The sequence below is a fragment of the Capricornis sumatraensis genome, chromosome 20 (assembly GCF_032405125.1).
Source record: "Capricornis sumatraensis isolate serow.1 chromosome 20, serow.2, whole genome shotgun sequence".
NCBI classification, from domain to species: Eukaryota; Metazoa; Chordata; class Mammalia; order Artiodactyla; family Bovidae; genus Capricornis; species Capricornis sumatraensis.
The window spans coordinates 70,758,432-70,816,576 of NC_091088.1; the positions used below are offsets into that span (position 1 = coordinate 70,758,432).

The following is a 58,145-nucleotide window of genomic DNA, read 5'->3' on the forward strand; positions in this document are numbered from 1 at the left end:
TGTTAATATTAACCTGTGACACCATCTCAGCCTAACTTGTTTTGTTTCTCCTGTGGGGAAGTTTTTTTTTTTCTTAAGTCTATTCAGCTATTCTATTTCTTCTTCAGTTAGTTTATCTCTGCTCTTTTTTTTTTTCTTTCTAATTGTCTTCCTTCTACTTTTGGTTTTTTTTTTCTTCTTTTTGTTCCTTGAAGTATAAAGTTAGGATATTGGTTGGAGGTCTTTTTTAAAAAAATTCATTTTATAATTGAAATGTAGTTGATTTACAGTGTTTCAGGGGTACAGCAGAGTGATTCAGTTATACATAGAGGTCTTTTTTATTATGTGTGTTGTGACAATATAAGAAATATGTATTTTGTCTTTGTTCCCAATTCTTTGGCATGCAGCTCCTAAAACTTTTGGAATCTCTGCAGTGATGAGATGCTTCTGTATGCTGATGAACATTGACAGTTGCTGGGGAACCGTGGATAGTTTCAGAATAGGGGCTGGTCACCAGAAATATCAGGGGATGATTGGAAGGTTGGATTTTCAGTTACTCCCAGCCTCCTCCTCTCACTTGCCTACCCTGACTTTTTGGGGGTGGGGGGGCCTGGAGTTTGGGCCAATCATCAATGGCCAGTGATTCAGTCAGTCATGCCTATGTGAGGAAACATCCATAAAAACTCCAAAATGACCAGTTCAGAGAGCTTCTGGGTTAGTGGACACATCTGAGATGCTAGGAGAATGGTGCCACCAAGGGCATGGATCCTTCTTACCTCTGCATCCTCAGCCTCCACCCCTGGCATACCCTACCCTTTTCATTTCTTCCACTGGGCTGTTCCTGAGTTATAGCCTTTAAAATAAATTGGTAATAGTAAGTAAATTCTTTTCCTGAGTTATCTGATCTGTTCTAGCAACTTATTGAACCTGAAGAGGAATCAATAATTGTGAGAATCCCAGATTTACAGCTATCAGAAGTATGGGAGGCAAGGGACTTCAACTGATGCCTGAGGTAGTGGCAGTCTTGTGAGACCAAGCCTGTAACCTGTGGGATCTGGTGCTAATTCCACATATCTGGTGTCAGAATTGAATTGAATCCTTAAACACCCAGGTGGAGTTGGAGAAATGGTATGGAAAACCCCCATGGATTTGGTGTCAGAGGTGTTGTGAATAAGACAGCTCAGAGGTGTTGCTATAATTTTCCTTCTAAGCAAGACTTTTCCCCATAACTTTTGGTATGTTGTGTTCTCGTTCATTTATCTCAAAGTGTTTTATAATTTTCCTTGTGGTGATTTAGGAGTACTTTAATTTCCATAAACTTGCGAGTTTTCTGGATTCACAGACCTGGAGAACTGACTTTTGGTTGCCAGGGGATGGGGCAAGGAGCAGGAGGGGGTGGGTTGGAGTCTGTGACTAGCAGATGCAGATTCTTATATGTAGAATGGATAGACAACCCAGTCGCATTGTATGGCATAGGAAAGTATAGTCATATCTTGTAATAAACCATGATGAGAAAAAATTCTAAAATATTTGTAAATTTCCCAATTTTTTTCTGTTGTTGCTTTCTACTCTGAAGTCTACTGAGGCTTGTTTTATGTCCTAGCAAATGGTCTCTGTTGGAGAATGTCTCATGTGCATGTCAGAATGGAGGAGACTATGCATTCTGTTAAGTAGCATGTTCTATAGATGTCTTAGAGGTCTAGCTGGTTTCTAGTGTTATTCAAGTGTTATATCCTTCTTTTTCTGCCTAGTGGTCCTATCCATTTATGAAAGTTAGAAATTGAAGTCTCTATTATTGTCTTAATTCTTTATTTAATTATTGTCAGTTTTGCCTCACAGGGGGTTCTCTTGTAGAAAATTGTGGTAAACCAAGCCATGATATGTTCAGTATCTTCTAATAACCTATAATGGAAAATAATCTGAAAAAGATATACACATATATAACTGAATCACTTTGCTGTATACCAGGAACTAATACAGTGCTGTAATTCAACTATATTTCAATTTAAAAAAATAAATAAAAAATAAATGAACATTCAGCTGCCTCCGACAGTTTTTTAAAAACGTAGAGTCCTGCGTTCTAATACTTGACCTCCTTCATGGCTGCCATGGTGACACGAGCTGCCTCCGTTTTTGTGGGGTGGGTCAGCCTTACTACTCTTCTCCCTCAAGGTCCCCCAAGGTTGGCCACATGGAGGGTGAGGAAGAGGCCTGGGTGCCCAACACGGTCTGCAGAGCAGAGGCCAGGAAGGGTCCCAGACTCAGTGACTGGGGCTAGGGGAGGCCTTGGTTTCGGTGATGCGTATCTGTGTGCACTGGCACTTCGGTGCTGGGGCCAGTGACCACAACTTACTCCCACCTTGCCCCTCTTCTGGACTCACCGCATGGTCTGGCAGTCTCTCCTGAGGCCTCTGTCTTGTTCCCTCTGCTCTGTGCCACTGCAGAGCTGTCCGCGGTGACCTGCTCTGCACGTGACCTGAGGTGCACATGTCCTTCAGCACTCCACGGACACTGGCTGCTGTCAGTCACCTGCTCACTGGGGCTTGCTGTCATCAGCATCACTGGCCCAGCTGAAGCCCTGGGCAGAGCATGGCTCGAAGACCGTGGACCCCTCCCTGCAGTGCTCCCGACTCTGTCCCCTCGTCCCTGTTGCAGTTTCCCTGTTCTGGGGTTAGGCAGAGCCCTGTTCCCCTGGACCAGCCCCTCCTCATCCGAACCTTTCCCTGCAACCTGCACGTCTGTGAACACCTCCGTGGGTGTGTGCCACAGGCACCGGTGCTGAAGGTGCCTCCTCCCTGCAGGCCCGCTCTCAGTGCCCGCCTCTTCTGTCCCAGGTTGTCTGTGTAGACTGCAGGATGAGGACGCCCCTCGCGAGCTCGGAGAGAGCTGCCGAGTCTGCCTGTCAGAGAAGCCCTCTCTGTGGGGGACGTCTGGATGGGCCTTCCCTGCCACTTTAGGCCTCCTCCAGTCTCAGGCTGCCCGCAGAGAGGGGGCGCCCTGCGGGAGCCCCGAGTGCAGCGAGGCCTGCCCACCCGGCTCCGCTGGCCAGCAGCAGCAGGGCGGCCACGCGGCACAGACGCCCTTCCGGTGCAGTGACTGTGGGCAGGCCTTCCCCCAGGCCTTCGCGCTCCTCGACCACCTCGTCGCTCACGCCAGAGAGAGGCCCTTCAGGGGCGCAGCAGGGGGAAGCAGCCCCACGGAAAACTCAACCCTGGTTCCTCACTGGAACGCTCACCCTGGAGAGGCGCCCCATGTGTGCAGTGAGTGTGGCAGGGCCTTCAGTTACCCTTCTAAACTGAGGAAGCACCAGAAGGTTCACTCTGGCATCAAGCCTTTCAAGTGTGCCGAGTGCGGGAAGACCTTCAACCGCAAGGACGCGCTCGTCCTGCACCAGAGAATCCACACCGGAGAGCGGCCTTACGAGTGCGGCGAGTGCGGGAAGGCCTTCAGCGTGCTGTCCACTCTCATTCGGCACCGGGAGGTGCACACCGGAGAGCGGCCGTACGAGTGCCGGCAGTGCGGGAAGCTCTTCAAACACAGCCAAAGCTTCGTCCTGCACCAGAGGGTGCATACGGGAGAGAGGCCCTACGGCTGCGGCGAGTGCGGGAAGGCCTACGTGACCCGCTCGGGGCTGTACCAGCACCGGAAGGCCCACACCGGCGAGCGCCCCTACGAGTGTGGCCTGTGCGGGAAGACCTACACTACCAGGTCCTACCGCAACCGCCACCAGCGCTTCCACACCGAGGAGCGGGCCCACGAGTGCCCCGAGTGCGGGCGCGCCTTCAAACACGGCTCGACCCTCGTCCAGCACAGGAAGGTCCATGCTGCAGGAAGGCCGTAGCGGGCCGGCAGACAGGCAGGAAGCCATCGGCCGCGGCTGGCACCTGCTCAGGTTCCCAGTCCAGAAGGGAGGCTGGGGAGAGGGGCCGTTTGCAAGCGGAACCCGCCGCCCGCCGCCCACACCGACTGGGGCAGGTGTGCTGTGCTCCGGCCCGGCCGGCTGTTTTCTGTGTTGGGCCACTGCCAGTTCCTGTGACAGGAGCCGTCCCACCCCTCCGAGCTGGCAGCTCCTGTAGCGTGCATCAGTGACTGTGTGCTCCGGGAAGCCGCGCTCTCCTCCGTAAGGGAGAGTCATGTGCGCTGCATTCCATGTGGGGTCTTATTCCCTCCCCACAGCCAGTTCCGGTGTGGACGTGACCTAGCTCTGGTCAAGAGTAGCTAAGCAGTGGCTGCAGGGGCCTCCAGGGAAGGTTAGCCATCTTTATGGACTCTGTGGATGCCACGTTTGGTCCCTGTCGTGGATTTATCCAGCCCTGGGACTGACTGTCTCACGCGGTTCTGAAACGTCTAATAAAGACCTTTTGGTGTACGCCACCCTTAATCTGTGGGCTCTGATCTGTGTGTGTGGGAGGACTGAGAACCAAACTGGGCTCATGAATAGAGAGCGCTGTTTCTCTGGAGGTCCCTGACTGTTGTCTGCCTCAGTGGGGACAGCAGGATGGCAGAGGCCAGCTCCAGTCAAGGTTGGCTGAGTTTGCACTGGAGCTTCAGACCTCCGGGAGAAGACTGAGGGGCTCTGTGGGTGGATCCCTGGCCTGGATGTCAGGTGTACCTCTGGGCCCAGAGCTTGCCTGAAGAATGGAGTGGTGGGTAGAAGATCCCCGTGTGACTGGGCACAGGGACCAGCTGGGCTCCTTGTTTCTGGGGAAAGTTCTGCAACCTCCAGTGCCGGCCAGGAGAAGCTGCTTCTAGAATCAGCTCAGAAGCTGAGCTCTCTGAAACCGAGAACATGGAGGTAAGTTTGAGAGGGGCCATATGTCATGCAGGGGCTGCTGGGCAGAATGAGTGGGCACAGGGGCACAGAGAGGAGTCCTGTGGGGCGGGGGGCCTGGCACATGTGAGGCTTGAGCTGGTTCTAAAGAGGAATCCATGGCTGTGCCGGGAACGTGGTTTCAGGGGGTGAGGCGGGCAGTTTCTCAGGCATTTCAAGCCTGTTCCGTGTCCAAGGTCACTGTCAGCAAATAACCTACAGGTTCCTTGGATCCTCAGAGCCTTTCTGGGCACGTTCACTTCCTGGCCGTCACCCAGGGGCTGAGAGATCCCGTCATACTGGGATGCAGCTTTCGTGACCTGGCTGGGACTCCTGGTGTCTGCACACTGCAGCCTTGACTTTTTGCTGTCGCTATCCCAGGGCTCCAGGGAAGGGAGCTGTTGACCCACATGTAGGTCCAGACCTGCTGGCTGTGGGCCCTTTGATTTTAAAATGTTGGGAACTACTCTTTTACAAGGTAAACGTCAGCTCAGCGAAACTCGGCATGTGGTTGTCACTGTGTCTCGGGTCTACAAACAGGGCCTCACGTCAAGAAGAAGACGTTCGTGGAGGCGTGTCTGGGGAGAGCCAAGCCCCACCTGGAGGCTTGGGGCCGAGTGGTGCTCAGCCAGGGCCATGGGTCGGGGTTGGAACATAAAGGCGGCTGCCGCCTTCAGCTGCAGCAGTTCCTCTCAGACACCCGGCTGGTAGGAGAGGCGCAGCCACGGGGGCAGGAAGTTCCCGGCCAGTCTGCTCGGCGTTTCCAGCGCCGTAAGGCACACGCCACCCCAGGCCTGCTTGGGCCATGTGTGTGTAATCCTGTGTGTGGTAACTGTCTGCCTTTAAGAGAGTCATTTCCTAGGCAGGTTGATAAGAAGTCTAGGGGTCCCTAAGGAGAGAGGGGTCTGGAATTCTCAAAGAGGGAAACAGGACAAACTTTCTTTTTTCCGCTGCATTCCTTAGGATTATGTATCCTGCCTGAGGACAGTCTCTGGATTAAACCTGGTTAATCATGTTATCTTAAAATGTAAATTATGGGGGTCAGTTCAGTTCAGTCGCTCAGTCGTCTCCGACTGTGTGATCCCATGAATCACAGCACGCCAGGCCTCCTTGTACGTCACCAACTCCTGGAGTTCACTCAGATTCACGTCTATCGAGTCAGTGATGCCATCCAGCCATCTCATCCTCGGTCGTCCCCTTCTCCTGCCCCCAATCCCTCCCAGCATCAGAGTCTTTCCCAATGAGTCAACTCTTTGCATGAGGTGGCCAAAGTACTGGAGTTTCAGCTTTAGCAGCATTCCTTCCAAAGAAATCCCAGGGCTGTTCTCCTTCAGAATGGACTGGTTGGATCTCCTTGCAGTCCAAGGGACTCTTAAGAGTCTTCTCCAACACCACAGTTCAAAAGCATCAATTCTTTGGCGCTCAGCCTTCTTCACAGTCCAACTCTCACATCCATACATGACCACAGGAAAAACCATAGCCTTGACTAGACGGACCTTAGTCGGCAAAGTAATGTCTCTGCTTTTGAATATACTATCTAGGTTGGTCATAACTTTTTTTCCAAGGAGTAAGTGTCTTTTAATTTCATGGCTGCAGTCACCATCTGCAGTGATTTGGGAGCCCAAAAAAATTAAGTCTGACACTGTTTCCAATGTTTCCCCGTCTATTTCCCATGAAGTGATGGGACCAGATGCCATGATCTTCGTTTTCTGAATGTTGAGCTTGAAGCCAACTTTTTCACTCTCCTCTTTCACTTTCATCAAAAGGCTTTTTTGTTCCTCTTCACTTTCTGCCATAAGGGTGGTGTCATCTGCATATCTGAGGTTATTGATATTTCTCCCGGCAATCTTGATTCCAGCTTGTGTTTCTTCCAGTCCAGCGTTTCTCATGATGTACTCTGCATAGAAGTTAAATAAGTAGGGTGACAATATACAACCTTGACGTACTCCTTTTCCTATTTGGAACCAGTCTGTTGTTCCATGTTCAGTTCTAACTGTTGCTTCCTGACCTGCATACAGATTTCTCAAGAGGCAGGTCAGGTGGTCTGGTATTCCCATCTCTCTCAGAATTTTCCACAGTTTATTGTGATCCACACAGTCAAAGGCTTTGGCATAGTCAATAAAGCAGAAATAGATGTTTTTCTGGAATTCTCTTGGGTTTTCCATGATCCACTGGATGTTGGCAATTTGATCTCTGGTTCCTCTGCCTTTTCTAAAGCCAGCTTGAAGATCAGGAAGTTCACGGTTCATGTATTGCTGAAGCGTGGCTTGGAGAATTTTGAGCATTACTTTACTAGCATATGAGATGAGTGCAATTGTGTGGTAGTTTGAGCATTCTTTGGCATTGCCTTTCTTCGGGATTGGAATGAAAACTGACCTTTTCCAGTCCTGTGGCCACTGCTGAGTTTTCCAAATGTGCTGGCATATTGAGTGCAGCACTTTCACAGCATCATCTTTCAGGATTTGAAATAGCTCAACTGGAATTCTATCACCTCCACTAGCTTTGTTCGTAGTGATTCTTTCTAAGGCCCACTTGACTTCACATTCCAGGATGTCTGGCTCTAGACGAGTGATCACACCATCATGATTATCCGGGTTGTGAAGATCTTTTTTGTACAGTTCTTCTGTGTATTCTTGCCACCTCTTCTTAATATCTTCTGCTTCTGTTAGGTCCAGACCATTTCTGTCCTTTACCGAGCCCATCTTTGCATGAAATGTTCCCTTGGTATCTCTAATTTTTTTGAAGAGATCTCTAGTCTTTCCCATTCTGTTCTTTTCCTCTATTTCTTTGCATTGATTGCTGAAGAAGGCTTTCTTATCTCTTCTTGCTATTCTTTGGAATTCTGCATTCAGATGCTTATATCTTTCCTTTTCTCCTTTGCTTTTCGCTTCTCTTCTTTTCACAGATATTTGTAAGGCCTCCCCAGACAGCCATTTGCTTTTTTGCATTTCTTTTCCATGGGGATGGTCTTGATCCCTGTTTCCTGTACGAACCTCATTCCATAGTTCATCAGGCACTGTATCAGATTTAGGCCCTTAAATCTATCGCTCATTTCCACTGTGTAATCATAAGGGATTTGATTTAGGTTATACCTGAATGGTCTAGCTGTTTTCCCTACTTTCTTCAATTTGAGTCCGAATTTGGCAATAAGGAGTTCATGATCTGAGCCACAGTCAGCTCCTGGTCTTGTTTTTGTTGACTGTATAGAGCTTCTCCATCTTTGGCTGCAAAGAATATAATCAATCTGATTTCGGTGTTGACCATCTGGTGATGTCCATGTGTAGAGTCTTCTCTTGTGTTGTTGGAAGAGGGTGTTTGCTATGACCAGTGCATTTTCTTGGCAAAACTCTATTAGTCTTTGCCCTGCTTCATTCCACATTCCAAGGCCAAATTTGCCTGTTACTCCAGGTGTTTCTTGACTTCTTAATTTTGCCTTCCAGTCCCCTAGAATGGAAAGGACATCTTTTTTAGGTGTTAGTTCTAAAAAGTCTTGTAGGTCTTCATAGAACCGTTCAACTTCAGCTTCTTCAGTGTTACTGGTTGGGGCATAGACTTGGATTACTGTGATATTGAATGGTTTGCCTTGGAGATGAACAGAGATCATTCTGTCGTTTTTGAGATTGCATCCAAGTACTGCATTTCGGACTCTTTTGTTGATCATGATGGCTACTCCATTTCTTCTGAGGGATTCCTGCCCGCAGTAGTAGATATAATGGTCATCTGAGTTAAATTCCCCATTCCAGTCCATTTTAGTTCGCTGATTCCTAGAATGTCAATGTTTCACCCTTGCCATCACTTGTTTGACTACTTCCAATTTGTCTTGATTCATGGACCTGACATTCCAGGTTCCTATGCAATATTGCTCTTTACAGCATCGGACCTTGCTTCTATCACCAGTCACATCCACAGCTGGGTATTGTTTTTGCTTTGGCTCCATCCCTTCATTCTTTCTGGAGTTATTTCTCCACTGATCTCCAGTAGCATGTTGGGCATCTACTGACCTGGGGAGTTCCTCTTTCAGTATCCTATCATTTTGCCTCTTCATACTGTTCATGGGGTTCTCAAGGCAAGGATACTGAAGTGGTTTGCCAGTCCCTTCTCCAGTGGACCACACTGGGAATGGCAAACCACTTCAGTAATATGGGGGTAGGTCTGGTCTTTACAAGGATTATATAACAATAATATATCCTGCCTGAAGGCAGTCTCTGGATTAAACCTTCTGGCTAATCCTGTTATCTTAAAATGTAAATTATGTGGGTAGGTCTGGTGAGACCTTTACAACCTCCAGACACTCTTTGGATTCATTGGAGAGCATATAACTCCACTGCTAACACTAGCAAGGGGGTACTCTTTCTATCCCCTTCTGATGTCTATGTCAGAAGCTTTCTCTATCTCCTTTATACTTCAATAAAACTTTATTACAGAAAAGCTCTGAGCGATCAAGCCTCGTCACAGGCCCCGGATTGAATTATTCTCCTCCAGAGGCCAAGGATCCCGGCGTCTTTGTGTGATTCAGCGACAAACTCTCACCTTCAGCATGGAGGTCTGTATGGAGCAGAGTCAAAGTCTGGTAGGGCCAAACAGGGCCCAGATGTCCAGGCAGGTAGGGGTTAGGGCAGACTGACCAGACTCCTCACCCCACCGACAGGGCGGCATGACCCGTCTCCTGACCTCTCGGCCTGCTTCTCCCCCGTGGTCGCTCCATGGGTCACCTCTGCTGGGTGCCTCTGCACTGCCACTCCTTCTGGCTGAAAAGGTTCCTGGAGTCGCCGCCTCCGATTTTCCTGCCCCCCTAAAAGCGAGCAGTAGCAGCAGTCACTGTCACTCTTGCCTGTGCTTCATTTCTCTTGGAGCTGCGGTTGCTCCGCAGTAGCCCTGTCCTTCAGTCCCTCTGCACGTTAAATCTCTGTATTGCACATCAGATGGAGATGAAATGCATCTACCACGGAGCTCAGGCAAAAGCCTGGCACCCAGTAGGACGCCGGGGGATCTCTGGTGGCCCTGAGGGATGGTACTTGGCCCAGATCACAGCCCTCTCGGAGCTGACCCTGGGGAGCGAGAAGGTAGGAGACCTCAGGGAAAGACTGGTGCTTACCCCATCCTGCACTCACCTGAGTGCAGGCACACCTGTCCCAGGCTGTGAGCAGCTGCTGAGCCCTACAGACTTCACTCACCTGGCAGGATGAAACCCACAGGCCCCTCCTGCGTGAAACTAACATTGTAGTAGGGTGGTATACCGAATGCTGTGTCCCCCCACAATACCTAGGTTCAAACCTAATCCACTCAGTGTTCTGTATTTGGAGGTGGGGCCTTTGGGAGATTGACGAGGTCATGAAGGAGGAACCCTTGTGACTGGGATTAGTGGTCTCGTAAGAGGCCCCCAAGGACCCCCTCTCCTTCCCTGTGAGGACACAGAGGATGGCTGTCAACCAGGATCCTCACCTGACACCAAACATCCTGGCTCTGTGATCTTGGATCTTCCGGTCTCCGGGACTGTGAGACATTTCTGTTATTTCTAAGCCTCCCAGTTTATGGTATTTGTTACATCAGGCGGAATGGACTAAGACATGGGAGGCAGACATCCCTCTAGAGAGCACACAACTGGCGGCTGTGAGCAGGGCCGTGAAGGGCCCTTCAGTGTGTAAGTGAGGCCCCTCCTGGTGCACCGTACCTCAGGACCCCCGAGTCTGTCCTTATGTCTGTCTTCTGGGGGCTCACATGACCCTGCAGTTGGCTTTTACCTTGCAGTGAAGAAAAACTTCATGGCCTTGAGTCATGTCTGCTTCTTTTGTCGGAACTTTAAAAAACTTGGCATTTAATGATTCTTCAACAATCCATAAGGCTTATTAATATCTCACCAGTATACATGGACACACATACATATATATATATACACACACATATGTCTCCCTTGGTATAGTTTTAGGGACATCCCGCATATTTTGATATGCTGTTTTCATTTTCATTCCAAATAGTTTCAAATTCTTCTTTTGATTTCATCTTTGACCATGGATTATTTGTAAGTGTGATATTCAGTTTCTGAAAGAGGGTTTTCCACACATCATTCTGTTCTTGATTTCTTAATGAATTCTGTTACAGCCAAGGTCCATACTGTGTATTATTTCTTTTCCCTTTATCAGGCCTTCTTTTATGGCCCAGAATATGCTCCATTTTGGTAAATGTTCTATGTGAATGTGAGAAAACAGTCTATTCTGTCCTCTTGGACAGGAAGTTCTATAAATATTGATTAGGTCAAGCTGGTTATAAGTGTTGTCTTCCACGCCTTTACTGATTATCTGGGAGGGTGTGAACATCCCAAAGTATAATTGTGAATTTGTCTATTGCTCCTTGCAGTTCTATCAGTTTTTGCTTCATGTACCCTGAAGCACTGTTAGGTACATTAATGTGTAGGATGTCATGTGTCTTTATTAATGAATCTCTCAACCAGCATGAGGTCAGTTCATTCCCTGACCCTCTCAGAGGCAACAGGCAGCTAGAAAGAGGTTTACGCTCCAGAGGGGAGACAGTGCTATGTAGGTTCCTAGGCCGCTCAGAAAGGGCAGGGTAACTTCTGAAGGCATTTCCACATCAGTGACACATTAGGGAATTTCTCTGTAGTCTGCTGCCTGAAGCTTGATGTGACTGAAGATCTCCCAAAGACCATCTCCATAAGGCTCCACTCAGCTGTGGATCCTTCTATGCTGTGCAAGGTTGCAGAGGCGGCTGAAGATTTTCCCACAGTGGCCACACTCGTAAGTCCTTTCTCTGGTGTGAACTATCTGGTGTCGAATAAGTGTGGACCTTTCACTAAAGGCTTTCCCACACTGGCTGCATTCGTAGGGCCTTTCCTGTGTGTGCACCCTCTGGTGACGAATGAGGTGAGAGTTACTGCTGAAGGCTCTTCCGCATGCACTGCACTCGTAAGGCCTTTCCCCAGTGTGAACTCTCCAGTGATAGATAAGGCTGGATTTACGGCTAAAGAACTTGCCACATTTAGTGCACTCATAAGGCCTTTCCCCAGTGTGAACTTTCTGATGCTTCGTAAGAATAGACTTTTGGCTAAAGAACTTCCCACATTCATTACACTCATAAGGCCTTTCTCTGGTGTGAACTCTCCAGTGCTCAATGAGACTGGAACTGTGAGCAAAGGCTTTCCCACATTCACTGCACTCGTAAGGCTTTTCCCCAGTGTGAGTTCTCCAGTGCTGAACCAGGCTGGAGTTGCGACTGAAGGCTTTTCTGCACTCACTGCACCTGTAAGGCCTTTGTCCAGTATGTACTTTCTGGTGTTGAATGAGGGTGGAGCTATTGCTGAAGGTTTTCCCACATTCACCACATGCGAAAGGCCGTTCTCCGGTGTGGACTTTCTGATGGCGAAGGAGGTGAGAACTTTGGCTAAAGTCTCTTCCACATTCATTGCATCCGAAAGGCCGTTCTCCGGTGTGAACCTTCTGGTGCTGAGCAAGGTTGGAGTTGTTGTTAAAAGCTCTCCCACACTCACTGCACTCAAATGGCCGTTCTCCAGTGTGAACTCTCCAGTGCTGCATGAGCGCAGAGCTGCGACTGAAGGCTTTGCCACACTGACTGCACTCATAAGGTTTTATGTGGGTGTGGACTTTCTGGTGCCGAAGGAAGTTGGAGCTTTGGCTGAAGGCTCTTCCACATTTGCTGCATTTGAAAGGCCTTTCTCCTGTGTGAACCTTCTCATGCCGAGCGAGGTGTGACCTGTTATTAAAGGCTTTCCCACATTCACTGCATTCGTAAGGCCTTTCTCCTGTGTGGATTCTCTGGTGATGAATAAGGGTGAGTTTGTGGCTAAAAGTTTTCCCACAGTCGCTGCATGGATAATCTTTTACTCCTGTGTGGAATTTCTGATGCTTCCTCAGTTTATATGGGTGACTGAAAGCCTTGCCACACTCTTTACATACATGAGATGTTTCTCCAGTGTGAAACCATTGGTCACTAGTAAGGGCTGATTTCTCCTCTAAGGAATTTTCAACTCTTGGGCATCTAAATGGTGTCTCTTCAGAGTGAGCACTCAGGTGGCTGAGGAGGACAGAAGTCTTCTGGAAAGCTTTCCCACTGTCACTGCAGTTGAAGGGCTTCTGTGAGGACTGGACCTCTGGGAGCTGCCCAGAATTGAAAGGGTGCAGTGAGGCCTCCCTGCCCTTTGTGCTGCTATGTGGCTCCCCACTGCCATCCAAGCTTGGGGACTGGAGCAGGTCATGGCCATCTGAGACATCCTGGCCACCTAACCCACATGTAATGGGTTTCTCTGACAGAGAGTCTGTTGAGCTCTTCACAAACAAGTCCCTGTCTCTGTTCCACTGGAAGAGCTTTTCTCCATTGTACTCTGGATGCTGGTGAAGATTTCCACCAAACCAAAACTCTCTTCCATATGCTAAACATGTGCAGGGAGTCTCTCCAGTATGTCTTTGATGGTTGTCCAGCTGCAAAATGTCTTTCAAGAGTGGCTCACATGTGTCACAGCTGTCAGCCTTCTGCATGGAAGGAGGTACACTGGGAGTTCTGACCTGTGACACCACTTCTCCAGAAGCATTCCTCTCAGAAGGCACCTCCTCATCTTCCACCACAGGCCAACAGCCTGAAAGCCGAGAAATTTCTGGTTAACATGAGTGTTCCACTCAGTGAAAAGGGTGACTTCCTTAGAAATGTGTCACTGACACATACAGGAATGGGCCAAGGGTTTGCCGATAGGCCAGGTGGGGCAGAGTTAGAGTGAAAGGCTCACTGGTGGGACAGGGCCCTCACCAGAGGCAAGAACTCAGAGGCAAAGGACCTGAAAAGACATTTTTCAAAAAAAGATATATATACACAAATGGACAAAAAGTAAATGAAAAGAAGCTCAACATCATTAGTCATTGTGTGTACAGTGTGTGCTCAGTCGTGTCCAACTGTGAATAATTTTTTATTATTCAGCCATAAAAATGAAAGAAGTATTACTGATATGTTCCATAACATGGATGAACCTCAGCAACATTATGCCAAGTAAAAGCCAGTCACGGAACACACATACGGTATAATTCCATTTGCATAAAATATCTATTAATAGAATAAGCAAGTCTGTACAGTCAGAAAGCAGATTAGTGGTTGCCTAGGACTCAGGACAGGATGAGGGAGGATGAAGAGTGACCGCTAAAGGGTACAGAGCTTCTTTTCAGGTAATGAAAATGATCTAAAATTAGAGTATGCTGGTATTAGTTTATTGAAAAAGTGAAAGTGAAGTTGCTCAGTTGTGTTGGACTCTTTGCGACCCCATGGACTGTAGCCTACCAGGCTCCTCCATCCATGGGATTTTCCAGGCAAGAATACTGGAGTGGGTACCATTTCCTTCTCCAGGAGATCTTCCTGACCCAGGGAATGAACCCAGGTCTCCCACGTTGTAGGCAGACACTATACCATCTGAGCCACCAGGAAAGTCCATTTGTTTATGATTATCCTTAATTTTTAAAAATTTTATTGTTAAGTTCTACCGTAAAGCAAACTGCCTCAGTTATACATACGTTCTTTTTCATAGTCTTTCCCATTATAGTTCGCTGTGCTATGCAGTAGGACCTAATGTTTATCCATTCTATATATAATAGGTTCTATTTCCTAATTCCAGTCCGTCCCTCTCCCAACCCCCACTGCTGGCAACCACAAATCTGTGCTCTGTATCTGTGAGACTTTCTCTGCTTTACAGATCTGTTCCTTTGTGTTGTATTTTAGACTCCACATATAAGAGATATCACATGGTACTTGTCTTTTCTCCTTATGACTTACGTCACTTAGTATGATAATCTCTAGGTTCACCCACGTTACTGCAAGTGGCATTGTTTCTTTTTGATGGCTGAGTAGCATTCCGTTGTATACATGCCCCACCTCTTCTTTTCCATTCATCTGTCAATAGAATTTATGTGGCTTCCATGTCCTGGCTGTTATAAATAGTGCTACAGTGAACACTGCAGTAGACTTATCCTTTCGAATTGCTGTTTTCTCTCCAGATATATGCCCAGGAGTGAGACTGCTGGATCGTATGGCAACTCTAGTTTTCATTTTGTCAGGAACCTCCATACTGTTTTCCATAGTGGCTGCACCAATTTACATCCCCATCAACAGTGTAGGAGGGTTCCTTTTTCCACGTGCTGTCTAGCATTTGTTATTTGTAGACTTTTTAATGATGGCTATTCTGACTGGTGTGAGATGACACCTCATTTTAGTTTTCATTTGAATTTCTCTAATAATAACCAGTGTTGAGCATCTTTTTACATGCTTTTTGGCCATCTGTATGTCTTCTTTGGAGAAATGTCTATTTAGGGCTTCTGCCCATTTTTCAATGGGGTTATTTTCTTGTTATTGAGTTGTATGAGCTGTTTGTATATTTTGGAAATTAAAACCCTTGTCAATCATATCATTTACAAATATTTTCTCCCAGTTTCTAAGTTGTATCTTCATTTTGCTTATGAAAATGAAAGTTTTTGCTATGCAAAAACTTGTAAGTTTTATTAGGTTCCATTTGTTTGTTTTTATTTCTGTTGCTTTGGGAGACTGACTTAAGAAAACACTGGTATGATTTATGTAAAAGAATATTTTGCCTATGTTCTCTTCAAGGAGTTCTATGGAGTATGGTGAGATTTATACACTGAAAACATGAAAACCCACTAAACAGTACACTTTAGAAGGGTGAACGTTAAAACTGACTTTTGTAAAAGAAAAATAAATAAAAGGGTGAATGTTATGATGTATATCAGTAAAGCCATTAAAAAAAATGTCTCTGGGGAAGGGGCAGAACCTTGGCATGGCCCCACACTAGATCAGCCAGCCAGGCACTGGTCAAGTTGAGCAGGACCCTTCAGGCCAGAGTGCCCGACCTCCAACCTCTGCTCCCGCAAGGCCCCTGTGGGACCTAATAGCTGTTAGGGCTCCTCATGAGGCGGCCCAGGGAGAAACGGGGGCGCGCACAGCCCAGGCCCAGCACTCACAGCAGCTACAGCAGGAAACCTGGGTAGGAAGCAGTGTCCCTGGTCCAGCTTGGGGATGGGGAGAAGACAAAAGGCAGATGCTGGCCCCCAGGCCAGGGCAGGGCATGAGGGCCTTACCAAGTGAGGTCACGAGCTCCAAAGTCTCCAGCATCACAGTGTGGTACAGCTGCCTCTGGGTCTCATCGAGGAGCTCCCACTCCTCCCTGGAGAAGTGCATGGCCACCTCCTCAAAGGTCACCAGGCTCCCCCATGAGGAGACAGCGAGGCCAGGTGGCCAATAGGTGGGCTGGAAAACAAACAAAACGGTCCAGCGGGCACATTCAGGCCCTTGATGCGTGACTCAGAGTTCTGCCCCGTGTCCCACCGGCATCTCCTCTCCTCATGACCCCTGTCCATCCTCCCTCCACCCGCCTGCAGCTCATCCCTTCACCAGGCCCTCACCTCTGAGAAGACCACAGGTGCTGGCCCCACTGGGGTCCTGCTCTCCTCACAGTCCCACTGGCCACTGTTTCCAGACCAATCCTAATGAGAGAGACAAAAGGAAGGTGGGTAGATGGATGCTGTTTGAGCTCTAAGTTGTCACACGACACCCCTCTCCCTACTAACCAACTTCCCTTGTGTCCTTCAGGTCACACCTTCCAAATCTAAGAAAATCTGGGCTCTCTTTTCTTCCTTAAGCCTCTGTATCAGGCCTCATTCCCTTACCATGTACACATCAATCCTCATACCTCTACTTCCCACATCCCACAATACCATTGTCCCTCTCCCTGGCCACACCACAGGCACGTTCTGCTGTATTCATTTACCAGTATGCACTTAGCTTGCAGAGGCAAGCAGGATCCGATGCTAACCTTGGACTGTCCTTGACTGCAAAAACTTCCCACTAACAGAGAGAGCCATCACCTCTCTAGATAAAGCCTCCCTTCTTGGCTCTGTTGCTCCAACCTTGCACCCCAGAACCAGGAGTAATAATCTCAAACACCCTTTTTCTCTTCCAGCTCTAACCTTATGCATGCCGTCCCTTCACCAGTCATAGCTGTCCTTGCCTTTCCTAATACACAAATCCCTGACCTGCTGTCCCCACTCTTGGCGTGGCAACTTTTAGGTTGGGCTGAGCCTTTTTGTCCCTGATAATACAGCAGCTTAATAAACCCCCCTGGACGTAAGGAGGATGGCCACAAATCCCTGTGAGCTGTAGAAAGGTAACACAATCTAAACTCAGGCCCCACTGTCATCCTACCTCACTTCTGTGCTTTTTCTTTTATTTGGCTGTGCTGTGTCTTAGTTGCATTGTGCGGGATCTTAGTTGTGGCAGGTGGAATCTAGTTCCCTGACCAGGGACTGAACCCAGGTCCCCTGCATTGAGAGCGTGGAGTCTTGGCCACTGGACCACCAAGGAAGACCCCGTGCTTCATTTTTTCATCCCAGGTCTACACTCTACTCAGAGGCTTGTTCATCATCCTGAACCCAGCTCACAGCTGCAGACAGTGTACAAGCACAAGCCTCTAGCTGGCGGACATCTCTAGTCTCAACCTGGCATGAAATACACTTGACATCTCAATTTGGCAGTCTCAATGACATTCCAAATACGATATGGCCAAAACAGTTATTTTCCCTCTGAAATCTACTCCTCGAACCATCTTCCACATCCGAAAAAATATTCAGGGTCAACCATATTTCCCTGCCACACATCAGGAAATCCCAGTTCAGTTCAGTTGCTCAGTCGTGTCCGACTCTTTGCAACCCCATGAACCACAGCACGGCAGGCCTCCTGGTCCATCACCAACTCCTGGCGTTCATCCAAATCCATGTCCATCAAGTCAGTAATGCCATCTAACCATCTCATCCTCTGTTGTCCCCTTCTCCCCCTGCCCCCAATCCCTCCCAGCATCAGGGTCTTTTCAAATGAGTCAGCTCTTTGCATCAGGTGGCCAAAGTATTGGAGTTTCAGCTTCAACATCAGTCCTTCCAATGAACACCCAGGACAGATCTCCTTTAGGATGGACTGGTTGGATCTCCTTGCAGTCCAAGGGACTCTTAAGAGTCTTCTCCAACACCACAGTTCAAAAGCATCAATTCTGCAGTGCTCAGCTTTCTTTATAGTCCAACTCTCACATCCATACAGGACTACCGGAAAAATCATAGTCTTGACTAGAGGGACCTTTGTTGGCAAAATAATGTCTCTGCTTTTGAATATGCTATCTAGGTTGGTCATAACTTTCCTTTCAAGGAGTAAGCGTTTTTTAATTTCATGGCTGCAATCACCATCTGCAGCAATTTTGGAGCCGAGAAAAATAAAGTCAGCGACTATTTGCACTGTTTCCCCGTCTATTTGTCATGAAGTGATGAGGAAATCTAGTCCACCCTAAAAATTACATCCAGGAGCCAACCACTTCTCCTACCTCCCAGGCACCTCCCTGCTCTAGCCACCAAAACCACACACAGGGACTACTGCAGTCACCTCCTCCATGGTCTTCGGGCCTCCAACCTCACCCCATCTTCCAGTCTCTTCACCCAGCGTCCACAGGCTTGTTAAGATCTGATTCAGATCACCTCCTCCTCTGCTGTGAACTTCCCGTGACTTGCACCACACTGAGAACAGAGGCCCAGCACCCCAGCCTCCCTTTCCTGGCCTGTCTCCAGTCACCCTGCTCTCTATTTGCACCAGAAGAAATGGAGATCTGTCGTTTCCCTCAACACTATCACCTTATGCCCACCTCCGAGCAACTGGCACATGCTGGTCTCTGTCACGGGCACCTTTCCAGATCTTATCCCATGTGATCCGCCCACATAACTTCTGGCCTAGGTTCAGGATGCCTGGGGAAAGTGACTCTCAGGGGCCCAGATTCATGTGCAGGCCGAGTTGGGGACGCCACCATTCCCTAACAGACCCCAGGGTCACAAGGGCGGGGATCTCAGCAGGTGAGGACCTGTGTCCTCTCACCTGGCACTCACCTGCCCCGGGTCCATCAGCGACTCTGCAGGACCGGTCACAGCCTGTGGGCTGGGCGGGGCCGTGTAAGGCGGCGGCCGTGACGAGCCTGCGGGCTCACCCGAACCCCCCACAAACACTGGGAGGGCTGACGCAGCTTGATGGTCGCACTCAGTGCTTCGACCGTCCCCAGTATGAAACGGAAGCTGCCTCCCCGGAACTTGGGACGAAGGCGGGGCGCGGAGAAACCGAGGCTTGGGAAGGAGGGGCGGTGAGCCGAGGGTAAAAGGGAGTGCCCACGTGCGAAGAGGGTCCCAGAACGTCTCCCAGGGGGCCTTCGCCTCACGTCCCAGGGTGTGTCTCCTGCAGCCCCGCCAGCCACAAAACTAAGACTGCAATGGCGACGCCGGAAGTCCCGCCCCACCCTCTGAGGCCAGGCGAAAACCCCCAAATCCTGACCCTCACTGGCTCCAGGCTCACGGACGTCCATGACGCTTTTTCCTGAGCCTATCGCGGTGCCGCTGAGTCGTTGCCTAGGTGATTAGGCAGGACGCACCGCCGAAGAATTGATGCTTTTGAACTGCAGTGTTGGAGAAGACTCTTGAGAGTCCCTTGGACTGCAAGGAGATCCAACCAGTCCATTCTGAAAGAGAGCAGCCCTGGGATTTCTTTGGAAGGAATGATGCTAAAGCTGAAGCTCCAGTACTTTGGCCACCTCATGCGAAGAGTTGACTCATTGGAAAAGACTCTGATGCTGGGAGGGATTGGGGGCAGGAGGAGAAGGGGACGACAGAGGATGAGATGGCTGGATGGCATCACTGACTCGATGGACGTGAGTCTGAGTGAACTCCGGGAGATGGTGATGGACAGGGAGGCCTGGGGTGCTGCGATTCATGGGGTCGCAAAGAGTCGGACACGACTGAGCGACTGAACTGCACTGAACGGAACCGCATCACGGCTCACGCGACATGAACTACATTACCCAGAAGTACCCTCTCCGCGCGTTTACACCAGTATTGACCATTGATAGCCTAGGAGATAGGCGTTTCCGGGACGGCCACGCCTTGGAGGGCGGGACCTCCGGGTTCAGATGGTTGCTTCTCTGTCCTGCTTCTTCGTCGGCCGCGGGCGGATGGACCTAGTTGCTGGACTGTGGCTGGTGTCTAGGGGGCTCCTCCGGCCCGCGGAAACGGGAGTGGGTAGGTTCGACATCCTAGGTGGTCCCACCTGTGCCCTATATGTCCCGTGACCTCAGCAAACGTCCCCTCTCCCCGGGCTCTTGTGTCCTCGGCTGTCGGGGGACCGCCCGGCGCGGGGTTGTCCTGCGAGTCGTCCGTCAAGGCGCGTCTGTGCCCTTGGCCGACCCGGAGTCGTCGCCCTGTGCGTCATGTCCGCTTTACGGAGAAGGGCCCCAGGCTTCAGAGCCACCCGTTCCGAGGTCATGACCCAGCATGTAGCTGGACTGCGGGCACGATAAGCGAGCCGGGTGAAGTAGGGTCTCCTGGCCTCCACCTGGGTGGACTCCGAACCCCAGTGCCGCAAGTCCCCGACTGAACCCCAGGCCTCGGTGCTCAGGACACTGGGGCGTTCATAGGTGGAAGTCTGCATTTCAGAGTCCAGTGCAATCAAATGTGCAGGTGCGAAGACTCGGAGGTGAGACTGGCTGGGAGCATTCGGGAAAGTTCTGCAGTCTCCACTGCGGGGAACCTACAGCGTGAGCGTGGGAGTCCTACCTCTGTTGACGGGCTTTGGATTCTGGGAGCCACAGATTTTCATTAGAATATGGATGGCCATGATCTGAGTTAGGATTTCGAAGCTGCGTGAACACAGCGTTGTGGTGGGGGCTGAAGGCAGGCAGCTTCAGGAAGATGCTGCTGCAAATGTTTCTCCGGTGACCTCTCGAGAATAGAAGTATGAGAGGTGGGAGAAATCATCAGATTCCCGATACGTTTTTCAGAGCGGAGTCGATGGGATTCCCATTTACGAGTGCAGAGCGAACGTAGTGGAGGGTGAAGGGCTGTCCCAAGTGCTCCAGATAAAGAGTGAGACGGAGAGCGGAGGTTGGCAGGAGCATGTTTGGCAGGAGCACAGCAGTTGGATTATGTGGAGTAGAGTCTGAGTTGAATGGAGAGCTCTGGGTGGAGCTGACCCGTGTGCCCGTGAACAAACAGGAAATTTTCATTTGGCTTCCTGATGTCTAGACTGTCCTGCCCTGGTGGCCTGGACCAGGGACTGTCCTGAGGTGGGATTTTGGAAGGGAAATCTCAGCTTGTGGTTCCAGATGGGCCCTGAGATGAGTGCTGGATGTCCAGATGAAGGACCAGTAGCTGAGTGGAGGAGGTGGGAGAGAGAAACTGTCCAGACTCCAGTGGATGTGGGACAGTGCACACCCAGGAGGAGGGCCCACACCCTCAGAGATGGACGGGTGAGCAGCGGTGTCAGGGGATGGGGTTTTGGAGACGTAAGGGGAGATGGGCAGGACAGAGACTGGGGGCACGGGTCCAGTGCCCAGTGCTTAGATCACATTCTTGTGCCTCTTGCCTGGTGTTGCAGGACTTTTGAGGACAAGAGCATGTGCCTTTTTTGGGGGGAAGAAGTAGGTCTCCTTAGTGAGGCCAGTGAGGCCTCTGCTGGGATGTGGTGCTGTCTTCACCGTCAGGCTGTCGTCTTCCCCAGGAGAGGCGCTGGGGCCCTCATGCTGGCTGTGTCCGGCTGCTCCTCCTCCCAGACCACCGTGTGAACGACCGCAGCACTGTTTGCCTTGGGACCTTGACAGCCCTGGTCCAAGATCAAAAGCATCACAGCCTGAGTAGCGGCAGATCATTCGCCTCGGTGATTTCCTGATCGGGTGGCCCAGCCCGGACCTGTGACGTTTCCCTCGCTCTGTCTCCTGTCCTGGCAGCACGTGGGGGCCCCGCTTCATTGTAACGTTCAGGCTTCTCGTCGCGGTGGCTTCTGTGGTTGTGGACCACGGGCTGTAGAGAGCGGGGCCTTCAGTAGTTGTGGTGCACGGGTTTAGTTGCCCCGAGAAATAGAAGATCCTCCTGGACCAGGGATCGAACCCATGCCTCCTGCATTGGCAGGCAGGCTCTCAACCACTGGACCAGCAGGGAGGCCTGGCAAGTTTATGTTTAACTCCTTGGAAGCTCCCAAACCATTTTCCAAAGAGTCTGTGCGTTTTTATATTCCCAGCAGCACTGTAGGGCTGTTCCAGTTTTTCCACCTTGCTGACACCAAGACAACTTGGTGCTGTCATCCTAGTGGGTATGAAATGGTATCTCAATGGCTTTTTAAAAAATCATGGCAAAATATACACAAAACTTACCATTTTAACCATTTTAAGTGTATGGTTCAGTGGCATTAAGTAAATTCAGTTGTGCCACTTTAACCCGTATACTTCTTCAGAACATTTTTATTATCTTGAACTGAAACTCTTTACCCTTGAAGCGGTCATCTCATTGGGCTTTTGATCTACATTTTTCTCATGAACAATGGTATTTTCATGTGCGTGTTAACAGTCTGTTTTCTTTGATGAAACATCTGTTCAGATCTTTTCCTTATTTCTAATTGGGTTGTCTTTTTATCTTTGAGCCATAAAGTTCTTCATAGATTCTGTGTTTAGAATCCATATGTAAGTATTTTCTAAGTATTTTTTCTCAGTCTGTGGCTCATTTTTTTTAACTTTTATTTTATTTGTTTTTATTAAAAAAAACTTTTTATTTTGTATTGGGGTGTAGCCAGTTAACAAACATTGTTGTGATAGTTTCAGGTGAACTGTGAAGGGACTCAGCCATGCATATGCATATCTCCCTTATCACCCCCGCCAGACTCCCCTCCAATCCAGGCTGTGTGTTCATCTTTTAATTTTCTGAATGGTGTCTTTTTAGAAAAAGATTTGTTTATCTGGCTGTGACAGGTGTTCACTGTGGCATGTGGGATCTAGTTCCCCGACCAGGGGTCAAACGCAGGCCCCCTGCATGGGGAGCACAGAGTCTTAGCCACTGGGCCAGCAGGAAAGTCTCTTAATGATGTGTTTTGAAGAGCAAAGTTTTACATTTTGATGTTAAATTTTACACTCATTGTCTAATATATTAGTGTTTCTATTTATATGTTGTCTTTGTGTCATACCTAAAAAATTATTGGCCTAGCCAAAAGTCAAAAGGTTCTTTGTTTTCTTCTATAAATTTTATAGGCTTAGCTCTTACATTTATGGTCTTTTTCATGGTAACTTTTATGTATAGTTGAGATAAGGGTTTGAATTTATTTTTTTGCATGTGAATGTCTAGTTTTCCCAGAACCATTTGCTGAAAAGGCCATCTTTCCACATTATACTTCTGTTGGAAACCAGTTAAGGGTATTTTGGTCTCTTAGATCTGTTGATCTATGTGTCTGTCCTTACGACAGGACCACACTGTGTTGATCACCTTGGCTTTAGAGGAATTTTGAAGTTGAGTAAGGAAAGTGCAGCTTTGTTTCCTGGCACAGCTGCTTTCCCTGTTGTGTTCTGCATGTCCGTGAATTTAGGGTCAGCCTGTTAGTTTCTGCTCAGAATGTCGGCTGTGGTGTTGATAGGGATTGCACACTCAGACCCAGTGGACCTGGATTGGTTCTGGCACCACCAGTGAAACATGGGTGTTCCATGAAGTGCACAGAGCCTGGGTGGGGAGGGTAACAGGCAGGGGAAAGGCTTCTCCCAGGCGTGGGAGGCAGTGCCATGAGGCCTCGCTGACCACAGCTGACTGCTCTGGTACAGGGAGCTGAGCCCACCCTTTGCTCAGAAGCCTGAGGCCCCAAGGCACACCTGACTGCAGCTCTGATCGCAAGCCCCCCTGTCAGCGGAAGGGAAGGTCTGAGTTCAGGGGACGCACTGACGCCTCGGAACGCTGGGGAGAGCTCAGGCAGACAGGCCCCGAGCTTGGCTCACCACAGGCCTGCAGGAGTGTCAGCTTCAGGTCGATGATAGGGAGGGAGCTGAGAGGCGTCCTGAGAGCGGCTGCAGCATGCTCTGCAGCGAACCCTGGGCCCCGTGCCTTCCTGTCTGGGCACCCCTGGGCTCCTGGTTTGCCCTTTGTCCTGAGTCACAAATGATAGCCCAGAAACCAACTTTATGTATAGCTCTCTATATATAGGAAGAGTGGAGCTCTTACATAAACCTTCAAGTTTGGGGGGGAATAGTCTTGAATCTTTATAAAATCAAAAAGCTCCATGTAAAACATGGATCTCTCACTCCTCTTGGAAAAGCAGTGAATGGGACCACCACATGTGGACCCCACCATTCCTGCCCCTGTTCTGGGCCCCGCCTCAGTGGAAACCAGCAGATGACGAGGGCAGGTGCCCCCAGGCTCACCTGCAGTGCACCTGGGCCCCTGAGATCCTGGCTGCAGACCTCTCAGCCCCAGGGCTCCTGCCTTGTGATGGCCTTGCCGGAAGCAAGCCCAGGGAGGCCGAGGAGGCCGCCTGCCTACAGACTGTCGTCTGGCCGTGAGCAGCATGCCGCGGCTCACACCTGTTCTCAGGTGGCTTCTGCACCCATTCTCAGGACAAGGTGAGCCTGCGCGGCACCTCCCTGCCAAGCTGAGCCCCCCTCTCGCCCAGGGCTCTGCCAGCAAGAGTGGCAAGCGTGACACACCACAGCCCTCCTGAGCTCAAGCCTAGTGTGTCCACACTCATGTGGGGTCTTAGTTGGCACACCAGGGCTGGAACCTGTGTCCCCTGCATGGAAGCACAGAGTATTAACTGCTGGAGTGTGTGTGTGTGTGCACGTGCACGTGTCACGCTCTGTCATATCCAGTTCTTTGTGACCTCAAGGACTGTAGCCTGAGGCTTCTCTGTGGGTTGCCATTTCCTTCTCCAGGGGATCTTCCTGGGCTAGGGATCGAGCCCGCGTCTCCTGCATTGGAGGCGGATTCTTTACCGCCTGAGCTGCTGGACCACCAGAGTAAGTGTGTGTGTATGCGTGTACACACCAATCCAACCCACATCTCTTACCTCTCTTGCATTGGCAGGTGGATTCTTTACCACTGGCGACGCCTGGGAAGCATTAACTGCTGGAACACCAGGGAAATCCCTAAACTTTATTTTTTTTAACATGGACATTCTTTATTTCTGGCAAGTGCACCCTGTTCTTTCCTCTACTTTCTTCAGTTTAACTCTGAATTGGCAATAAGGAATTTAAATCTGAATTTTGCAATAAGGAGTTCATGATCTGAACCACAGTCAGTTCTCAGTCTTGTTTTTGCTGACTGAATAGAACTTCTCCATCTTCAGCTGCAAAGAATATAATCAGTTAGATTTCAGTGTTGACCATCTGGTGATGTCCATGTGTAGAGGCCTCTCTCTTGTGTTGTTGTGTGATGACCAATGTGTTCTCTTGGCAAAACTCTGTTAGCCTTTGCCCTGCTTTATTCTATTCTCCAAGGCCAGACTTGCCTGCTACTCTGGGTATTTCTTGACTTCCTATTTTGACTTCCGTCTGTGCTATCTTTTTTAGTTAGCATAGAAATCAAGTTAAATCATATATAAGCAAGAATGACTTCCCTAGCCCCAATATGTGAACGTTTCTTCCTTTAACATCTACCAGAATAAAAAATGCACGCATTCTTGATGTAACAAGTAGCCAAGTAGGCAATGCTTAACTTTTGTGTAAGTACACTTAGGGTAAGCGGGGCTTCCCAGGTGGCTCAGCGGGTCAAGAATCTGTGCAATGCAGGAGACACTGGTTTGATCCCTGGGTCAGGACGATCCCCTGGAGGAGGATATGGCAATCCACTCCAGTATTCTTGCCTGGAGAATCCCGTGGACGGAGGAGCCTGGCGGGCCACAGTCCATAGGGTCGCAAAGAGTCCGACCGGACTGAAGCGACTGAGCATGCGTGGTAAGCAGACTGAAGCGCCATTCCCAGCGAAGATGTGGAGGACTTAGCACCCAGAACATGTTACAGGCAAGTGGAAGTGAAGCCGCTCAGTCGTGTCCGACTCTTTGCGACCCCATGGACTGTAGCCTCCCAGGCTCCTCAGTCCATGGAATTTTCCAGGCAAGAGTACTGGAGGAGGTTGCCATTTCCTTTTCCAGGGGATCTTCCCAACCCAGGGATCGAACCCGGGTCTCCCACGTTCCAGGTGACGCTTTACCCTCTGAGCCCCCAGGGAAGCCCTACGTTTAGATGGTAGGTGGGAATAAGGTTGATGATCAGCTGACTTTGGGACATGGAGATCATTCTGGATTGTTTGAGGTTGGCAGGGTGGGAGGAAACCTCATAATAACAAGGGTCCTTATAGGGGAAGAGGGAGACATAGAGATGGAGAGAGACCAAGTCAGAGTGATGTCATGTGAGAAAAACTCAAGTTGCCGTTGCTGGCTTTGAAAACACAAAAAGCCAGGAACCAAGGAATGCTGGCGGACCCTGGAGTCTGGAACGGGCAAGGAAACCCCTTTTCCCCCAGAAGCCATGCAGCCCTGCTGAGGCCTTGGTTTTAGAGCAGCTGACATGAGTGTCAGACCTAGGACATTCTTAGATTTAAAATATCTGTGTTGTGTTTTTCTGCTTTCAAGGGCTCATGTGGTTATACTACACAAATATTCCCATCTGTGGGCCACGTCAGGTAGCATGCTAACAGGTTCCAGGCGGTAGGGTGTGGGTGTTCTTGGAGAGCCACAGTTCTGCCGACCACACTGAACTCACTGGCTATTGCGCGTGCTCAGTCACTCAGTCGTGTCTGACTCTTGCGACCCCATGGACTGCAGCCCTCCAGTCTCCTCTGTCCAGGGACTCTCCAGGTAAGAATACTGGGGTGGGCTGCCACCTCCTCCTCCTGGCTGTCTTCCTGACCCAGGGGTTGAGCCCACCTGCACCTGCAGGCGGATTCTTTACTACTGCGCGGGTGGGGAAGCTTTCTAGATTCTCATGGTATTAGATGTTGTAAAATAAGCGCTGCGCCTTCCCTGGCAGTCCAGTGGTTAAAACTCTGCACTTTCCACTGCAGGGGTCTGGGTTCCATCCCTGGTTAGGGAGATAAGATTCCCTCCTGCCGTGCAAGGCAGCCAAACAATAAAACAGATGCAAAAATTACAAACGCAGGAGTTTCCACAAAGAAATCCGAAGGTCTAGCTCCTCCAGGAAGTACACACCCAACAGAAGACCCTGAAGCTGTGTTCACCTTTCCCGCTTGCCTTTCTTCTCAGCTGTGCCTCTGCGCCCTGAGGCTGGACAGCCGTGAAGGCCGTGACTGCTGAGGCCACCAGGAACCCAGCCTGGGCAACAGGAGCCTCCCTGCTTTCGCTGGTGGGGTGACAGCTCTCAGGAATATGGCTCAGAAGACTGCAGGCTTCAGGACAGCTTAGCTGCTCAGTGACCTTGGGCGTGGTGTTACTAGATAAGAGTTTGGCCCCTGTAGGTCTCACAGCCTGTGCCCTTGCCTACTGGGCTCTGGCATCCCCTGTTGCCTGTTCCTTGTGCCCCACCATTCCCCATCTACGTAGAGGGGAGCTGCCCTGTCTGCCTGGAGTGGTGATTACAGGGATCTGGTTTTTCTGGCCTGGCAGAGAAAGATGGCTCATCTCCAGCTGGTGGCCACGCGAAGATGTGCCTGGTTTGAGGGACCTGCTTCCTTATTCTCAGGACCGCTGTATCCCTCAAATCCAGTGATTACACCTCAGGTAAGCTCTGGGCACACAGGTGACTCTGAGATCCTGGCCACAGTGCTTTCCCTGGAGGGCTTGAAGTCACAAAACCCTTTGGACCACAAGAGGACAGAGTGCCTCCCCTGCCCTCCCACTCTGTCCCCAGAGGCACGTGGACATTGCTGTCACCACTGAGAATCTGACCCCTCAGCAGCCTGGCCATGACCCATTTCTTTTCTGCTCCTGGGCCACAGCCCTGGCTCCAAGGTGATGTAACCCTTTCAGCTTTATTGTCACAGAGTCTGGAGGAGTTGGAAGGGAGTTGCCCCCGGGACATTCCAGTTGCCCCCAGCAGAGTGAGTCTGTTCAGGAAGCAGGGAAGCTCCCCCGGCGCTGCCAGGAGACCCTCCGTGGGGCCCTCGGCCAGAGAGGGTCAGTTCCCAGCTCCTGTGCACTTAGGGCCTAACAAGTTCCGACTCTTCGCCACCCCACGTCCGTGGAATTTTTCAGACAATACTAGAGTGGGTTGCCATTTCCTTCTCCAGGGGGTCTTCGTAACCCAGGGATCGAAACAGTGCCTCCTGCGTTGGCAGGCAGATTCTTTACCACTGAGTCACCTGGGAAGCCCCATGTCGTGTCCCATAGCTATGTCTTTCTTTCAGAGGTTCTGTGTAAAAGAGCCCCTCTGTCCAGTTTCAGAGGGATCAGCATGTGCAAAGGCTTGGAGGAGGGCATGCAGGGCACCTGAAGTCCTTTACCAAAAAGTCCCGTGGGAGAAAGATTCATGTTCGGCCTTTATCCGGGGGGATGGGGGTGGGGCACGGGTTGGGGAGACATGATTGGAGGAGTGACTTGATCTGGCAAGAATCCCTTTGAGGACTTCCCCAGTGGTCCAGTGGTTAAGCGCCCACCTTGTAGTGTAGGGGATGCAAGTTTGATCCCTGGATAGGAAAATAGGATCCCTCATGCCGAGATGCAAATAAGCCCGAGTGCCACAACTGCTGAGCCTACCTGCTCTGGAGCCCGCCAGCCACAGGGAAGATCCCGTATGCCTCAAATAAGACCTGGCACAGCCAAATAAATACATTTAAAAAAAGAACATCCGTTTGACATCCACGTGGAGAAGGGAGGGGGACTGAGTGAAGGTGGGGGGATGGGCCCTCGAGCCCCCACATGTGACACATTTGGGCCAAGCCCTTCGGTTCAGCTGCCCCTTCCTGGTCAGCAGAATCATGTCCCCCACCAACGATGTCTGCAGACTCCTAACCTGCCCAAGGGCCACCACAAGGCCTGGAGTGGAGGAGGGTTGCCATCTGTACCAGTGGGGTCAGTCTCACAGTCCAGGACCACCACACGGACCCAGAAAGCTGGAGAGCCCACCCCAGTGACACCTGTGTACACATCTTCAAAGACATCTGGTTGTAGGTGGAAGCCATGTACCTGGGGATGTGGCGGGGAGGCTCCCGGTTCAGCCCTAGCCTCTACCAACACCAAAGGCAGCTGAAGTGGGGGTACATGTAGAACCCCTCCCCAGCGCAGAGAAGCCCCAGGGAAGCCTCATGACACGTCCACCAGCACCTTGACAGTGCTGAGGGCGATGGTAAAAGGTCAGAGAGTGGGCAGTGGCCCAGTTCCTGAGAATCTTCACCTCTTTACGCAAATAGTTGGAAAAGCCCTTGCACTCATTAAGTCTATGAAGTTACCCAGCCCATAAAAAAATCACCCCATGTTTTGGGGCCTCTCACTTTCTGAGATGGCCCACGCTGTGGTGTTTCTCCCATGGTCGTTCTGGCCTTTTGAGGCTGACTGCATTCTATTTAGGGAATGTGTTTCTAAATAAATCTTCTTACCCATCATTTTTGTATCTCACTGAATTCTTTCTGCGATGAGACATAAAGAACCTGAACTTCATTGAATCTGGAGACCCGGTGTGTGATCTCAGTTGAATGACCATGGGTTGGGACTTACTTGGCAGTCCAGTGGTTAAGACTCCGTGCTTTCATTGCAGGGGGTGCAGGTTTGATCCCTGGTTGAAGGGATCCCTCGTGCTATGCCATGAAGCCAGGAAAATAGAAAAAGACCTTGTGTTCGAGTCCCAATATATGGGTTTAGGCTGGGTTTGTAGTCCAGACGTGGGTTCAAGGTGCACCCCAAATGGGACTTAAATATTTTTTGTGTACGAGAATGGCAGGAAACAAGTCCTACCCAGATATACGTTAGATTTTCTTCAGTATCAAGGTGAGCAAAATTTAAGCCCAGATACTAATTGTATTAAGGAAATCAGTCCTGAATATTCATTGGAAGGACTGATTCTGAAGCTGAAGCTCCAATACTTTGGCCATATGATGCGAAGAACTGACTCATTGGAAAAGACCCTGATGCTGGGAAAGACTGAAGGCAGGAGAAGGGGACGACAGAGGATGAGATGGTTGGATGGCATCACTAACTTCAATGGACATGAGTTTGAGCAAGTTCCAGGAGATGGTGATAGACAGGGAAGCCTGGTGTGCTGCAGTCCATGGAGTCTTAAAGAGTCGGACACAAACTGAGCGACTGAACTGAACGCCAAAATGGATGCTCTCTCTTACAATACAAGGATTTACAAACAGCATCAATAATACAGACAGCTGGACGGCCGGCAACTCCACTTCCCAGCGTCCCTCGCGGTGACGCTTTGCCGTTGCCGTGGAGACAGGAGGGCCCCGCCCGCCGTGCCTGCAGGCAGGCGGAAGCCACGCCTCCCCGAAGTCTCTGCGCGTGCGTCCGCAACGCGCCACGGGCCAATGAGAGCTCACGAGATTGGACTTCGGGCGCCTGGGACTGTCACTTGGCTACCGGTGTCGGGCCACGCCGGTGACGGCCGGAGAGCGCAGGGTCGCGGCCGGCTTGGCTGGAGGGTCTTGTGACCCGAGGCGCGGGCAGCGAGGACGCGCGGGAGGAGACCCGAGGCGCGGGCGGCGGAGCCAGGAGGCCCACGTCTCGTAGCCAGCCTCAGTTTCCCCGGGTTCCGCGTGGGCTGCCGCCGAGCCGCGCGCTCTCTGGTTTCCACGCAGCCCCGACGCGGCGCCCTTGACGGACGGGGAGAGTGAGGCCCGCGTCTGGGCGCCCGCCCTTTCTGCAGGTTCCAATGGCGGCGACGGCGCAGCCCGACCAGGAGCAGGTGAGTAGCGAGAGCCCGGGAGCCCCACCCCACTTTGCTTCTTCCAGGGACCAGAGCCCCGCGCCGGGGAGGCACTTCACGTGAAGTCTTCCCCTCGCGCTTCGCCCTAGGCTCTGGTGTTCTGGCCGGTTGGGCGTACACTCGTGGGATCCCCACCTCTTGCAGCTAAGGGGGTGAGGTGTGAGTAGAACTTCCGAGGGGACGTTGCTCCGTGTACAAAAGCTAGGAGGGAAGCCTGAGTGTAGGCGCTTCCGAAACCGAAACTGCGGGACCGGGAGAGGATATGTCCGAAAGGTCAGGCCGAGGAGTTAAGACTGTCCCAGGGCACTGGGAGACTGGACATGCTTTAAGTCATGAGTTTTTCGGTTTCCCATCGTTTTCTGGATGGAGGGCGGCAGAGAGAGTGGCGCTGTGCAGGGAGCAGGCTGCGGCAGAGTCCGGGCAGTGGAGAGGAGAATTCTGTGTAGATAGGCTGGTGTAGCAAATGGGATGTGCCTGAGTGCCCAGTGGAAGGGCCATTCTAAGGTTTTCCGCGGAGCACCCCACAGGATGCAGGTGTGCGGCCAGGATTTGGGAGCTTCGCCTGAAATTGAAAACCCTTGATTACGTCCTTGCCTTGGGACTGTGTCAGTGACAACTGTCACTCAGTGGGACAGAGTGGGGGAGGGGGGAAGGAGGGGCTGTAGACAAAATTAGGCATTTGAAGGGAAAGTAGGTTTAAGGGGAAATTGGGAAGAGTCTATGGTATCTTAGAGTGGAGGTGTCGCATGGACTTGGAATTGTAGCTGTTCAAGGACAGTGTCCAGGTGTCCTGAGCGAGGCCGAGCCTGGGAATCAAACGTAGGAGGAGGGGATCTCATGGAGTCAGCCAGGGACAGGCATGGATACTTAGGGCTCTAGGGAGATGGAAATGGCTGGCAGTCCTGGGGCTCTTGGGGGAAGTCTGGCAGGTGGCTGAGGGAAAGGAGGCGGCAGCCGAGTGAGGAGGAAATAGAGGAGCTCTGACTGTGGGGGGAGGAGGGAAGTGGCTTCTGTGTGCCTGCCAGGTCTTTGGGATCTTGCCTATGGCGACTGCAGGGGATCAGCCAGCCCTCCGGTTCAAAGAGCAGCCTCGAAATGTTTCAGCAGGAGAGGGCATCCCTGCAGGGATGGGCAGGTCCTGGGGGCTCTGCTGCCGTCACTTGCAGTTACTTGTACAGGAGCAGCGGGGGCACCTTTGGGGTGGGTCAGCATTTGCAAAGGCTGGAGAATGGGTGGGCACCAGGGGCTTCCCTTGGGGCTTCCTCTGGCTTCCTCATGTAGATGATCAGGCGGGGTTAGAGAGGCATCTATGGCCTGGATAAGAAAGGCGGAGGGGCTCAGCCAGGTGAGGGGCGTTCCACCTGCAGAGCCTTGTTGTGGGGGGGCGGGGGTAGCAGCTGAGAGACGTGTGCAGAGGTAGCCTTCGGGGCAGAGAGCTGGGTCTTGGGTCACACAGCCATGCTTCACTGTGCCCACCTTCGGACTCTGGCAGGGCCTGATGGCCTTTGAGGATGTGGCCGTGCACTTCTCCCAGGAGGAATGGGGGCTCCTGGATACAGCGCAGAGGGCTCTGTACCGCCGGGTGATGCTGGAGAACTTCGCCCTCCTGGCCTCGCTGGGTAAGCTCTGGGTCCCCACACGAAGCCAGGCTGGGCTACCAGCACTAACCTCTCTTCGCCTGGCAGCCTGGGAGCAGCCGCGTGCCCGCTGGCCGAGCATCCCTGTTAGCTGTGGTGTCTCAGCACTCAGTCCCCTGCTATTGCTGCCAGCACGGTTTTCCTTGCTCGTGGGAGGAGGTGTGACCCTGCCCTGGGGTGTGCCCTCGGCCTCTTCATCCTCACAGAGGGTGCCGTCTGTGTCCCGCGAAGCCCTGGCCCCTCCGTCTGCCCCTCACTCGCCTGTCTTCTCCCGCAGGCCTGTCTGTGTCCCGGCCCCGCGTGGTCACGCAGCTGGAGCACGGCGACGAGCCCTGGGTTCTCAGTGGGGCGGACGTGACCCTGGCCCGGGATGCCCAGAGGAGGCCCCGCCGCAGTGAGTGGGGCTCGGGGTGTGGGCTGGAGGCTAGCCCTTGAGTTGGCTCCTTCCGCCTCCCTTCCCTGACGCGGTCCTCTCTGGCTTCCCACCCTCCTGACTGTTCACCTTCAGCCTCTTCTAGAGGCTCCGACTTTGGCCACCCTCGAGGGTGGCTCTGGGGCTGCCCCCAGGCTGTGGGGAGACCTGCCCAGGGTCCCACCCTCGGCCAGCGCGTGTAGCCTCAGACCCTTCCCGTCTTCCCTCGCCACCTCATCCGCGAGGCCATTTCTTTACGGGTGCATGGCTTCCTGAGCACTTGGGGTGGCCAGCTCCATTCCAGGCAGTGGGACACAGTCTTGCCCAGACCACTTGCGGTCTGGTCTTGGTGGGGTCCTGCATGGGAGAGGCAGTCAGTAGGTACTAGGGCTCAGGCAGTCAGTACCAGAGTTGGTGAGTGAGGAACGGAGTGGCCCGGGAGAACCCCGGGGCCAGCTCTGCCCCTGAAGGGAGTCAGGCCCCTGTCCCTCCCCCTCATCCACTCTGAGTCTGGGGTCCCCTCGCCCACCCCCGCAGCCTGCCCAGGATGACCCAGTCGTCCACCATTTCTGTGCCTGCAGGCTCCCCTCCTCTGGTGGAGGACGACGATGTTTCTGGAGAAGCCCCGTTCCCAGGGGCCTTCGGGGATGTCCTCCACACCGCGGGGGCCTATGAGAACGGGAAGATCCCCGAGGGTCGGCGCGGCATCTCCCCTTCCCGGGAGAGGAGACCCACTGGAGTGTCCGTGATCTACTGGGAGAGGCTCCGGCTGGGGCCGGGCAGCGGCGACGCCAGCGTGAGCCTCCGGTTGACCTCTTCTCTGCGGCCGCCGCCCGGGGACAAGGCCCTCACAGAGCACCCCGCGCCCAGCCAGCCGCCCCGGGTGTCGGAGCGGCGGAAGCCCTGGGCACGCGAGGCCCCCGGGGGAGCCTTCTCAAGAGCGCCGGGGCCTCCAGGAGCGCGAGGAATGGGCCCGGCCTGGCGTGGGCCACCTGGCTGGGCCGAGCTGGGTGAGGCGCGGCAGCCCGGGCCCGGCCTCCTCCCCGGGGAGAAGCCCTTCGAGTGCAGGGCGTGCAGCAAGGTGTTCGTGAAGAGCTCCGACCTGCTCAAGCACCTGCGCACACACACCGGGGAGCGGCCGTACGAGTGCGCGCAGTGTGGCAAGGCCTTCAGCCAGACGTCGCACCTGACGCAGCACCAGCGCATCCACAGCGGGGAGACGCCCTACAGCTGCCCGGCCTGCGGGCAGGCCTTCCGGCACAGCTCGTCGCTGGTGCGGCACCAGCGCATCCACACGGCCGAGAAGGCCTTCCGCTGTGCCGAGTGCGGCAAAGCCTTCAGCCACCGCTCCAACCTCAGCCAGCACCGCAAGATCCACGCGGGCGGCCGGCCCTATGCGTGCGCGCGCTGCGGCCGCAGCTTCTGCCGCAACTCACACCTCATCCAGCATGAGCGCACGCACACGGGCGAGAAGCCCTTCGCCTGCGCGCTCTGTGGGGCCGCCTTCAGCCAGGGCTCGTCGCTCTTCAAGCACCGGCGCGTGCACACGGGCGAGAAGCCCTTCGCCTGCCCGCAGTGCGGCCGCGCCTTCAGCCACAGCTCCAACCTGCGGCAGCACCGGCTGCTGCACACGGGCGAGCGGCCCTTCCGCTGCGCGGACTGCGGCAAGGCCTTCGCCAAGGGCGCTGTGCTGCTCAGCCACCGGCGCATCCACACGGGCGAGAAGCCCTTCGTGTGCGCGCACTGCGGCCGCGCCTTTCGCGAGCGCCCGGCCCTCTTCCACCACCAGAGGCTCCACACCGGCGAGAAGTCGGCGCGGCGGCCCCGGGCCGGCCCCCGCCCCCCGGCCAGGCCGCCTTCGGGGGCATCGCCCGAGGGTGCGCTGGGGCGGGAAGCCGGAGCCCCGCCACGTCGGGCCCAGCTACCATCCTGAGAACCACTGAGGCCTGAGGGCGCGGCCCGACCTTCCTCGGCCGCTGGTTGGGCCCTTCCGCGCGCAGAGGCCCCGTCCTCCGCAGAGGCCTCCACTCTGGAGGAGCTCGGCGCGGGCACTGGGGTTCCTCCTGCGCCTGGTGACGAGATCTGCCGCTTGTCGGCCACAGCTCACCCCTCCAGCCTCAAGCGGTCTGGCTGCAGAAAGGACGGGGTAGGCCTGCAGGCTGCTGCCGGTTCACGCGTGTCTTCACTGTGGTACCAGAACGGGAGGTGCTGGGCGGCGTGGAGGTGGTCTGGAGACGTTTCCGAGGTTTGCACCCAAACTAGAGGCTTTGTAGAGAACCGTTGCACCCCCGCCGCCGGGAGATCCCCCACCCCAGGCCTCAGTTCAGCCCGGGCTTCCTGGGAGCGGGCCCGTGGACAGGAGGCCTTGTGGGAGGTGGCTGTTGGCTTTAGAACCAGTGGCTGGGCTCTGAGCCTCAGCTCCCACCTCCGGGGAAGAGAAAACACTGAGGCTGCTGACGGCAGTCTGCAATCCCCGCAGGCTCCCGCCAGCTCCGCCTCTGCCTGCGGCGGTTTCTCCTGACAGCGCTGAGGGGCTGCTGGGGCTGGGGTCCCCACTCCCCAGAGGAGGCTGAGGCGCAGAGAGCTCGCCCCTTCACCCCACCCTTAGCCTGCCAGCTTGGAGGGTGAAGCCTGCCTGGCTCCCTGCACGAGGCTGACCCTCAGGAGGAGGGGAGTCCCCAGGGAGCTGGGGGGCAAGGTTCAGAGTGCCCGTTTCCTGGCTATGCTTGTTCCCTCAGATTGTGGTCCCGGCTTAGCTCCTACGTCCTGCCCTCCCTAAAGTCAGCACCATCCGAGCCTCTCCAGCCCCACTCCGCTGACGGGAGGTGACCACAGCAACAGGTTCAGAGGAGGCAGGTGGGCCACTTGCTTCTGTGGGACCCAGTGGCTGTGTGCCTGCCTGCGCCCCCCTCATGGGGCTGAAGACTTGCCACCACCTGAAGCTGTGTGTGGCGCCTTCTGAGACCCCTCCCCGGGGTGCCACAGCCCACCTGGTAGGACACTGAGGCAGACAAATGGGCTGGGGGCCCGGCTGGCTTCTTGTGGCCTTCCACCTGGGGCATCTCCACCCGGGGTCTCACCTCCAGGGAAGTTAACAGTGCATTTATTGGAGGGGGAAAAGACTAGAAATTATGGCTTGGAGGTACATTTTAAACTCTGCACGGCACTGTGCAGGTCCGCAGGCTCAGCCTCAGCCTCCAGGTCGTGGTTCAGAAGGTTCTGATAAGACAGAGTCCAGAGAGACTCCCTAATAAAGGTTTCTTTTTAGAAACATGAACAAAGTTGGCCTGGAGTGGGTTTATCTCAGCGTGATGCACACATGTTGTCGCAGGGCCCTGGCTTCAGGCCTGGTCCCTGTGAGGGGCTGCAGGGTAGAGGTGCAGCCTGTCTGTTCCCTGAGCAGTCGGGGACCCGGACGGGGCGGGGCTGCCCCACGCTGCAGCTCTGCTGGGAGATGAGCCCTTGTGGGTCCAGACCCTGGAATCTGAGGCTGTGGCCGTATGCGGTGATCCAGAAGGTTGGCCCCAGCCCAGTGAGTGCTCCAGCTCCATCACCTCAAGACCTCACAGGTGTGAGGTCAGAGACATGATACCCTCAAGTCTCCCCCTGCCAAGCAGGCTGCCACCCCTGAAACCTCACAAGTCTTTGAAGGAAAGAGACTTGTAGGTAGGGAGAGGGGTCACACAGGGCCAGGCTCCCCAAGACTCCTCAGCGGCAGGTCCTCTGAGCCAGTGTCCAGCCGTCTTGGGCCCAACCTCTCTGCCCTGATCCTTGCCTTGGCTGGCTCTGTCTTGTCTCCCGCTAGGCGGGCCTCCATGAGGGAGCATTGAGCAGGTCACATCGGGGTCTGTTGGTGTGGCTGTGCGATGCAAGCAAACCCCACAGCTCACAGAGTGCTGTGGAAGGAGCCCGTGGGACTCAGAGCAAAGGTGCCTGTTGAGTATCAAACAGGTTCCCAGAGAGCCAGTCACATGCAAACTTTGTTGCATCTCAGAAGCTCCTGGAACCTGGTTTCCGCCCTGAGCCCTGCTGAGCCCTGCTGACCCCTCAAGCCAGGCCTGGTGCCCTGTCCAGCCTGCTTCCTGCTTCACTGAGCTTTTCTTGCCGTGTGGTTGGCCCCTACTAGCCCAGCTCCTCCACCCTCCTCGAGTCTACCCTCCCAGTACCGAGGGGTGATCAGAGGCCCCAGCACTGTTCCTAAAGGAACAGCGACAATAAGTGCCCCCCTGCCCCTATGTCTGGGCCCCAGATTTGTCCTCCAAACCTTTGTGGTCATGTTGGGCTGTGTCCTGCCAGGCTGACCCCTCTGCTTAACCCAGAATGTGTTATGACTATAAGCTTTTGTGGGCTTTCTAGGTCAAGATGATGGACTGAACACATGCATCTTACTTGGTCCAGAAACCCACTGAAACCACAGGGAGCGTTTGAAACACTAACCTTTGGGAATTCCCTGGCAGTACAGTGGTCAGGCGCCACTTGCCAGGGTCCAGCCCCGGTGGATCCAGGGTAGTTCGAAGGGGAGACGGAATCGGTGTCCTAGGAAAAAACTTATTTAATTACAGATATAAAGAGAGATTAGAAATGGATAGTGTAGTAGGAAATATTAGTGGAGAAAAAGAGGCTAAATAACTTGGTTTACGTGGGATACCAATAAAACTCCAAGACAAGGAATTTGCCCCATCTACGTTGGGCCACCAGCGCCACTTGAATATCGGAAGGTGCCCCTCCTTGGGCTCCTTCTCGCGTGGAACTTAAAAGCCGGGGCAAGTAAGTAGACATGGTGAGCACCCACGCTCCAGATGGGAATTCAGCCAGAAAAATGGGGAGCAAGAAAGAACGACACGGGGGAACCAGTCTTTCCAGAAACTGATCCGATTTCTTTATTTTTGAGGTTTGCTTATATACCTTTTGTTACACACAGAGACAAATGGAAATTTTAAAGTCACGCGAGAGTCAGCAGTCCTGACCTTTATCAAAATCAGGTGCTTCACATAAATGTATAAAAAAAAGTCTTAGGGGTTTTACATCATCTTCTGGCCATGAGGCCTGCTGACATTTTACGACCCTTTCTTTCTGATAACGGTCAGTTAACCAGAAAACTTATTTTTTCTAAGGGTGTTTTTTCCTAAACCAGGCGCCACCCTCTGAAGGTACCAGATAAAGTTGCATTCCTATAGGGTGAGGGTGTAGTGGGTTACAACTAAGAAAGGAATTTATTTAACCTAAGGTTAACATGATTAATCTTAAAGGTTAATACTTATTTCTCCTATATGCTAGTTATATTCATTATAAGGGCAGGGAATATGGAGATTTAGCAGCAAACATCAGCCCAACAAAGGAAAACCCTTCACCAATGTTCCCCTTAAGATCTGTTTAGTCTTAAGATAGTGATAAAGTTTCATTTTTGCATAGCAAGGACACAGTGATTTATAACAAAGTACAGTGATCTGTAACAAAAGAGAAAATCCATTAACTCAAAAGGTCTAGTGTTGCTAACATCAAAAACTACTATATTTCCTTTTCTATATTCCAAATACATTAATATATTCCCAGGTGCCTAAGGATATGGAGGCCTGGCGGCAATCATTGACTCAACAATGAGAAAAGCCCTATGCTAACTAAGACTTTCAAAATACTCCAAACTCTCTGTGCTGTTTATGGTTGAGAGGTTGTCACACAAGCTAGTCTGTCAGCAGAGAGGTTTGACCTGAGACACCCTTGTCACACCCAGGGCAGGGAATTAGCAATTATTGGCACAACAAATGAAAAACCCTTCACCAATATAATTCCTAACCAACCCACTATACCAATAATTTCTAACTTCCCAAAAGAATCTGCCTTTAGTAAGTCTAAAACGTCTCGTGCCTCTCACGATTGGGAGGCTGTAAACAATCACATGTGGCCGGACGAACCTGTACAGGCAGGCTAGATAACCTTCAGAGGAGTTCGTAAGTCGAAACACTCTTGTCACACCCAGGGATTTTTATTGACTTGGAGCTGTAAGTTAACTCCTTCTCTGAGAGAGGTAATGGGGGGGTCAGCCCCCCGTAAAGTCAGAGGTGTATAGGTGAGAGTGTGAAACAGTAAAGTAGGCAGACTCTGGTTTGGGGGGTACATGCTCGGGAATAGGGGGTTTCCTGAGGCTCAATCCCGCCTTTGCGTATGCCGAAGCCTCCTTCCTCATGACCTTTGCCATGGGCGGAGTTCCTCACGCTGGCTCCTGGCATCAAGCTTCCATTGCTGGGGGCCCAGGGTTCGATCCCTAGTTGGGGAACTAGGATCCCACATTCTGCGTGGTGTGGCCAATAAGTAAATAAAATACAAACCCGCAAGTAGGATCGTGAAAGAGGAGGCAATGGCATGCGGAAGCTAGGAGTGGGTGGAAATCGAGGAGCTAGTACCGATTTGGAGAAAAGCCAAATACTGAGTTGGCGCTGGCGGACGTGCAGGGTGATCCCACCAGGCTCACGCTGTAGAAATCCAGAAGGCTTGAAAACCAGCAGCCCTCTGGAAGGGTAGACCCAAAACAAACATGACTGAGGGAAAGCTCCCGAATAGGCTGTTAGAGCTCCAGCTCTCCCCACATGGTAGATGGTGGAAGAGACCTTTCTTTGCAGGACTGATCTAGCTGAAGGCACGTCTGAGAGTCTGAGGATATAGATTACGGGACAATTTCCTCATCAGCAGATGTGCCTGCTGTGCCCGCACACCCGCAGGGCGCTCAGTGGTAGTCGAATGAAGGACCCCAGTGCCACCCTCGCTGGAGAAATTCCTGGGGAAGGCGGAGAACGCCCATGGGTTAGGCGAGCCTTCCCGGCAGGCCCCTGCTTCCTCCTGGGACCCCGAGAGGCGAGTCTCTGGGAAACTGCCGGCCGCCCGGGAGGGCAGGGCCACGCTCCGGCGGTCGCCTTGGAAATAGCGGGAGGCGGGCCGCTGTGCTCCCGCGGTAACCAGGGCGACCGCCGGCGCCCAGAAGGAAGTTGCAGGGAGAGCACCCGGGCGGAGCGCCAGCCTGATTGGCCGAGAGGTCACGCCCCGCCCCGCCTCACCTCTCGGCCAATAGGTGCCGGCCTGCTGTGCTCATGCGCAACGTCCGGAGGTCCCGTCCATCTCTGCAGTTGGTGAGTCTTCGGGAGCGGGTGCAAAGGGAGAGCGGCTGCTGGGACAGGGCGGGAGCCCCCCGAAGCCCGCGGCGCTGCAGATGCCACTCGGAGGAACGGGGCGCCCCTCAGTCGTGCGAGGCCTCCGAGAAACAGCACCTGCTCCGAGGCCGCTCCTCTGCTCGCGTGCTGAGGCTCATGGGAAACGTAGTCCGACGGGAGGGGGCGGGGCTTCGGAGCAGACGTGTGATTGGCCAGGGCGGCGTCGCCGAGGCAACGCGCGAAGGGCAGGCTGATGGGGCAGTGGGGGGCGGGGCCTCAGAGCAGACACGTGATTGGCCAGGGCCGCGTCGCCGGGGCAACGCTCGAGGGGCGGGCCCATGTGGGGGGGGGGGTCCCGCGGAAGGGGGCGGGGCCGCTCACCTCAGTGGCTCGGGATGGCGGGGTGAGCGCCGGCGGGCTAGGCGCACGAGCCCTTCCCGCCGCCGCCCGACGCGCGCGGGGCGGCCTGCCCCCGAGCCTTCATCTGGGCCCCTCCTCCGTGTGTGGCGCCGTCCCTTCCTTGCGGAGGACCCCCGTCTCCCCTCCGTCTGTGGAAGTCTAGCTTTGGGGGTAGGGCCCGGTCCAGCCTGTCGGAGAGGCATGTGGACGCGTCTCCCTGCGGACCCTCAGGGCCGGGACGCGGTGGCCCGCGGAGCGCCCCATACAGCCCTAGGCTCTGGTTTGCTTGGCTTCCGCCTTTCACACGTACGGTCCACACGGTGTGAGTCACGCACAGCTGTCCGGTGTCAGCGAGCACGGTGTCTCGGGGTCCACGTCGGCCCCTGCTTCGGCCGTGGCGCAGGTCAGCTTCTCGGGGTGCCTCTGTTGAATCAGCGTGACCCGGAGAGGGAGGAGACGGGTAGCCTGTTCTCACCCTGGCTCCCCCACTCTCGGCTTCTCGGCCTGACCCTGGAAGCCTGGGGTAGCTCCCCTGGCCTTGCGTTCAGCATCATCTAGCTGTTCCCTGGAAGCTCCATCCGACTCCAAGTGGTTCACAAGGCTTCCTTCTGCTCTTAGTTCCAGCTCTTGTGACCTTTCCTTCCACGAAACTTTCCTCAGTTTAGCGTCGAGCATCCCCACACTAGGGTCCTCTCTGTCCAGACATCAGCAGCAGCACCACCACCCCTGGGCTGCAAGCAGCTGCCTCACCTTGGCTGTGGCCTTGTGGCTGGCACTCTGACCCCTCTTTCCTGCAGGTGGCTCCAAGAAGATTCCCCTCACAATGCCATCCCCACTGGGTCCCCCGAGTCTGCCTTCTCTGGACCCCGAGGCCACCCCGGAGGATCCCGAGATGGCACGCCAGCGCTTCCGGGGCTTCTGCTACCGGGAGGTGGCCGGTCCCCGGGTGGCCCTGGCCCGGCTACAGTTTCTGTGCCGCCAGTGGCTCCAGCCCGAGGTGCACTCCAAGGAGGAGATACTGGACCTGCTGGTGCTGGAGCAGTTCCTGGGGGCGCTGCCCCCTGAGATTCAGGCCTGGGTGCGGGGCCAGCAGCCAGGCAGCCCTGAGGAGGCCGTTGTCCTGGTCGAAGACCTACAGCGTGACCCTGGGCAGCTGCTGGGCTGGGTGAGTGTGGTCGTGGTGGCTTCTCTGAGGGACAGAGTGAACCTAGCACCCCAATGAACCTAGCACCTCCCTCGCCCGCAGATTACAGCGCACGTCCTGCAGCAAGCTGTGCTCCCAGCGACACAGAAGACAGAGGAGTCGCTGGGGGGTGTCCACCCCTCAGGGACAGTGGAGCCCCTCAGGGAAGCCTCTGGGGAGGCGCCAAAGGGTGCCCAGATGGAGGGCAGTGCCCACTTCAGCTGCAGCGTGAAGGAGGAGCCTGATGGCTACGTGCAGGAGACAGGTGAGGTGCGGGTGCACGAGGTCCGGGGCCCCTTGAGAGTGTGGGGGGGGGGTCCAGGAGAGGTTGTGCGGAGACTGGGGGCTCCTGGAGTGGGTCTGGCATCCCCAGCTGGGAGGCAGGCCCCACGAGGACTGGGTCCCCCGGAGGCTGGAGGGAAGGGCTGGCTGGCTGCCTGCCGTGTGCCTGGCACACAAAGAGCATGCCTTCCTGCTGCTAGAGGAGGGCCCAGGCTACAGCACCAACGCCAGCTCCTTGCCTGCCCTGGCTCGCAGGGACAGCCCCTGACCCCTGCCTGCCTGGCTTCCTAGCATCCTCCAGCCCCCCACCTCCAGCCCAGTCCCACAAGGAGCACGTCGAACAACAGGAACCGACCTCCACACCCTTCCAGCCACCCCGGCTTCAGGTGAGCAGCCCCCGGTTGGCGAGTGCAGCCCCGCTGCAGGAAGAGGGTGTCCTCAGGGGCTGCTCTCTGTCCTGCCGGATGTCCAGGCTCCTTGGCGAGTGCTTCCTGTCCTCTCTGCTGCCGCGAAGTGGAGTTGGTATCAGGGTACCCCTGGCAGGGCGTCGGGGACAGAACAGTGCTTGGAAAGAATTCTGGTCTCAGGGAACTGGGAACCTGGTTTAGAGTGATGGGAACTGGCAGAGGTGGGCTTCGCACTTACAGCCGTGAGACGGGGGTTGGCAAGAGTCCTGCCCCGGCACCCGGGGTGAACCCTCATGGGCATGTGCAGAGCGGACAGGGTCCCCAGTGTGGCAGGAAAGCCTGAGTGACACCCAGCAGTCTGGCCTCCCTGCACACCCGAGATCAGAATAGAGACACTCTTACCAGGAAATGGCCCGGGAACTTCATCCAAGGCCAATCAGCCCTCAGCTGCAGCCAGCTGGGCGTGGAAGCCCCTGTCGCCTGGAGGGCTTGGGTCCTGAGTGCCGGCAGCAGGGTCTTGTCCTTTCCCAGTGACACTGTTCCTAACCCTTTCCGCACTGAGAAGCTCGCGAGGACCCAGCCGCAGCCTGAAGGCCCAGTTGCAGCAACCACAGCCGGCCCAGCTGTGTCTGGAGGTGCGAGGCCATGCCTGCCCTCTGGCTCTCCAGCCTCCCTGCAAGTTCGCTGAGGCCCTGGGCACTTTGCCTGAGGGTCTCTGTTGCCCTTGAAACCAGAGGCAGGGGAGAGGTGGTTGGGGTCCCCACCATTCCCTGGCCTTTTGCTCCGTGCAGCACACGCAACCCCAGGGCCATCCGGGGGTCCTCAGCTTCCTTCTGTGCGGCCAGAGCCTGGGGTGGGGCAGCTGAGGGTGACTGGTGAGCCAAGAGGCAGCTCCCTTCCTGGGCCTGCATCTGCAGCGCTCAGTGGTTCCCATCTCAGCAGGTGAGGCTGAGGTAACCTGCCACCCCTCAGGGGACCAGCAAGGCTCTGGCCAGGATCGGCCTGGTGGGTGCGGGGTCGACAGTTCTGTGGGTGATGGGTTGTGTCCCTGCAGGAGTGGCGGCTCCTGGAGCCGTCCCAGAAGGAGCTGAACTGGGATGTGATGCTGGAGAAGTACGGCACGGTGGTGTCCCTGGGTGAGGCCCCCTCTCCTTCTCTGGGCCCTTGGGCGCACCTTGCCTCCCAGCGCTTCCCAAGGGCCCCCCCTCCCCTTATTCGTGCGAACCCCTCACCTGATGGGCCCCCTACCTCAAGCAGGGTTGACGCACCCCCTGCCTGAGTCGCGCACCGAGTCGCAGCCGGAGGTGCTGAGCTCCGGATCCGGATCCGAGGGTCGGAGAAGCCTCCACCCAGGTGAGTGACCTCTCGAGGTCCCTTGGTGGGGGTAGGGGTGCAGGTGCGGGTGGGGCAGGGGCGGGGGTGGAGGATGGGGGCGGGCGGGGTGCCCAGGCGGCCCTGGCTGGACAGTGCTGGGTCCCCAGGTGACCTGGCCCCCTCTGCTCCCCAGGAGATGAGAGTGAGGGCCGGCCTGGCGGCCCCGAGGCTCTGCCGCCACCGCCGCCGCCAAGGAGCAAGCCCTACACGTGCACTCAGTGTGGCGGGGCTTTCGACTGGAAGTCGGTGTTCGTCATCCACCGCCGCGCGCATGCCGGCAGCCCGTGCACAGAGAAGCCACCGGCCGGCCCGCCCCCGCGTGCGCTCCCGGGCCCACGCGGCTATGCCTGTGAGGAGTGTGGCCACAGCTTCAGCTGGAAGTCGCAGCTGGTTATCCATCGCAAGGGCCACGCCAGCCAGCGGCGCCACCTCTGCGCCGACTGCGGCCACAGCTTCGACTGGAAGTCCCAGCTGGTCATCCACCGCAAGAGCCACCGGCCCGAGGCCCCTTGAGTGCAGGAAGGGCGGCCTCCCCATCCCTGCGCCGGTGCGACCTGGAGACCTGGAGGCCGCCCAGGACCCTGGAGCAGGTCAGAGTCCCAGGGGATACCCCGGCCCCCCTCAGTCTCCCCCCGGAGCCAATGCTCCCTGTCTCCTGCCTCCCCCACCCCAGCTTTCTGAGAGGCCTGGGCTCCAGGCCTCCGCCGGCCCAGTGCCGCCAGGGGACTTGCAAGCTCCCACCGGTGACCTAGTGCAGGCTCCCCCGACCTCTGGGACCACTTGGCTTGGTGACCAGGCCTCTCCCACTCCTCCTGCAGAAGCTGGGCCCGAGGTCTGAGTGTGGACGGGCCAGGAAGCCCAGGAGAGCATGGCCCGCTTCTGTCTGCAGCCAGCTGCAAAGCTGAAGTTTAGCCACTGTGCGTTTTAGAGTTTTAACAGATTCCAGTTTTAAACTGGAGACATTTCTGCAGAAGAATCCTGGTGTCTAGTCTCTGCTGGTTGGATCAGAGCGCCTGCCCTCCCGCCCAGCCCCTAGAGCTGCCGAGCACCTGACCCCCGAGCCGGGCCAGCGTCCAGCCCACCTGCTCCTTGGCCACACACCCCACTGCTGGCTTTGTTGTCCCTGCCTGAGTGGACGTGAAGGGAACGTCTCTCCAAGGATTTCTGGACAAGGATGGGCTCTGAGAACAGATATCACTTAGGCCTGTAGGCCGGCGGCTCAGGGCTGTGTCCCCACAGCCTGCACAGTGGGTCACCCCCGGCGGCCTGTTTGGGTCGTGGGCAGTTGTTCAGGTCTCGGCCAGCATCCTGTGGTACTTTGCTACTGCTGCGACGGCTTGAGACAACACGTGTATCCTCTTGGGACTCTGGATGTCAGTCACGGTGTCAGCAGGACTGGTTCCTCCTGAAGTCTCTAAGGGGGAATCCACTGCAAGAGTTTTTCTAGCTTGTAGAGGCCACTGCGCCCCTGGGTTTGTGACCGTTCACTCCATCGGCAACGCTCGCCGTGGATGGTGCGGTCCCACACTGCCTCCTCCTTGTCAGGCCCTCGGGGCTGCGTCCAGAGTCCCCAGTAACCGTGGTGATCCTCATCTCAGGACCACACAGCTTCCCCGTCCACCCACCCTCCTGCTCTCATCTGCACAAGCCCTTTGCGTGTGAGGTGACATTCACGGCTCCAGGTGTTAGGACGTGGACGTCTTGGGGGCTGTTAACTTGGTGCACTTCGGGGCTCCATTCTGCTCTAAAACAAGCATTTTGTGGGAGGTGATTTCAGGGAAACAGATGCGCCCAAGAATTGAGCCCCCTGCAGACTCGGGCACATGCAGGGGTTCCAGGAGGGTGTTGAGTGCTGCAGTAACCATTGTTACTGGGCAAGGTGGAGGACGCCTGGATGGGGGTGGGGGGCTTACTGCAGCCTGAAACCGGGAGGGAGAAGCCTTCACCCCAGGAACCCACCTCCTCCATGCCCAGCCTTCTGGGACCTTTGAGCTGTTGACCATACTCAGGCCTGGGGAAGCACGGCCAGGCTGAAGGTGGAACTGAGCACCGGTGATCTCGTTACCGCATCCAGGCTTGTATCGTTCACTGCATGACAGGCCGATGAACTGAGAGCCTGAGTGGTTAGGGCAAGGAGTCGCGCCTGTATTCAAAAAGCCGGCAAACTGAGACGATAGGAGGCTTGTGCCCCAAAGAACCGTCTCGTCTGTGTTAAAATCCAGGCTGCTCTTACACTGAAAGGGGATAGAGTCAGGTGAAACATTTCCTGGTTCAGAGGGGATGTGTTCATTTCCTCCTCCCTGTAGACATTCACAGGTAGGTGTGGTCAGGAGGTCTCCTGTGAGCTAAATGAAGGAATTCTAGCTTAAATGCTCACTACCTGTGAGTCAGGGCTCCCAGAGTTGGGCTATTATGTATAATTTAAGCTTAGATGCAGCATTCCTCTAGTGACTGACTCAGGTGACAGAATTCAAAGGTTCTTCCTCATTATAACACAGTCTGGCTGGCAGCCAGAGGTGAGGTCTGTGCTGGGGTCACAGAGGAAGGTGCCAGGGCAGGGCCCAGTCACACACAGATGGTGAGGGGCGGGTGGGGGTGGATGGGCAGCATTCTTGGGAGATTTTCCTTATTTGAAAGTAGTTTCTGTTCACTTAGAAAAGTCTGAAATATACCAGAGGACAAAGGTCACGAAAACGGTCGCTGATGCCGCTGTTCTCGCGTTCACGCGGGGTGGGGCTTTACAGCGGGAGAGGCCCCTGCGCGTTCTGGGCCGCGCCCTTCCCGCCCACCTCCCCGCGCTGCTAAAAACGGGACGTGCCGTGATGCCCAGGAGATTCCACTTCCTGGGTTCCCGCCAGGCCCTGACGGTTCCTTGTCCGCCTCCCTCGCGGCTCCCGGTGCCATGAGGACACACCTGAGCAGACCCTCTGGGAGCAACCTGCGTGTTTCCTCAAAACAGACTCCCACAGAGTGGGAGTGGCGAGTTTTCTCGAGCGTCGGATTTCTGTTCTTGTGATTTTCTTTTTCTTCTTGTTTTAAGAAACAAAACAGATTACAGTTCTGAGGTCAGGAGGCAGGCATAGGTCGCGCAGGCCTGCTTTCCTTCTCTGGTCTCTGGGAGAACCATCGCTCCACTTTTCCACCCTAGAGGCGGCCTGTGTGTCGCGCTCACCGCCCTTCCCCAAACCTGCTAGGCTGGCAGTGGCCGCTCAGTGCTCAAGGGGGCTCGCCCGACGCTCTCCTCTGCTCTCCTTTTCCACCTCTAAGGAAACTCGCTATCCTTAGAGGGTGGGCCCACCTGCATCATCTCGAACAGTCCCCCTGTCTCAGGGTCAGTTGGTGGGGTAAGGGGTTTTTAAATTCTCCACGGACTCACCAGCGTCTTCCGGACACATGGGCCCCACCCGCCTTCCCTCCGGAAGGAAAGGCTCCCAGCGGCAGAGGCCCGAGAACGTCGTGGACTCGCTTTTCCAACCCTCCTTTTCCATCTGCGGGCAGAGCCCACGAACTCTGTGTCTCTGCGGACCGCAGGCAGGCTCCGGCGCCACCCACGTGCTTGGGTGTGTGCGTCGCCCTGTTGGCGCGGCCTCGCGCATCACGGGGTCACATCCGTCACTGTCTTCCATCGGCTTTAGACCGCTTGCCCCAGCCAGCTCCGCAGCACGGTCACCCTGCCTCTTGCCGTTGTAACTCAGCCGATCCTCCTCGGCCAGCCTCCCGGGCACCCCGCACCCCAGCATCGCCTGGGCTGCCGCTGGGCCGAGACTGTGGGCGGCGGCGGCGTTTTCCCGCCCGCTCCCAGCTGCTCGCTTCCCACCCCGTCTCATCTGGTCCTCGAGGCCGCCGAGAGCCTCCATCCTCAGCTGGGCCTCCCTCCAGCCCCGTCTCCTTCCTCTGACGTTGCTCCCGGGTTAAGCCTGCTGGAGGCGACCCAGTGGTTGGCCGAGCCGCAATCGGACGCGGGTCATCTGACAGCTGCACCAGCGGGTGTAGGAGGGAGGCTAAAAGTAAGGCCTGATTCTGGTGCCTCCGTAACACCAGAAACCAGGAGAGCCTCAAAGGGCAGTCAGCAAATCCCCTTCCCCTGCTCCCCATGCTGTTCCTGGTAAGAGCCCCGAGTCAAACAGCTCCCCTCGAGTGACATTCCCCCCCAAAGCCGGCAGTCACCCCAATAAGCCAGTCACACCCTCAGCAGGAGTCAGAGGCCCCCCAGCCTCTCCTGACTACAAAGCCTGCCTCCCCCTGGTCCCGCGGGCACGTGACCCTGCGTGGTGGGAGGTGCTAACCTCCACGTGTTGTGTGTTCAGCCATCTTGAGAGTTCTAGGGCTGGTTGAGCAGGAGATGGTTACAACGCTGGGCCCAGGAGCAGGCTGCCCGCCACGGGCACCATGGCACTCGATGAAGATGCACCAGAGGCAGGTAGGGTACCACACCCCTAAGCTACTGAGCAAGGCTGGGGAGAGCGGGGCAGGAGAGCAGGATGCTGGCCTGGGTCACGGCTTTGAAGAGACGCCCCAAACTCAGCCAGCAAGGTAGGTAAAGGCTTAATATTCTAAAAAGTAATGCACACGTTGTAAAATGTTAAATTGCAGTGTAGAGATTTCTCAGCTTTATGGAGACAGCCCTGTGCCATGCAATTCACTCCTTGCAGGTATACAATGCAGTGGTTTTTAGTGTATTCACAGGGCTGTGCCTCAATCATCACAGGTTTAGAACTTCCTCATTACCCAAAGCATGCACCGCTGTTGGCAGTCCCCCAGGTCGTCCTCCCCCCACCCCTGGCAGTCACCAGTCTCTTTTCTGTCTCTGTGGATCCATCAGAGCTGCTTTTTTTTTTTTTTTTTTGCTGCTGCTAAATAATACGCCATTTACGCATTTAGCACATCTGGTTTGTCCATTCCTAAGTTGTCTGGGCACTGGATTGTTTGCAGGTTTGGGGACTGGGAATAATGCAGCTATGAGCATTGATGTGCACGAGTTGGTGTGGACGTGTCTTTTTCTCAGGTATAAGATGACTGTGATGACTGACCTTACGCTAACTCCGCATGTAACCTTGAGATGACTTTTCCCTGTTTTGCGCTGGGTCTTTGTTATGGTGTGTGAGTGTCTCTCCAGTCGAGGCGCCTGGGCCCAACAGTCATGGCATGCGCGTTGCCCCCGAGGCACACGGTGTGGGGTCTTAGGTCGCCAGCCAGGGACTGAACCGTGCATCGGCAGGTGCATTCCTTACCACTGAGCCACCAGGGGAGCCCTCCACCTTTTTATTTTTTTAATATCCACAAACATCTGTTGAGGTAGACACGCTCCTCAGACCCATTTTACAATGAAGGAAACCAGTGCTTGAGAGGCAAGTGGTTCTAGGCATTGCCCAGGCCACCAGCCTGGAAGTGGACAGCTGTCAATCCATGCTGCAGGCTCGGGGACCCACAGACCCAGGCTCCTGTCCAGCACACCCACCCCCGCCACGTGGCTCTCCAGGCTCCCAGCACACGCTTTTCTGTTGACGGAGTGGGTGCTAGCCTCTTCTGTCAAGAGGAAATGGAGTGAGAGCCTCATCGGCCAGGGCCCCTTGAACCGGGCCTCACTGGGGGGTGGCCACAGCTTAACCCCACTTGCAGCACAGCATGTGCCCGAGAAGTGGACGTATCAGCTGGCAGGGGCTGTTTGGCACAGGAGCCCAGGGACGCCTGGAGAGTAGAGTCCAACACAAGACATGGCAGGAGCAGCTGACCACAGCAGGGCCGTTACTAGCACAGCTGCTCTTGCTGACATCAGCCAGCCTGCGGCTCCCACAGTGCCCCCGAGGGCACTTCCAGCCCCAAGACACCATGGCCTCCATTCTCCAGAAGCCTTGCCTCTGGCCCTTGTCAGACTGCCCCTCACGGCGCTTCTCCCCACTCTCTCCAGACCACGTCCTCGTCTGCAGCCCGGTCCAGCCCCGACAGAGGCCACAGGCAGACTCGGCGTGTTGTCTCTCCCTGGAGTGGCCGCAGCGGGCCGCTGACTCCGGCCATTCCCCTGGCCTTGTCCAGGTAGGGGTGCCCCTCGGCGGGGACCCCGCACCTCTGGCTCATTCCCCATCCACACAGACATCAGTGTACACATCCGGGTTTATTCTCGCTCTGGTGCGGGCCAGGGTCACCCCAGCCTGTGAAGCTGGGGATAAGGCCAGGCTCGTTGGGTCTGGGGAGTGGGTGAGGGGACAAGCGGAGGCGGGGGCCAGCGTTGGGTGGAGTGCCTTCGGATGTCCTGTGAGCTGCTGGGAGGTCAGAGTCTCCAGGCTCCCTCACACACTGCCCGGTATATATCCAGAGTCAAGGGCCGGAAGGCTCGGGCCTGGCTGTCCAGCACGAACAGAGGGTCAGCGACAACGGTCACGTTGAAGCCCTCGCGCACCAACCGGGACTTCACCAGTTTGAACGTGCCTGTGATCTCCAAGGCGTCCTGCGGGGGGAGAGACTGTAACCGCGACTGCAATCGCCTTGCCGGGCCTCCCACCCACCCCTCCGGCCACCCGAGCTCACCTGGATACGAATGAAATGGGGAGCGGCGTAGGCCGGGAGCGAAGTGCGCACGTGCTGGTACAGCCTCTGCCCGTCGAAGGCCTGGCCGGGCACCAGCTGCACGGCGGCCATGCCCACCTTGCCCTCACACCCTGAGGAATACGTGCAACCTCAGCACCACAGCTGCCCTCTCCTGGGTCCTCGCGGCTGGAACAAGCCCCTGTCCCTCCCCCAGGGCTGTGCACTCCTCCGCACCTGGGACAGGCACACCGTACACGGTCACCTCCTGCAGGAAGTCCACGGCTGACAGCACGCCCTCCACCTCCCGCGTGGACACATTCTCACCCTTCCACCTGTGGGGTTGCAGCGGGTGCCTGGGATCAGGGCGCGGGAAAGGAGGTTCCACCCCTGACCAAGTGCCACCTCCTGGCCCCTAGGCCCCGGCCTGTCGCGCCCTGATCATGAACGAGCGGCCCACCCCTGGAAAGGATAGGCCCCGCCTCCTGGCTATAAGTCCCACCCCCAGAAATAGGCCCCGCCTCCTCCCCAAGCCCTCGCCCCCTCTGGAATTTGTAAGCCCCGCCTCCTGGTCATTAGGCCTGCCCCCGGTAGGAGAGGCCCCGCCTCCTTCAACAAGCCCCCCCCCTCCGGATCCATAGGCCCCGCCCCTGGGCAGGAGGGCCCCTCCTCCTGACCACCGAACCCCGCCTCCTGGCCTTTAGGGCCGCCCACCCCCCCCCCCCCCGCGGGGGAGAGGCCCTGCCCCGTTCCCCAAGCCCCCGCGCCTCCCCGATCCGCACGTCGGGTCCTGAGGAGCCCCGCGGTACCGGAAGGTGTCCCCAAGGCGGTCGTGGAAGTAGAGGAAGCCTTCGTGGTCCATGGCCAGCACGTCCCCGGTGTTGTAGTAGAGGTCGTTCGGGCGCCGCGCGTTCCTCACCAGCTTCTTTTCCGACAGCTCCCGGGGCCCGTGGTAGCCCAGGAAAGGTTGGTGACGCAACACCCGGGTCAGCAGGAGTCCTGCCTGCCCTGGGGTAGGAGCGGGAGTCGGGCACTAGCCGTGGCCGAGCACGTCAGGAGCGCCCCCCAGGCCGCGGCCCGGACTCTCCCAGAGAAGAGAAAGACCCAGAAACGGATCCAGAGACAGAGACAGGAAATGAGGGTGGTATCAGAGTCCCCTCAGAAGAGGAAAAGGCCAATGAGGATGGGCAAGGGAGAGACACAGATGGTGATGGGAAGAGAGATTCCGCTGTGACCTTGCCAGGCCCCAGGAGAGAAGACCCTCGAGAAGGTTCAGGGCCGGAGCTTCGTCCCTGGGAGGAGGGGACTTCCACAGAAAGCGCAAGCAAACACCTCAGATGGACACCCAGAGACGCAGCAGAGCCGGAGGTCGAAGCAGAGGAGCTGGGCAGAGCCGACCAGTAGAGAGGGAGGCCCCAGACCGTGGGCAGACAGACCAGGGACACAGGGCCGGGCTGAGGACTGCAGGCGCCACCACTGGGCGTCAGCCACCTTGAGGCGTCGGGTGGCATGTTCCAGCCACAGAGAAGCCCGCGGCTCTCCCCTCTTTGCACACCCGGGGAGGTTCCCCAGCCCCGTACCTGGCCTCACAGGGATGCAGAGGCCCTGACTGTCCCTCAGAGGCTCCTCTGTCTCCAGGCTGTACTGCACCAGCTCAAAGGGGGACAGCATCTGGGTAGACGGTGGGAGGCATCAGCAGAGGTCCGGTGGGCTCGGCCCCACTCAGGGCCCCGTCATGCCCAGCAACTCACTCGGAGGAAGCAGCTGGTCTTGCCCTGGGCCCCACAGCGCCCTGGGTAGTTGATGAAGCCGACATTGCCCTCGGTGGAGCCGTACGTTTCCCAGATCCGAATGGGGCCGAAGCGCCGCTGGAAGGTCTCCCACACTTCTGCCCGGAGTCCACTGCCAATCGCCAGGCGGACTTTGTGTGTCCGGTCCTCTGGCCGCTGCAGGGACACCCCGAGAAGGGTGAGGAGGGGCTGCCCTTGGGTGTGCCCAGTAGCCCTTACCCAGGAGAGCTATCCTGGGAGGTGATGGGCGCCTATATCGAGAGGATCTGAGTTCTTAACTTTAGAGAAGTTACCTGGAGTCTGTACCTGGAGAGAGTTACTAGCAGGGCTTACCTGCGGAGGGTACCTGGGAACCTTACCTGGAGGAATATGTAGGGGTGGCCAGAGGCCTTCTATAGGGTCTGACCTAAAGGAGACCTCTGGGGTCCTACACAGGGGTGGTTATCTGAAGCTTCTACCTGGGGAGGTTTACTGGAGGCCTTAGCAGGAGGAGTTACTTGGGGGGGCCTTTACCTGAAGGTAACCTGGGGGACTGACTTGAAGCTTCATCTTGAGGAGTTCCCCGGGGGCCTTAGTTGGGTTAGTTACCAGGAACCTCTTCCTGAGTGGTTACCTGGAGATTTCATTTGGGGGGACGCTAGGTCTCCCGCTGGTGGCTCAGATGGTAAAGAGTCGCCTGCAATGCAGGAGACCACGGTTTGACCTCTGGGTTGGGAGAAGGAAATGGCCACCCACTCCACTATTCTTGCCTGGGAATTCCATGGATAGAGGAGCCTGGTGGGCTACAGTCCACAGGGTCGCCAAGAGTTGGAACACACACTCCTTGAGAGAATCACCTGGGGTCCGTGTGTCCTTGATCCATAGGATGAGGCCTGCTCAGGACTAGTGACTTTACCCCGAGCCGCAGCCTGCTCTGGGTACTTTACGTGTTTGATTCTCACTGCATCCCTGTGAGGTGTTATTCTGTTTCCCCAAAGAGGACACTGAGGCTGAGAGAGGTGAAGTCACCCCCCGCCACAAGATAGCACAGCTGATCCTCAAAGCAGCTGTGATGGGAAACCTTGCGTGGGACCCCCTGTCCCGAGGGCCACTGTGTGAGTCCTGGCCCGAATCTCCCTGAGACCTTCACTGGGATGACTCGGGGGCACTCTGCGCATCTCACCTGGGGTGTGTTGCACAGGTACCGCAGGATCTCGCCCACATACTGGATCACAGTCACACCGTGCTGCCGACAGTCGTCCCAGAAGCCGGAGGCAGAGAACTTGGGGGCCAGGACACAGGTCACCCCTGGAAGGGAGGAGAGGAAGGGATTTCAGGTTAGGCCTCTGAGCTGCTGTGAGAAGCTGCTCTGACCACCTGGCTGTGGTCCATGAAGCCCAGGATGGCATCACGCTCATCTCTGTGTCCCTGGCCCAGCCAGGACTGTCTCCACGAGAAGAGCACAGCCCGACCTGAGTCCACATCCTGTCTTCATAATGTGTGGGAAGCTCGGTGCCTGGTACAAAGCGAGCCCTGCTGAATGAGGGCTGTGAGCAGGAGTCCTTCGTGATTGTGATAAATGTCTTAGCAATGCCTGTCTAGCTGGGCAAATGGATAGTGGGCAGAAGGATGGATGGGTGATGGGGGGCTGCGTTGCTGGATGGATATATGGATGTTTTGAAGGATGGACATGTGTATCCGTACATCTTCGGGGGCCACCACAGTCACTCCATGGAGAAGGGCATGGCCACCCACTCCAGTATTCTTGCCTGGAGAATCCCGTGGACAGAGGAGCCTGGTGGGCTACAGTCCATGGGATCGCAAAGAGTCGGACACGACTGAAGTGGCTTAGCACGCACAGTCACTCCAGGAAAGTGCTCCCTCTTTTTCTGATTCCCTCTGCAGCTGGCCCTGAGGATGGCACTCTCCCTACCTCAGCCCTAATCCTCAGAAAACCCCGCAAGCTAATGGCATCAGCCTTGTGCCCAGAGGGATGCCTGCTCCTGTGCTTGGGAAGGGAACAGGTGTGTGTCTTCTTCGAAGCTGCATCTTGATGGAGGTGAAGTATAATGTCCTCTCTGTGAAAATGGATGCTGGGTCCTTGAAAGCAACAGCTCTGTTGGCAACCCCAAGTGAAATGCCTGGATTCTGGAAAGGGCTTCAAGAGCTGCTAAGACCAGGGGGGAGGTTGATAAGGATTCTTCCAATGAAAACGTCCCAATTCTTCACCTAAGATGGGATCCCAGTTGTAAGAAGTCTCTGGTGTGACAAATTGGGAAGCATATGCGCTGCACCAAAGTTCTTCCCAAGAATAATTAAACTGAATCTGAAAACATCGCGGGGATTCCCCTTGGGTGGCCCAGTGGCTAAGAGTCCACTCTGCAATGCAGCAGACACAAGTTTGATCCGTGGCTGGGGATCCCACCTGCCACAGAGCAACTGAGTCCAGGCACCACATCGAAGGCCCTGCAGGACACAACTCAGACCCACTGCAGCCAGATAAATGAATAAAGATTGTTTTAAAATAAATGAAGACACTATGACAACCTGGAGTGGGATGGGGTGGGAGGTGGGAGGCAGGTTCAGGAGGGAGGGGACACATGTATGCCCGTGGCTGATTCGCGTTGATGTATGGCCGAGACAAACACAATATGGTAAAGCAATTATCCTTCAGTTAAAATTTTTAAGAAAGTGAGTCTCTTGAAAAGAGCCGAAAAAACAAAACAAAAAAAAAAAGTAAAAATAAAACAGGGACTTTCCTTGTGGTCTCGTGGCTAAGACTGTATGCTCCCGATGCAGGCGCCCCGGTTTGATCCTTGGTCGGGGAACTAGGTCCTGCATGCCCCAACTAAGACCTGGTGCGGCCAAAGAAACAAAAACTGTTTTAAAAATGAATGAAAACATCTCTAGAAAGACTATCTAGTTTTAACAGGAATGTGGGAGGGAGAGGAACAGAGACCACGCAAGCAAGAACAAAGAACACTTGAACTGCAAAAAGATAATTGTGCTAATTTTTAAAAAATATACGTAATCACTTATTTGGCTGCCCTGGTCCTAGTTGCAGCATATGGGCTCTAGCTTCCTGAGCAGAGATCGAACCTGTGGCCCCTGCTGTGGGAGCGCACAGTCTTCGACGCTGGACCACTAGGGAGCTCCTGGGAAATTCTTAACATGAGGTGAGCGCCAGAGAGTATCCAAGAGTTACTGTTAACTATGCAGGTAGGTGTGATAATGGCAGTGGTCACAGGTGTTTTAAGTTCTTACATATTAGAGATACATACTGCAATATTTACAAAGAGAAAGATAGTATCTAGAATCTGCTCCAAAATAATCCAGAAAGAAGGGAGTTCCTATTAAATAAAATTGGCAACATGTTAACAACTGTTGAGGCTGGGTGAGGATTTCAGAGACTTCATCAAACTATCTCCTCTGCTTTCCCGTATGTTTGAAATGGCCCACGATTTTAAGATTTTTGAAGAAGTGATGAGAGTAGAAAGGGAGAGAACAGAGGAGGCGATAATCGAAAGACAGAAGAGCACAATGCTGCTAGCCACTGCAGCTGGGTGGCGAGAGCCCGAGGGTTCCTGTAGACAACTTTAGGGATTCGGATATTTCAGTATATTCCATGTTAAGATTTCAGAAACGACAACAATGGCAACAAAACCGACCAGGCGGTCTGCTCACTGAATTCGTGGCCAGGTGTCTAGGGAGACAACCAGAAGGAAGGCTTGCTGCCGGTTCCCTCACTGGCTCCACCTGGGACACTGACTGCCAGGAATGCCTGACACCCACAGCAGCACCGCTCTCTTCCTGCCCACAGCACAGCCACGAAGGACTCCCCGGGTGTCTGTCCCTCTGTCCAGGTGGCCCTGGGCTTTGCTGTCCCTTGTCAAAGATGGGAACCTGGGGTTCTGGGTAACCTATGGGGCTTGTCACCCTGACATCCAGGCTGGGAGTCCTGTGGATTGAGTGGAGACCTCAAAGAAAGAAAGGCTTACCAAGGTCCAGGCAACTGAGGACTCCAAGGACAAGCCCCATGGTGTGGTACAAAGGCAGGACTGTGTAGACCACATCATCGGCTGTGACCCCACACAGAGTCAGCATCCCTGCTACCTGCAGCACCCGCTCGTAGGTGAGGATGGCAGGCTTGGGGAGCCCTGGGGAGAAGAGGGGAGAGGGGGGTAGGGCAGGCCCGCAAGCTCAGGGGTTTGAGGCTCTGGAAAGATGGCCAGCGTGGGTGGGTTTTCATCTGCGTTCAGCAGATGAATTCCAAAGGTCACGGTTTCAGCAGCTGTTTACCGGCCAGAGGCAAGGTTCTGGCACCGACCATTCAAATAACACTGGCTGTCAACGTTGGGGCCAGGGGTCACAATCCAGGGGCAAGGAGGGTTTCAGAGGCCAAGTTTGAGGGCACAAATCAGGCTTGAGGTCAGGTCAGCAGGAGAGTTCAGAGGTTGGGCCTGGACGCCGGGCATGCTCACCAGTGGTCCCCGAGGTATAGATGAACAGGGCTGGGCTTCGCAACTTGATGTCCGCCCGCAGGCCAGCGGGCACGGGGTCTGAGGGGGCCGCGGCCAGGGCGGCGCCCAGGGCCCCCACCCCGGGGGTGGGGGAGCTTCGGCCCAGGTAGAGGCAGTTCACCTTCTCCGCCTGCAGCTTGGGCAGGACCTCCTCCAGGTTTGCCCGGAGCTCTGCGGGAGGGGTCAGAGGAGGCTTCAGGGTGGAGGGGGGGGGGGGGAGGTGGTGGGAGGGGCGAGATGCCCCGAGGCTCCCCCTGCGTCCGCGAAGCGCACCTGCCTTACCTGTGATGGGTATTGGGGTGCGAAACGCCCGCAAATAGCCACGGTGAAAAAAAATAACAGAACTCTGGTACCTTCAGCATTTCTGTCCAGCGACTGGGTTTGGGTCCTAAGAGCCAGCGGGCTGTGGGCTAAGAGCCAGCCGCCACTGGGACCCCCTGGACAGCAGTCCTCCGCCGCCCTCTCCTGCCTGCTGCCCAGCCCCTCCAACCCCCTTGTCCAGGGGTTCTCACCTGGGTCCACCACCAGCACGCGGGCCCCGGAGCTCAGCACCGCATGCACCAGGGGTGGCCCGCGGCCGTGAGGGTTGATCCAGACCACCGGGCAGCCCAGCTTGGCCAGCCCCAGCCACAGGCTCAGGGCGGGGAGCGTCTGCGAGGGCAGCACCAGCAGGGCGGTGGGCTCCCGGGTGCACAGGCCCGTGGTGCCGGCCAGCTCGGCCTTCAGGGCCCAGGCCGCCTGGCAGGCCCTGGCGTCCAGCTCCCGGAAAGTGACCGCGCGGCCCCCCGGTCCGGTGCACACCAGGATTGTGCGGTCCGGCTGCGCCCGTGCACGCCGCTCAAAGGCGTCCACGAAGGTGTCCGGCGGCCGGCGCCGCAAGCGTGCCCAGGTGCGGAGGCCCAGGCGGAGCATCAGGAAGGTGTAGGCCAGGTCGGCCGGCAGCCAGAGGAGCTCGGGCGGCGGCCGTGCGGGCAGCAGGGTTAGTAGCAGGGCCGCAGCCGCCAGGCTCAGCCAGTGCGGTGTCCAGGGGCCCAGCCAGGGCCCTGCCAGCACGGCCAGGCTCAGCAGCGCACCGCAGGCGGGGTCGCCCAGGAGCCAGCGCAGGGCCAGGGCTGCTGCCGCCGCCCATGGCGACTGCCCCAGGCCCCACAGCAACAGCAGCAGCAACAACGAGAAGGCCAGTCGCCTCCAGAGCCCCATGGCACTTGCTCCTAACTCCGGGAAATGTCCAGGAGTGCCCACCTCCACCCGCGACCCGCCCCTGTGCGGTGACTCATGGACCGTTGACCGCGGTGTGGGCCCCAGGACTCTGCCCTCCCGCCTTCCTAACCCCAGGCGTTTGGCTCTGCCTGCTCTTCTGTGTGTCGCCGGCCCCTCTGCCCCCGTTCCTGCCACTGGGTGCCAGTCTCTTGGGAAACAGTCCTCTGAACTTCCAGCCAGGCAGGATAGCAAGGCAGCTCCGGCGCTAGCAGGCCTCCCGGGGGGCTCCCTGTGCCCCGACCTAACCTGACTCCGCTGGAGCTGGGTGGGGGCCAGGGACACAGCAGGTGCGCAGTAAGCTCTGAACGTCGCAGCGCCTGAGTTCAAACCCGGTCCTGACCCCCCTATCCAGGTGCCCTGCTCTGACTCTGCTGTACCCCTGGCATCAGTGGGGACCAGGCTCAGGGGTCAGGAGGCTGAACTTTGCCTGGAATGTGGGTATGGGTGAAAGCCTCAGCAGGGGAGCGTGGAAACGAGCTGCGGGCCTAGGATCTCAACGTGGGCCCGCAGGCCACACCCCACGCACACACCCCTGCCCCCGGCTCAGGATACTTTGCAGGTGGTGTCCGGGCCTTGCGCCAGCGTTGTGGAGGAGGCCTGCAAGGAGGAGCCTCGAGCTGACCCTGGCTTGTATCTTCAGCAACGCCGGTAGGCAGCCCGAGAGGCTGGCCGCTGGTGTCTCTGCTGCCCCCAGCCCAGCCCGGCTAGGGACCCTGCAGGCCAGGACAGTAATTC

At 55.2% G+C, this 58,145-nt stretch overlaps 5 protein-coding genes across 6 annotated transcripts in view; 3 read left to right on the top strand and 2 right to left on the bottom strand.

The window, feature by feature from the left end:
* Positions 1 to 4,018, top strand: part of ZNF584 (zinc finger protein 584) — a 7,104-nt gene extending 3,086 nt beyond the window's left edge. Inside the window, exons 3-4 of the mRNA XM_068993209.1 lie at positions 2,139 to 2,231; positions 2,814 to 4,018. Coding sequence (XP_068849310.1) covers positions 2,139 to 2,231; positions 2,814 to 3,820 — 1,100 coding nt within the window. The 3' untranslated portion in view covers positions 3,821 to 4,018. The remainder of the gene's footprint in view (positions 1 to 2,138; positions 2,232 to 2,813) is intronic.
* Positions 4,019 to 11,469: 7,451 nt separating this feature from the next.
* On the bottom strand, positions 11,470 to 29,103 carry ZNF132 (zinc finger protein 132). Its single transcript, XM_068993210.1, has 6 exons — positions 29,068 to 29,103; positions 28,642 to 28,762; positions 18,727 to 18,842; positions 16,213 to 16,293; positions 15,889 to 16,057; positions 11,470 to 13,394 (listed from the first exon to the last, which is right to left on the bottom strand). Exons 1-6 carry the CDS (start codon positions 29,101 to 29,103, stop codon positions 11,470 to 11,472), a joined length of 2,448 nt encoding a protein of 815 aa, XP_068849311.1.
* A 1,266-nt stretch (positions 29,104 to 30,369) lies between these two features.
* On the top strand, positions 30,370 to 40,523 carry ZNF324 (zinc finger protein 324). Its single transcript, XM_068993211.1, has 7 exons — positions 30,370 to 30,482; positions 31,996 to 32,122; positions 32,418 to 32,534; positions 33,134 to 34,429; positions 34,571 to 34,757; positions 39,616 to 39,930; positions 40,445 to 40,523. The coding sequence occupies exons 1-7, from the start codon at positions 30,450 to 30,452 to the stop codon at positions 40,521 to 40,523; spliced, it is 2,154 nt and encodes a 717-aa protein (XP_068849312.1). The 5' UTR covers positions 30,370 to 30,449.
* Positions 40,524 to 40,916: 393 nt separating this feature from the next.
* On the top strand, positions 40,917 to 43,852 carry ZNF446 (zinc finger protein 446). Its single transcript, XM_068992883.1, has 6 exons — positions 40,917 to 41,258; positions 41,340 to 41,541; positions 41,850 to 41,944; positions 43,020 to 43,101; positions 43,223 to 43,318; positions 43,473 to 43,852. The coding sequence occupies exons 1-6, from the start codon at positions 40,917 to 40,919 to the stop codon at positions 43,850 to 43,852; spliced, it is 1,197 nt and encodes a 398-aa protein (XP_068848984.1).
* A 5,598-nt stretch (positions 43,853 to 49,450) lies between these two features.
* On the bottom strand, positions 49,451 to 57,356 carry SLC27A5 (solute carrier family 27 member 5). Of its 2 annotated transcripts, none has more exons than XM_068992875.1 (10): positions 56,904 to 57,356; positions 56,112 to 56,319; positions 55,629 to 55,787; positions 52,814 to 52,938; positions 51,613 to 51,807; positions 51,442 to 51,532; positions 50,671 to 50,869; positions 50,099 to 50,196; positions 49,865 to 49,995; positions 49,451 to 49,784 (listed from the first exon to the last, which is right to left on the bottom strand). In XM_068992875.1, the coding sequence occupies exons 1-10, from the start codon at positions 57,348 to 57,350 to the stop codon at positions 49,608 to 49,610; spliced, it is 1,830 nt and encodes a 609-aa protein (XP_068848976.1). In that variant the 5' UTR covers positions 57,351 to 57,356; the 3' UTR covers positions 49,451 to 49,607. The 2 variants fall into 2 exon arrangements, with proteins under 2 accessions (XP_068848976.1, XP_068848975.1); XM_068992874.1 differs by having other exon boundaries at positions 56,112 to 56,321; positions 56,663 to 57,356.
* Positions 57,357 to 58,145: the final 789 nt, after the last annotated feature.

Bases quoted from the DNA above. Each gene is read 5' to 3' on its own strand.
- ZNF132 (XM_068993210.1), bottom strand. From the start codon at position 29,103: ATGGGAGAAACACCACAGCGTGGGCCATCTCAGAAA. The intron at 16,058-16,212 runs GTGAGGGCCTGG...TTTGTTTTCCAG, and splicing joins CACCTGTGGTCTTCTCAGAG to CCCACCTATTGGCCACCTGG. The intron at 13,395-15,888 runs GTAAGGCCCTCA...CTCGGCTTTCAG, and splicing joins GGAGCTCGTGACCTCACTTG to GCTGTTGGCCTGTGGTGGAA.
- ZNF446 (XM_068992883.1), top strand. From the start codon at position 40,917: ATGCCATCCCCACTGGGTCCCCCGAGTCTGCCTTCTCTGGACCCCGAG. The intron at 41,259-41,339 runs GTGAGTGTGGTC...CCTCGCCCGCAG, and splicing joins CTGGGCAGCTGCTGGGCTGG to ATTACAGCGCACGTCCTGCA. The intron at 43,319-43,472 runs GTGAGTGACCTC...TCTGCTCCCCAG, and splicing joins TCGGAGAAGCCTCCACCCAG to GAGATGAGAGTGAGGGCCGG.
- SLC27A5 (XM_068992874.1), bottom strand. From the start codon at position 57,350: ATGGGGCTCTGGAGGCGACTGGCCTTCTCGTTGTTGCTGCTGCTGTTG. The intron at 55,788-56,111 runs GTGAGCATGCCC...TCTTCTCCCCAG, and splicing joins CTATACCTCGGGGACCACTG to GGCTCCCCAAGCCTGCCATC. The intron at 52,939-55,628 runs GTAAGCCTTTCT...CCTCCCTTCCAG, and splicing joins CCTCAGTTGCCTGGACCTTG to GGGTGACCTGTGTCCTGGCC.
- ZNF324 (XM_068993211.1), top strand. From the start codon at position 30,450: ATGGCGGCGACGGCGCAGCCCGACCAGGAGCAG. The intron at 32,535-33,133 runs GTGAGTGGGGCT...CTGTGCCTGCAG, and splicing joins CCAGAGGAGGCCCCGCCGCA to GCTCCCCTCCTCTGGTGGAG. The intron at 34,758-39,615 runs GTGCTGGGCGGC...CTCGGCCAATAG, and splicing joins CTGTGGTACCAGAACGGGAG to GTGCCGGCCTGCTGTGCTCA.